The sequence below is a fragment of the Nuphar pumila genome, chromosome 11 (genome assembly GCF_984573655.1).
Source record: "Nuphar pumila chromosome 11, dmNupPumi1.hap1.1, whole genome shotgun sequence".
NCBI lineage: Eukaryota > Viridiplantae > Streptophyta > Magnoliopsida > Nymphaeales > Nymphaeaceae > Nuphar > Nuphar pumila.
Genome location: NC_143259.1, coordinates 801659 through 873747, shown reverse-complemented (window position 1 = coordinate 873747; position 72089 = coordinate 801659). Strand labels below are relative to the sequence as shown.

The 72089-nt window shown below is 39.1% G+C and overlaps 4 protein-coding genes across 5 annotated transcripts in view; all 4 read left to right on the top strand.

Annotated features, from left to right (window-relative positions):
* Positions 1-2104, top strand: part of LOC149821551 (protein CNGC15b-like) — a 13469-nt gene extending 11365 nt beyond the window's left edge. For both annotated transcript variants that reach the window (XM_089980750.1, XM_089980749.1), the window contains one exon: positions 1173-2104. In XM_089980750.1, the coding sequence (XP_089836876.1) occupies positions 1173-1877 (705 nt within the window). In that variant the 3' untranslated portion in view covers positions 1878-2104. The remainder of the gene's footprint in view (positions 1-1172) is intronic.
* A 19921-nt stretch (positions 2105-22025) lies between these two features.
* On the top strand, positions 22026-37740 carry LOC149821550 (mitochondrial import inner membrane translocase subunit PAM16 like 2-like). The gene is made up of 4 exons (XM_089981151.1): positions 22026-22157; positions 35777-35864; positions 36598-36731; positions 37471-37740. The coding sequence occupies exons 1-4, from the start codon at positions 22155-22157 to the stop codon at positions 37591-37593; spliced, it is 348 nt and encodes a 115-aa protein (XP_089837277.1). The 5' UTR covers positions 22026-22154; the 3' UTR covers positions 37594-37740.
* Positions 37741-52065: 14325 nt separating this feature from the next.
* Positions 52066-61258, top strand: LOC149821549 (clathrin interactor EPSIN 2-like). The gene is made up of 14 exons (XM_089981011.1): positions 52066-52450; positions 53600-53723; positions 53828-53879; positions 54106-54185; positions 54279-54357; positions 54453-54536; positions 54682-54827; positions 54932-55291; positions 55632-55673; positions 55797-55889; positions 56016-56167; positions 57719-57912; positions 58764-59547; positions 60469-61258. Exons 2-14 carry the CDS (start codon positions 53689-53691, stop codon positions 61011-61013), a joined length of 2646 nt encoding a protein of 881 aa, XP_089837137.1. The 5' UTR covers positions 52066-52450; positions 53600-53688; the 3' UTR covers positions 61014-61258.
* Positions 61259-68720: 7462 nt separating this feature from the next.
* LOC149821548 (uncharacterized) lies at positions 68721-69794 on the top strand. The gene has a single exon (XM_089980792.1). It carries the CDS (start codon positions 68776-68778, stop codon positions 69622-69624), a length of 849 nt encoding a protein of 282 aa, XP_089836918.1. The 5' UTR covers positions 68721-68775; the 3' UTR covers positions 69625-69794.
* Positions 69795-72089: the final 2295 nt, after the last annotated feature.

The window sequence follows — 72089 nt, the reverse complement described above, 5'->3', positions numbered from 1 at the left end:
AGAAAGATGCCAAACAATGAAACAAGAGGTACGTGGTTCGGCCAATTGGCCTATGTCCAGAGGGCAAAACAAAGGTCTTCTTTTTGTTATATCTTTTACAGAACCCATGTAACAAGTATAAATACTTGTGCTCAGGAAAAAACGGATGGAGAAGTGGAAACGATTCAACAAAAGGTAACTGCAGAAAGGGGATAATAAATAAAAGAAAAAAACGGTTCATGGATGAGGGAAACTGTGGATATGAAACGGTTGATGGATGAATACGTGCGGTTTTCTAATAAACCTCTCAACGAGGTTACGAAGATCAAACTACATTACAACTACTACTCGCATTCTACGCTACCATGAAAACTAAGGAAAATAAATTCAATTAAATCAAGAAAAATAATAATTCTTCATCAACCAACCCTACAAGATCCCTACAAAACGTATTTAAAGGAGAACACCAACAAACCCTTACCTAAGACGGATCATTCAAAGTTTAATAATAGTTCCAAACAACAAAAATAAATAAAACTAAAATCTAATAACTTGATAACTTGGATCTGAATGGATCCCGAATTCTTGCTACATAAAAGCTTCAGAAGTGAGAAACTCTGTGCTTCCTGAAAACGAGGGAAAGCTTTGGGAAAACCCACTTTGAAAAATACGACAAACTCCATTTCCACCTTCTCTTGGTTTCTGAAATCGATTTTCTTTTGTTTCTTTAGCCTCTCTTATTTCTTGTCACTTTCTACTTGTTTTTCCCTAATTTTTATGTTTTTCATATTAAAAATTTATAATTTTTTAATAACAAGTTTACATGCTGGTTTTATATGATTTTTATAATTGTGTTCATGTGCTTCCAATTACTTTCTCTGTGTTTTCTTTTCATTTTTCGTGTGTTTGAATAATAATACTACTTTTTTTTTAGCATTTGCTTTTACTTCACTCATCGCTTCTCGTATCTATTTAGTATTTTTGTAAATATACTCCTTACGGTCGCATTCATCACATTTGTGACTATGTGACAAAGATACACGTACGACTCAACAGGCGACCAGACATCGACATGTGCAGAGTTCGATTGTTTTTTAAAACTAAATGCGCAAAATTTTTTAGTTTTCTAACCAAGCAAGAAAAACATAAGAGATCTGATTCGGGTCCGGGGCAACCGGCGTTTGCAAGAACAGGTGCCTCTCTTCGACTCGATGGACGCCAGGATGCTGGACGCGATCTGCGAGCGGCTCAAGCCGGCGCTGTGCACCAGCAGGACCTGCCTGGTCCGGGAGGGTGACCCGGTGAACGAGATGCTGTTCGTGATCAGGGGCCACCTGGAGAGCTACACCACCAATGGGGGGCGGACCGGGTTCTTCAACTCGTGCAGGCTGGGGCCCGGCGACTTCTGTGGGGAGGAGCTGCTGACGTGGGCTATAGACCCGCGGCCCAGTGTCGTTATCCTGCCGTCGTCCACCCGTACCGTGCGGGCGCTGGACGAGGTGGAGGCCTTCGCCCTCCGGGCCGACGACCTCAAGTTCGTCGCCGCCCAGTTCCGGCGGCTCCACAGCAAGCAGCTGCAGCACAAGTTCCGCTTCTACTCCCACCAGTGGCGCACCTGGGCCGCTTGCTTCATCCAGGCCGCCTGGCGCCGCTTCAAGAAGCGCCGGGCCGTCGCCAAGCTCCGGTGGAGGGAGAGCTTCTCCGAGACCTCCGATGCACAGCCGGAGACGCCACCTGCCCTCGGCATGGCGGTCTTCGTTGCCACCCGGTTGGCAGCGAGTGCCAGGTGGAGCGCGGCGGCGTTCCGTGGCAGTGGGCCTGAGTCGCCTCCAGGCAGCATCGTTGCTGTGCAGAAGCCCAGGGATCCTGACTTCTCGGTTGAGGAAGAGGAAGACTGACACAAGGAATTGCTTTCATTCTTGGTGATACAGAGACACAGTGAAGGAGTTTGTGCAGTTCCAGTTACAAAGACTAAGTGGTTAGTGGGTGGGAGTGTAAAAAGAAGTTGGTTTCCTTTTTTTTTTTTGCGTTTCTTCTTTTCCTTCATGTTTAGGAGAGGGGAATGGTGGAAACCAGGGTGCATTTTACGTAGTTCCACATGTTAATGAATGGTGGGTTCTATAGCGTTTGCTTTGTTCCTGTACTCCTTGTGTCTTGTATGGCCACGAATACAGGAACCGATGGAAGCACCGAATGCGTATCAACACCATCGTCGTCATCAAGCCTTAATTATCCCAAGTACATGCTCGGCTCAAGCCAATCAACACCATTTAATGAAGGCGTAAAGAAAAAGAGAATAGCCGAAGCAAAGAATCTTATAAAATTGGATGAGAAACAATGGACACAATGAACGTATATATAATAAAAATAAATTACATGGTTTCTTCTAGAATACCAAAGCTACATTTGGTTAATCTGATAACCATGATAGAGTTTCGGTATATACAGAATACTACAGTATTCGGTATACTGTGATAACAAGGATACCGACTGTATTCGGTATACCGTGATAATAGGGATACCGAATACAGTGTTCTTTTACTTCCCCTCTAGTTAGAGCGGACTGATTGAGGATGCCCAACTTGGTCTTAAGAGGCATGAAGTGATCAGTGCCAAGGGCCTTGGTGAAGAGATCCGCATAATGTGAATGTGGAGGAACAAAACAGGTTTTAATCAGATCACTCTGAATTTTTCTCACAGAAGATGACAATCTTTTTTGACATGCTTAGTGCACTCATGATAGACTGGATTTGCGGCAATGTGAAGTGCTGCTTGGTTGTCGCAATACAATGTCATGGGTTGGGAGTGACTGATACCGAGATCCATCAACAAGTAATTGATTCATGTGAGTTTGCATCATGCTAAGGTCATAGACAGATACTCGGCTTCAGTCGAGGAGTGAGATACGATGGACTATTTTTTAGTCTTTCACAAAATGGGGATGGATTGTTTTTTAGTCTTTCACAAAATGGGGTTGTCTCTAATCATAATACAATAACCGGATGTGGACATGCGAGTGATCGGCCAGGAGGCCCAATCGAAATCGCAATAACCAATCACGTGAATGCTGCTTGCATAAGACATTAAAATCCTTTCCCCAAGGCAACTTTTGATATATCGAAGGACTCGAATAGCGGTGTCCATATGCGGTTGTTGCAGCCGACTGTTGAATTGGCTTAGAATATTTACCGCAAAGACTATATCTGGATGGGTTATGGTGAGATATAACAAGCGACCCACCAGACATTTGTACGATCCCGGGTTGTCCAATAAGGCGCCATCTTCATGATTAAGCTTGATATGGGATTCTATCGGTGATTTTCTTGGTTTTGCTCCAAAGAATCCCATGTCCTGAAGAATATCAAGAGTATACTTACGCTGAGATAAGAAGATGCCATTCTTGGATGTAGCAATTTCAATATCCAGAAAGTATTTTAAACGTCTGATGTCTTTCAGTCGAAATTGATGATTTATGTGTACTTTGAGTTTCTTGATGTAGGTGAGATCATCTCCTGCAATAATAATATCGTCCACATAAACCAGAACAAAGATGTGTGCTCCGTTAGTGGCCTTTGAAAAAAATAGTAATCAGCCTTAAACTGAGCAAAACCTTCTTAGAGCATATAATAAGAAAGTTTAGCAAACCAGTTTCGAGAAGATTGTTTAGGACAGTACAATGACTTATGCAACTTGCAAACGTTATGCTCCCCGTGAACCAAAAAACTTGGTGGAAAATTCATGTATACCTCTTCATTGAGATTCCCATGTAAAAAGGCGTTGTTAACGTCTATTTAATGTATATGCCAATGCCTTATTGCTAAAATAGCTATCAAGCATCAGATGGTGACCAGTTTGGCAACTGGAGCAAAAGTCTCATTATAATCTAATCCTTCAATCTGAGTGTAGCCTTTGGCCACGAGGCAGACTTTATGTCTTTTAATAGAGTCGTCAGAATGATATTTTATTTTGTACACCCATTTGCATCCAACAAGGTGTTTTCCAGTGGGTAAATCCATAATCGACCAGGTGTGGTTTTCTTTCAATGCCCTAATCTCTGCAGTCATGGCATCACGCCAATACTGGAACTTCATGGCTTGGGAGAAGGTTTTGGGTTCTTGACATTGAGAAATAGCACCTAAAAAGACACGGTGTCCCTGAGAGAAGCGATCATACCTTATGACTTTGGATAATTCATGATTTGTGTCATGGGCCTTTTCTCTCGCATCAGTTGATTGGAGTATGGGAGCAATGGTATACCAACTGTAGTCCTTGAGGTGAAGTAGCGGTTGTCAGTTTCTTTCAGATCTTCGGACTTGAATGGGCTCAACACTGTCAGGAATGGAATCGAAGTGAATGGATGCAGGTGTCTCATCGACAGGACTTTCATTGGATTCTTAAGTCTTGCAGGACTGAGTCTCAAAAAAAGAAGTGGGTAGGATACTCCCCTTTTCTTCATTTGGAGTTTTGTGATCTTGAAAAGGAAAAATGTTTTCATAAAACTTGACATCTCGACTGACAAAAATTTGTTGTGTTTCAAGATCATACACATGTTATCTCACTTGACCATATGGGTATCCTATAAACACTCCTTTGCAGGCGCATTTGTCAAATTTGTGAGAGTAATAGATATTATGATCATAGCATAGACATCCAAAAACTCGAAGATGTTCATAAGTCAGGTTTTTTTATGTAGTAACTCGCAAGGTGTTTTCCCAAATAATGGTTTTGAAGGAATGCGATTAATGATGTATGCAGTCGTTAAAACAAATTCTCCCCAAAACTTAATAGGTAGGAAAGCTTGAAACCGCAAGGCCCTAGCAACATTGAGCAAATTTTTGTGTTTGCATTCGACCACACCATTTTGTTGGGGGGTCGCAACACAACTATCTTAATGCTCAACACCCTTTTTTCTCAAAAAAAATTTTCATGTCGTTTGAAAAAAACTCAGTTCCATTGTCAGATCTAAGACTAAAAATTTTACTGTTGAATTGATTTTCAATAATAAAGAAAAAAATTGATCTGAACTATGGTTTCGGATTTATACTGCATAAGGTGAACCCATATGGTCTTGGAATAATCGTCAATAATGGTTAAAAAATACTATGCTCCGGATAATGAGGTGGTTTGGTATAGGGATGGAAATAGATTGGGGCGGGGGCGGGGGACAAGGTCTCCACCCCCGCCCCGTCTCAAGATTAGAACCTCCATCCTCACCTCCAACCCCGCACGAGGATGGATTTTAACCTCCACCCTTGCCTTCATCCTCATTTCATGTCCTCCATCCCCAGTTCAAACGGGGATGAGGCAGGGCGGGGCCCCATTTCCCCATAGTCTATTGCCATCCTTTAGAAGGACTGAAGATGGGGCAGAGCAGGGACGGAGCGGGGCAGAAAAAAGTGTAAGTTCATCCCCGCCTCCATCCCCGTTTCATACCCTTCATCCCTGGTCCAAATGGGGCGAGGCGGGCCCCCTCTTTCCCCCAGTCCACTGCCATCCCTAGTTTGGTATCCTCACCAAATGTCACAATGGATAAGTTGAAAAGGCTTTGATGAAGCAATGGATTCGCTAGAAAATGAAAGTCGGGTTTGTTTAGTTTTGTGGCACATGTCACAATGATCATGGAAAACATAACCATGCAGTCTTTGATTATTTATGAGAATTTGCAATCTAGCATTCGAAAGATGTCCAAGACATAAATGCCAAATATTAGAATCAAAAGAAGAAGTATTCAGAGAAAGGTTATCACTAGTCTCAAAAACGTAAAGACCATCATGTTGCTTACCCACTTCAATTTTCGTCTTTGAGAGATGGTCCTCAAAAAATACAATAATCATGACAAAAAACAATGTCACATTTGAGGTCTTGAATCAAGTTACTCACAGAGATAAGGTTAAACTTAAATTTTGGGACAAAAAGGACACTTGATAGGAAAAAAATTGGTGCCAACTGAACACTACCCATGTGAGTGGCATGTGTAAAGGAGTCGTTTGGCAATCCAATAGGAGAAAAAATGGTGGTCTTAGGGTACATTAAATTTGACAAAGAATTGGTAATGTGGTTTGTTGCACTCGTGTCTATGATCCAATATTCGAGCACTATGGAGCAGGCAAAAGAGACATCAAGATTATTTGTTAGGTTGACCATAGGTGCTGGTTTGAGATTACCTAGACTTATTGCAGCAAGTATTTCATCAAGTTAGTCTTTGGTGAATTGTCTGGGACTTTGGACAGACTTATTGCCTTCTGAATAGGGATGGCAGTGGACCGGGGTGGGTGGGTGGGTGGGGTGGGGGGGGACAAGGTCTCCACCCTGTCCTGTTTCAAAATCTGAACCTCCATCCCCGCACGGGGATAGATATTAACCTCCACCCTGCCTCCATCCCCATTTCATGTCCTCCATCCCCGGTTCAAACGAGGGCGAGGTGGGGCGGGGCCCGTTTCTCCTTAGTTTATAGTCATCCCTTAAAGGATTGGGGACGGGGCGGGGCGGGGCGGGGATTGGGACATGGACGAGACATGGTAGGGCGGGGAAAAGCGTAAGTCCATGCCCGCCTCCATCCCTGCACAGGGATAGATTTTAACCTTCATCCCCATTTCATGCCCTTCATCCCCGGTCCAAACGGGGCAAGGCAGGGCGGACCCTCGTTGTCCCCCGGTCCACTACCATCCCTACTTCTGAAGTTACAATACTTATGCTAGTCTGACTCCATTGACGAGCATTGGCGGGAGCATTGGATCGATTTGAAAAATCGTGAGATGAAAGCATTTAGCCTTAACAAGTATGATTCTTCCATAGTGATCACACTTTGGGCGGATACGATTCTGACGATTCTTGATGTGATCCGCATTGTTTTGAATATTAAAACCTTTTATAACTATCACTATGGGTTCTTGATTGGTCATGACTTTGAGGTCACGTTGTGTTTCTTCTTGCACGAGCAGTGCAAAGGCTTTAGATATACTTGGTAACGATGACATTAAGAGCATTTAGCTCCTTATGACACTGTAGCTCTCATTCAGAACCATTAAAAATTTCATGAGTCTTTCATGATCTTGCTACTCATGAATAGCTTTGGCCATTCCACAAGTACATGGTGAAATAGTCACATATGTAGACATCTCATCCCATACGCCTTTTATCTTGGTGTAGTAGGCTGCCATGGGGTTTTGCATTTGTCTCAGATTAATAATCTTTTGTTGGATCTAGTATATGCATGAAGCATTCGATTAGGAAAATCACTCATTGAGCTTTATCCGTACTTTGATTGCAGTTTCAGTATAAATAACACTTGAAGATAAATCCGGATGCAATGAGTTGAGCAACCATGATAGGACCATATTATTGCATCGTTCCCAGGCGGCAGTGGTCTTTGCAGAGAAACTCAATTTCTTAATAGACCCATCTACGAAACCAAACTTATTTTTCGCAGATAGTACCATGGTCATTGCGCGACACCATCTGGTGTAGTTATCGGTCAATGGCTGTGATACCAGCGTCATGCCGGAATTGTCTGAATGATGGACGAAAAAGGGGCTCTCTATCTCTTCAGAGTTTAGGCTTAACATACTTTCGACTCCACTATCCATCTATAGAGCGGATGCACAGATAAAAAAAGAAAAGCTGGACAGTGAACGAATATTGCAGCAATGGAGATGCTGCAAGTAAAAGTCGGAAAGAAAAAACCTGGGCAGTAGATGCACAGATGATAGAGGGCCGATCCGTTCTTGCAGCATGGGCTGGAGTTGATGCTCTGCTGAAAACAGGCCGCACTATGTCCTATGCTTTGATACCATAAAGAAAAAGAGAACAGCGGAAGCAAAGAATTCTGCTTATCTTATAAAATTGAATGAGAAACAAGGGATATAATGAACGAATATATATAGTAGAAGTACAGGGTTTCTTCTAGAATACCGACTCCTAAAAGAAAGCTACATTTGGTTAATCTGATAACCATGATGAGAGTTTCGGTATATACAGAATACCACAGTATTCAGTATACTGTGATAACAAGGATACCAACTGTATTCGGTATACTAGAAGAAACCGTGTACTTCTACTACTGCGTTAGATGATTTGGTTGAACATCTAAGGTGCAGGCCATAATAAGTTGAGTTTTTTTTTGCTAGGTCCTCTCCCAGGGTCTATGCTGGGCGTCTGCTTATGCAAGAAGGTGATGCCTAGAGGATTTGAACCTTGACGACCCGTCTGATAGCCAAGGCCCAAACCCCTTTGGGGCCTTAAGAATCTTTGGTTGAACTCCGCATTTATTTATATGCACTTCTTTATGACGCTTTAAACGGATCCAAAAGCTTCATGTAAAAATATCAAATTCGATTTGCATAATGTTCGATCCATCCAATCATATAATATGTTTTCTGAGTGCACCTGAATGTATTTATTGCTTCCCTTGACCCACGAATGACCAATATCCACATTGTGGAAAAATCTTTAGATCAGATGTGCTCGATAAGGATTATGGACCTTGTGACCAAGAAATAGTGCAGATTGCCGTGATGGCTTTCTCAGTCGGTACTGTAACAGGAGTGCTTGCTCTCTTAAGTCAAGTGATCGGTGAGGAACATATACAAATAAAAAACAAAATAAAAAAGAAAAGAGGAAAAGGGGTTAGGAAAGATTGTAAGGAAAGAATTGCATGTGGACAATTAGGCACCAGATAGCATGGCATACAAAATTACCGAGGTGTAACCTTCATGTTTAGAGTACTTCTATGTATACCAATCTAGAGAGTTGGCATAAAGGTACTCTGGTAATTGGAAGGATGAAAGTAGTGACTGTGTTAGAAGTTGGAACCACACAAATTAATAAGGCCATCCAACAGTTTGGCATACCAAGGACGCCAAACAGTTATCATAAATAAGTTCATATCCTTAGCACATGTATGGAACAGAGTAGATTGGATAATGTGGGCTTTTCAATTTTGGGGTCCTCGTGAAGTTGTCAGAATATTTGCCTAAACTTAGAAATTCAGCAGAAAATAACCGAGGGATGATCAGCCCATATTACTGCTTAGAATCAGACAATTCCTTCGGTCTTTGAGCCTGTCACGGGCTTATTTGAAAGCTTCGTGTGGCACCTGGTAGTTCCAACCAGGTCAGCCTTCCGAGTTGAGAAAGCAATACAAACACCTCACACAAGGGTGCACAATCGCAACAGAGTGCACACAAACTTAAAGAGAGCAACCGAGAGAGAAGCAATGAGAGATAGAGAGAAAGTAACTCATATTCATAAGTTGCAAGATTACAAAAAGAGAGTAAGAGGGGGGGGGGGGAGGAGGGACATGTAACAATGGAATTTCAAAGTACTATTGTCAATTTATGTTGTGTGAGCTCTGACTTCATGTTTTCTGTTATGCAAACCACAAAGTAAAATGAAGCAAACCAAAAGATAAGAGAAGAGAGAAAAGTGAGGAGGCAAGATTTATGTGGTTCGGCACTTAGACCTACTTCCACCAGCAAAGGAGCGAAAATTTCACCAGCAATATGTTATAAAATGGAATGACATGAATGTGGAAATGAGGAGTCTGAGTACCTTGCTGTAAAACCACCCGAAGAATTCATTGGGTGGGGAAGAAAAAAAAAGGGGCGGCGAAAGAGGAAGACGGTTCCCCAACCGTCTCTCTCAATCGCCGTGGAAGGGGGGGAGGATAAACCTCACCCCCCACAAACAACGTGCGGAGGGGGAGGGTTATCCTCACCCACCATGAGAGCTCTACAAACTCACCGTGCGCCCTCCTGTCCCCCCCCCCCTTTCGATATAGAGAGAGCGAGAGAGAGTCTGTAAAGAAAAAAAATGAGAGAGTTAGACTCTAAGAAAGAGAGAAAGAAAGTTGCAGAGGGAGTGGGAGAGGGTTACCAGAGCACGCCGTCGGTGACCACCGCAGGTACGCCTTTTTTCCTATTCATCCTTCCCTTTCTATTCGTTTAGAAGGCCGACAGCCATGGCTGCCGACTGGTCGGGAAGGAGTTGTGCCCCTTTCACCTTATACTCAACAGTCGAGCCCTGGTTCGGTCTGGGTGCCAGCCAGACTCAACCAAGTAAGAAAAAAAATTAGGTGGACCGAAGCGGTCTAACTCGGTTGTACCAAATCCGACTGATCTGGTCTGGGTGTGAACCTAGACCAGGTTGGGTCTGACCAAGACTGACTTGGTCTGGTTCAGTCTAGACTGAGTCGGGTTAATGGTTTTGAACTAGACTCGTTTGACCAAACCGGTTTTGAGCGAATCGAACTAAGTCGGGTCTGACAGGGTCTCACTTCCCTATTTGGATCTGGTTTGATCTGGATCAGATCGAATTTGAGTCCAATTTGATCCAGCCAATCTGAATCGCTCTAAGTTGAATCAAATCCAGACAAAAATTTGGGTCTGGATCTGGTATGGGATAGATAGATCAGTTCTAGATCCAGATCAAAAATTGATTCTAGATCATGTTTGACAAATCTACATCCAAATCAGAACTGGATTTGGATTCAGTTCAAAAAAATTTGGATCAATATTGGATCCAATAATTAGCTAGATTTGGATCCAACCCATAGCTGTTTGGATCAATTTTGGATCCAGATCAGAACTAGGTCTGAATTAATTTTGGATCTAGATAAAAACTGGGTCTGGATTTAGTCTGACAGTTCTAGATCCATATTAGAGCTGGATCTGGATCCAACTCATAGCTGTGTGAATCAGTTCTGGATCTAGATCAGAACTGGGTCTGGATCCTGTCTGGTAGTCCTGAATCTGGATCTAGTTTATGATTTATTATAAAATTTGATAATCCAATTGAGTTTTTAAACCAAACCCAGTTGGGTCGAAACTAGGTTCAGTAAACCTAGTACTCTTAACTCAAGTTGAACCTATTTTTGACTTAGGATGAGTCAGGTCTAATTTTAAGAGTTAAAATGATCAAATTACCCTTAAGTTTACCTAATATCTAATTAAGTAAAATGGATATAACTTTGCACTGCGAACTCAGAATTGAGTGGGGTTTGGTGTGTTGGACTCGTATTATAGAAAAAAATCTTCTTATCCTACGGTTCTGATCAAATTAGGGGCACAAAATTAGAGTCTGACGAGTCAACTCGAGAAGAGTATTTTAGTAATTTTATTAAAATATAAATAAGGTATATGTATTAATATGAACATGCTTGTGTGATAATCAGATTCTGCTGTTAGAGCCGCTTGAGACTCTATTGCGACCAGAGTACAACATTCGTATTCGAGGTAAGGGATATTATAAGTAATCTTAGTTGTGAACAAACTATATTGTGTTGCATGTTATTATTATTATTCTACATTAGCATATTTAAAAATATAGTTCTTGAATGCGAATATGATATGTATAGAATGACTATACATGAGTTTATTTCAATGAGAAGACTATATGCACATGTCAGTCGTGATATATCATGCATATTAGAAAAATATTATTTTATGATAACATATCTATGTTATAATATGCGAATAACATGCATTGCGATGAAATTATGATTAGCCTTGAGTTCCTTGAATATGGTAGTGTTATTTGAATTTTATATTGAGATTAACATGCTTAACCTCTTAAATTTCATAAGTGGCAACCTGTGGAAAGAGCTACCTGGTTCGTGGCAAGAATGCAACCACCATGGACAGTGGGTCGCCAGTAATTTTAATGATGTAATGACTCTACCTCATTGCATGCTTAATATAATACAAAGTGTGAACTCTAATGTCATTCTGAGATTGAGAATGAAATCCATCATGATTATTTCATGATAGCACTCGTAGGCGTAACGAGTGAAACATGAGCTTAAGAGTAAAGTTTACTTAAAATATGACTTAGGGTTATATTCACACAGTATCTGGGACTCTAGACAACCATGGATGGTTAAAAGTCATTATAGTTAGGATGTAGCATGAATCATGTCAAGTTTAAGCCTGACTTTCTAGCTAGTTATCAATGAGGTTCCTTTTGTTTCACTGCAGTGCTTGGTGATCCGAGCATCAATGAGAGTATATGGTTCATAGTCTTATTGATAAAACTTAGTGCACACAAATAAAGAACAAAGAGGATAATGAATTAATGTGGTTCAGCTTGAAGCCTATATCCACGTGAGAAAACAAACATTATTGTTTTCTTATTCATGCATCAATGAGGTGCGTGATACAGAATATATAGAGGCACATAGAGATGGAAACATGTTAAGGGAAGGTTATCCAACAAATGTGGTAACTTTCCATACAGGTAGCACGTGATCTGGTGGGAGAGGATTACTACCAAGATCCTGGGGGGAAACAATCATGACATGATCTTAGGATGACGATCATGTCTTGATCATTTTGGTAACTTCAACACTCCCCCTCAAGTTGGGCTTCGATGTTGACCAGTCCCAACTTGGTCGTAATATCTTGGATTTGTCATTCCTGACGACTTTGGTGAGGATGTTGGCCAGCTAGTCTTCGTGTATGACATGCAGAGCGGACATGATCCCTTCGTGAACCTTCTCTCTTACAAAATGGCAGTCGACTTCGATGTGTTTTATTCGTTCGTGAAAGACTGGGTTTGCCCTAATATGGATGGCAGCCTGATTGTCGCACCTTAGTTCCATAGGTTTTGCGCCAAAAAATCCCACATTACGTAGTAGGGCCTTGATCCATATAAGTTCACAAGAGGCTGCAACCATTGCTCGGTACTCAGCTTCTGCACTAAATCTGGCCACTACACTTTATTTTTTGCTTCTCCATTTTACCAAGTTTTCTCCCACAAATATGCAATATCCTAATGTAGACCTCTTGTTGTTTGAGTCTCTTGCCCAATCAGCATCAGAGTATCCTGCTACTTTGGTATGACCGTTTTTATGTATGAGGATTCTCTTGCCTGGCGATGACTTGATATATCTCAAAATCCTGTGGGTGATTCCCAGGTGAGGGATCATTGGATCATGCATGAATTGGCTGATGAGATTGACCACATATATAATGTCAGGCGTCATGATGGTAAGGTATATTAGGCCTCCCACAAGTCTTTGAAAACTGCCAGTGTCATGTATGGGCTCTCCCTCATTCTTTACGACCTTGTGATTTTGTTTGATGAGAGTATTGGTGGGCTTTGTTCCCAACATGCTGGCCTCTTTGAGTAAATTCATTGTGTACTTTCTTTGACATACAAATATTCTTTTATCTAACTGGGCAACTTCTATGTCAAGAAAATATCAGAGTTTTTTGAGGTCCTTAATCTCAAACCTTACCTGTGGTGCGCTTTTTACTGAACATGGAATACTCAGATGAGCTTCTTTGGAATCCAAACTGAGTGAGAGCATCGCTAGGTTTGGCAAACCATACTTGGGATGATTATTTGAGTTTGTACATAGCTTTCTTTAATCTGCACGCGAGGTTCTTGTCACCTATATTGGGGTGTGCTAGGGGTAGCTCTATGTATACCTCTTCTTTGAGGTCTTCATGAAGAAAAACATTCTTGACATCGAGTTGGTATGGAGGCCACCTTTGGTTGGCTGCAATAGACAAAAGAATTTTGATAGAATTCATTTTAGTGACAAGAGCGAACATCTCATGATAGTCGATCCCTTCCACCCGATTGTACCCCTTTGTGATGAGTCTCGCCTTGTACCTTTCAATCAATTCATTGTTGTGGTAGTTGATTTTGTATGTCCATCAGCATCCCATCGGTTTTTTACTTGGTGGTATGGAGATGACTTCCCATGTTCCATTCTTTTTTAAAGCAGTGAGCTCTTCGTCCATGGTTGATCTACATACATCTTGAGCATTGGCTTTGCGGAATGTGGATGGTTCTATGTTAGAGTATACGCTGAAGAGGTAGGCTTTGGAGAAACCATCAAATGACACATGCCTCTCGATCGGGTGATCAATTGACTTAGAGGCGAAGTAAGTGTAAAAGTCTCTTAACCTATTGAGAGGTATCATGGTTTTGCCAGATTTTTGCAGCATGACCACTTCTTTAACTGGAATCTCAGTTGAGGTCTGCACATCCTCATTTCTTGGAGGCTCGATGACATTATTGTTAGAGTGCACAGACAGGGCATTGTCGACGGTCTTGGTGAGTGACTCATCTCTGACATAGACTCCATGTAGGACGAGTGTTGCAATGTTCATTGGGCGCTCCTCTTGTCATTCATCATAAAAAAAGAGTGAGTCTTTTTTTTGTAGTATGGCTCTTCTTCAAAGAACTCAATATCAAGGGAGAAAAAAAGTTTCTTGTTTTGAGGACCATAGTACTTGTATCCCTTCTTTACGGAGGAGTATCTCAAGAATATGCATTTTGTCGCCCTGTTTTCAAGTTTGTCCCTATGTCATTCTTGCATGTGCCCGAAACATTTACACCCGTAATTGTGATAGAGATGGACATTTCCCCATCAACATTTCTATGGGAGTCATGTAATCAACAACTTGGTTGGGTGGATGGTTTGACACATAACAAGAGGTAGATATGACGTCTGCCCAGAAGCTCTTGCAAACATTCACGTGGAACATGAAGGCCCTGGCAATGTTTAAGAGGGTTTTATTCTTGCTCTTGGCTACTCCATTCTGTTGAGGTGTGCCGACACAAGTTGTTTGGTGGGTAATACCACAACTAGTGAGGTGTTTGGTAAAGTTGGTATTAATGTATTTTGTCTCATTGTCCAAGCAAAAAGTTTTGATTTTGGCATTGAATTGTGTTTCAACCATGTTCTTGAATTCCCTATAGGTTTTGAAGGCTTCGTCTTTGTGTTTAAGCAAATATATGTGCGTGAGTAATCATCAGTGAAGGTTATAAAGTATTTGAAGCCTAAATAAGATTCAATCAGGTCTGGCCCCATATATTAGAATGTATAAGGAACATTTTTTTATCACTTTTAGTTTCAGATAAAGAGAAGAGAATTCTGGTCTGTTTGGAATATTGACATGCATCACACAAATTTTAATGTAAAGAGATATTGAGAAATATCTTCTTCAAGGTGTGATGAGAAGGGTGCCCGAGTCTCAAGTACCATGTCCTATCCAAGTTGGTTGTCTTGCGAGCGAGGTGTGCCTGACTTTCCTCGTCTAATAGGTCGAGCATGTTTGCAGCGTACCCTCTACCAATCACCTTCCTCGTGTTGGGATTCTGAAAAATCATATGCTTAGAGGAAAATATCGCAACAGAGTTATGACTTTCTTCTAACATACATGAGGCTAGAAGGGAAAGTTGGAATGTAAAGTGCTTCTAAGAGTCCTGAGCTGTCGAGGAGGGAAACATCACCAATGTTCTGGACTGGGATCTGGGATCCGTTGGCCCTGCTAACGGGACCGTTGTTGGCCGATCAGTGGTTCATCAACAAGTCGGCCTTGCCCGTCATGTGGTTGGTGGCGCCAGTGTCGATGACCCCATCTAGAATTGATAAATTTGAAACTTAAGTCAGACATGTTACCTATAGCTTCCTTTTTATGATCTTCCAGTATTGCAGCCAAGTTTGACTTGTTGATATGCTGCAACAGTTGTGTAAGGTCGTCAATGGTTGTTCCTATTTTTAGACCCTTGTTGTTGTTATGCAGATTTTGTTGTTCGGGACGTCTGTGAAGTTTCCAGCACTTGTCCTTTACGTGATCAGATTTTCTGCAGTGGCTGCATCGAGGTCTCACTCGACCCCGTGAGTGCTCGATCTCTTTGGGCTCAGGTATTGGAGTGGCTGAATTGTCCCTGAAGTTGCTTGTAAAGGCTACCTTCTTGTGGGTTTCGACAAGGGATTTGAATTCTGATCTCATGACTTTCCTGCGCGTCTCCTCACGTTGGATGATCGAGCATACTTTATTAAAGCAGGGTAATTCTCTATACATGAGGATCTGACTCCTCATGCCGTCATAGTCTTGTCCGAAGCCAGTGAGGTGGTGTGAGTTTTATGAAATTGATTTTTAAAACAATATTTTTAATGAAAATCAAGTGAAAGCCAGACACAAAAAATATAAAAACCGGCTCGCACGAGTGGTGGAGTCTGGGTCGATCTCAGGGAACGGAAAAAACTTTGTATTCAAACATACAATCTAAACTCTACTTTATTGCCTTAAAGAATGAAAGATTAATTAACTAAAGAAACAAAAGAGTGTTGCCCCTATAGAGGGCTTAAACAAATAATTAAAGTGTCTTAATTATTGCAAACCTAAATGAATTAAAATAAAGGAATCCTAATCTAAAAAGAAAAGAAAAGCTCTTTTTGCTTTTCTTTATCATTCCCTCTATGTCTATGTGTAGGCCATATTTTTTTTGCTCGAGCCCGAAGAGAGGAGGCTCACCTCATGTACAATCGTTTCCTGCAAAAAGCAAAATCACAAACACAGCAGAACAACGAACAAAACTACACTAAATCTATAACTTAATGAACTAAAAATTCAGCAAAACGAAGATCTCAGCTAACTGAACAAGTAATAAACTCACTACCAGACCAAAGAGCATAACTAACTACTTATGAAACAAATCCAAGAACTAACTATGAACTAATGAATTTAACATAAACACGTGACATGAACTAAAACAAAAATGCGTCAGCAATTAACTAAACTAATTAGAACGAATTGCCTAAAAATGTGAATTTAAATGCAGAAAATTAACGTAATGAAACTTAGTGATCTAAATGAAATACACACTAATCTAACTAGACGATTATATAAATTAAAGTAACTCGGCAACTTAACTGCAAAAAACGAAACGTGAATCTAAACTTGAATTAATTCAAAAAGAAGAAGACTACCAAAACAAACCTTGTTGTAAAGAAACTAAAGAAAAGAAAAGAAACAAAGGACGTTGCTGTAAAGAAACTAAAAAAGAACTAAAAACTTTAATTGCAAACAACTAAAAAGGTTGCCTGACTAACCTATATTGACATTAATTGATCTAACCTATGCTATGTAAAAACATTAATCAACTAATACTATATAAAATCAATTAACTAACCTATGTAAAATATGTTGACTATACCTACGACTAAACTGAAGATAAAGTTTAACAAAAAATGGGCAATCTGAATAACCTAATAAGCTTAAACGAATAGGGCATCTAATTCCTTAATACTATACTACAATAGACTTGGAGAGATTTTTTTTTTTAAACTTTGTTAATGGAGTCAGTGTCATTCACGCCTAGTGCGTGTTTGACGCTGAGGGCCGTTTAACTTGACTTTTCATGCTGGTTCTGATTCTGATTAACGTCGATCACACCTGCAGCGTGGTCGACATTAACTCTGCAAAAAAAAAAAATTTATTTCTATTAACAGCGTGATGTGCTGTTCAGCTGCTAGATGTGCAAAGAATATGTGCAGATTGAACGATCTGCGTGCTTCTGAACTGCGGCCAACACTGGCACCACGATTTACGTGGTGCGTGAACTCCAAAAAAACAACAAAAATAAAAATTTTACAGCAACTGGACCGCACGAAGAACTATATACGAATCTACTACTGCTACTAAAAGATTAGGTTTTTAAGCTAGGAACTCAACCGAGAAAAATACCTAAAAAAAAACACAGCAACACAAATAATAAGATGCATATGAATTACTCTAAGACGTGAAAACATACTAGCAAAAAAAAAAATCAGATTATGTTTTTATGCAGTAGAGAAGCAAAAAATTAAATATGCATGCAATGATCCTAAAAGCTACATAGATGGGGGAGAAAGAAGCAAACCCGACCATCGGCTTCCGATGGATTGGATGAGAAGAGAAGATGGCTAATCCCAACTGCAAGAAAGTACCTCCCCGATGAAAAGACTGTATTGCCGACGACGAGAAGGGCTAGAAGCAAGAAAAATAAGAGAAGGAAGAAGAAGAAGACAAAGAGGCAGAGAAATCGGCAAGGAGAGAACAAAAGAGAGTAATAAGAAGAGAAGGGATATGTTTAAAATGGTGATGGTGTGAGCTCATCACACTGGTGGTGGGGTACCTGTGAGAGACGAAGGTAGCAGTGGAAATGACATCAATCATTATACAAACGACAAGCATGATGATGACACTTGACATCTGCGTCTCGAAGCGGGTGGGGAATGAGCTCGACGTCGGGCGACCATGCAGGGTGAGGGGGCAACGATGGTGGCTCTCAGGTGAGGGTCAACGGCGAAGAAGGGAGGTGAAGTGGCGGCGAAGAAAAAAGAAAGAAAAAAATCATAAAGGGGTTAGGGTTTGAGAAGGGTTAAGACACCCTTTTCTCCTTTTCTCCTTTTATATTTTTTAATAGTTATTTTATAAAAATATCGCTATCATTTTCTATTAATTCCTATTTGTATCCTTTTAAGAGGATTACTAGACCACCCCTGATTTTCTTTGATATTTCCTTCTATGCCCTTTTTTTTAAAAAAAATAGGGTGCTATCTTTAGGAAATTTCAGAAACAAGCTTGTTATCTGAAAAATAACTGAGACAGGGTTGCAAGATCTGTTTTTCCTAAATAGAGTTCTAGTTTATTGTTTTACTCAAAACCATTCTCTAACTTTTTTGAAATTGCTAAAAAAATACTGATATTTTATGTTGAACTCAACAATTCTTGAAACTAAAGGTTCAAGGTTCTGGTTTATTGTTTTTGCCCAAAACAATACTCTAGTTTTCTAATTTTGCATAAAAGCATCTATTGTTTGTTGAATAACTCACAAAGCTTTACTTTTTGGTAAATGATAAGTTTGGATTTGTTATTTGGATCATGAATCATTTCTTGAGTTCAATATTCGGTTAAGGTAATATGTATGAAATTTTGATATATTAAAATTTTTTATCCAAAAACTCATGGTTGGTTTGGTTTTCTTGGATTTAGTTATAATCTGCATTGGATCTCTACCCTGGTATTGGGGAGGTCAGATCTTTAGCATGCATCTATATTGGATCCTGAAATACTGTGTGTAATTGCATATTATTTTATATATATTTTATGAGTTATTCATGTTTTGGATGATATTAATATATGATCCGGTATGATTTGCTATTGATCCAATTTTTATGATGGATCAAGTTTAATAGGATTAGATGTTTGAATCAAGTGAGGTGTCATATACTTAGTTTGGTATGATAAAGCAATATTGGAGATGGTTAAACATGAATGAAACTAAATAGATTTAGTTGAATTAGTTTGGATCCAAGCAATGCTATTGGATTCAATGGAACTTATTGGACTTACTTGCATGATTATCATACTTGAATGGGTCATCTTATGAGTTTTAAAGTCATAACTCAATAAAGATCAGGTATGGGGTTCCGGTTTTAGAATTGTTTTTTATCGAAAAACTTACAGTTATAATTTGGATCTAGTTATCATCCAAATTAAGACTATACTTATGAAGGATGAGTTTACATCTATGTTGGCTTGATGAGATTCATAATAGTTTATACTGGCATAGTTGATTCATATATATTTAATGCATGTGTGCATTGTACGATTCTTCTTGTAGGTCCTCTGATGGAATGGATCCAAAGACGGATCTGAAAAATATATTGGTGGATATGTTGTATGGATCTAGATTTGATCTAGGTTTTATGGTGGATCTGGATAATATCAAGCTGGATATTTGAACTTAATAATATATTTTGCATGAGACCTAATTTGACCCGAATAGATCCAAATAAGTATAATACTGGATGTATAGTGTGTATCCACTTGAATTTAGAACATAAAGTTATGGATTTGGATAATGGTCAAATATCTTGTGATGCATGATTTTGCACAAGTTATTTAAGCTTGCATAGAGATCTATTTTTGCTATAGATCATGTTGGGCTTGGTGATAACATCTCAAGTCAAGTTTTGAATATAAACTCATATAAATCCAATAGATATGAGTGTAGTTTTTTGTTTGGATCCTCTAATGGATCTAAACTTATATATTAACATACTTGTGTTTTGATTGCTTATTTTCATATTCAATAAGATTAAAGTCTTGAAATGAGCTTATCATAATCGGCATATCCAAATGATAATGAGATGAAAAAGAATAACTCTCAGTGATTATGGATCTGGTGTATATCCAATTGAATCTAGATATGAAGACTTAAACTTTACTTCTAATACATATTGCTTCTAGTTTTGTGATGTCTTAATATGCACATATTGCTTAATTGTAATGTATTAGAAAAAATAAGAGTTGAATTGTTATTTACATATGCATGTAGATATTTATTTGCTTATGATGAAAAATAATCATCGTAAATCGTGTTACTTATAAGGTTGATTGTATAAATGCATGAAGAGATATTTTTATGGTTTAAAAGCTTTATATATGATATGCAACATGCTGACATTTGTAATTTTTAGTAATTATATTTATGACAATTTGAATATAAATATATTAATCTAAAATGATTAGGTAGTGATAAACCTGATGAGAGTTAAAGCATGTTGCATGTGATGGTGATGCACATGGATAGTGGGAGTATTGACTATGGTAAAATTTTGAAAAATGAGAGTATTTGCTATGTCTGACAAATCATGATTTATCATGGATACATGAATTGGTAAAAATTCATAGTTCTCCATTAGTATACATGAGGACATTATGCAAGGTTATTAACACATTATGATGTCTTATGGTATAATCATGGAAGAGTCATAAGAACCCCATAACTTACTAAGAAAGTGAGACCTACAATATGATGTATTTGTTTGAATATAATATTGCACATTAAGGGTTATCATTAAAATTATGTCATAAAAGAAACCCCATATGATTATGTGAAATGAGTGTATGAAAGGATGATGTCACGACTAAACTCATACCATATGTAGAAAAAATTATAGTTTATATAATGATGAAAAGACCACATGACTATGTAAGAAATAACTCATAGCATGTATAAAACATCATACTTAAAAATGAAGGAAAGTACACATAGTTATGTAAAAAATAACCTATAGCATGTGAAAAAACCTCATACTTGAATATAAATGATAGAAAAATCACATGACTATATGAAAAATAACCCATAGCATATGTGAAAACCTCATACTTGAAAATGAATGATGAAAAACTTACATGACTTTGTGGAAACCTTGCACTTGAAATTAAATGATGAAAAACTCAGATAACTATGTGAAAAAATAACCTATAACATATGAGAAAAGTATCATACTTAAATATTGATATAACTCAAGGAATTGTACATGATTATTTGGTACATGTTTTTGTCATAAAGTACTATATGTGATACATGATTCATCAATTATGATATAATATGCTTGTTCGCCCTATATGACCAAGTGAGAGATGTTACATCTGGGTATTTAGGTATTGAATCCAATATGACCATAAAGATTAAAATCTCCTTTCAAGGCTAAAATATGGCTACCCAAGGAAGGGCTACAAATACCCAACCTTTAAGCACGGCAAGATCATGACCAAGCAATAACCCCCTTGAAGAAGTCAGTTAACTAGAATTTCCTCCTCCCTCACTGCGCACACCCTGATCCTAAAACCCAATATATTTGACCCCAACTTTTTACTGTTTCAGTTGAAAAAGCAAATTATTTGTTCCACTTTCAGCAGATCGAGCTCCAGAGAGTCTTATATCATAACCAGATCTGGAACTAGAGCTCTGTATCTGATCCAAATAGATAACCAGACCCGTTTTTCTAAATCCAAGTCAATGTCAGCCGTAGTGCTGCAAAGGATCAGATAAATACAGGGTCATGCATTATCCAAATCCAGATCCAAGTCTGAATCTGAATAATTACTGATAACATGAGATTGAATCCCAATCTGAAACATATATGGTTATGCTGGATCCCGTAAAATAAGTCCGAAACCAATGTTTTTACATGTAAATTGTGTAAAACGGACTGAATTAGATACTAAACATCGGTTCGAATCTGAAAATGAATGTGAATGTGTAAATCCAAATCCAGTCCGAATGCTCTTTCGGATCTTACTTTAATGATCCGTATCCGGAAATAGTGTTGGATTTGGACCGTGTGTTCGATCAAACCCGATCCGTTTGCAAACGAAACATACGGCACGAACACGAACACGAACACGAACACGAACATTTTTCCGCCCTTCCCTCCTATAAAATGGGCCTCGTCTTATTGTCTCTTCGTTGTTTCTTGCTGCTCGCGAAACCCGAAAGCCCCAGTCTTATTTGGGAACCCTCCCTCAGAATCTCCACCACCGGTGGCCTCAGAGAAAGGCTTAGCAATCTGGTTGCCGGAAAATCCTCGTTCTTCCCGTACGATGGTAAGAAACGAAAAATTCGTTCCGTACTCCGTTTTCAAGGAAATTACGCCTCTATTTTGTTTTTCCTCGTTTCTTTTGCATCTCTGATCTCAACGAGTTGATGTAGGTTTCCTTTTACCATCAGAATCGTACTAATTCCTCTTCCGTTTTACATTATTCGTTTATTGATTAGCGTTGCTTGGATATTCCCTCGTGAACTTTAATTTTTTTTGTTTGTTATGTTTTAGATTCCATGCCCCCCAAGTCTCCCCCCTATAGGGTCGGGTGCTTTTCGCTTTGATTGTGTGTTTGGATGAGCCCGACTATCGAGGTTAATTGGATAAGTTGGGATGTCTCCTTGTGGAGCATAATGCAAGATCGCAACTTTTGGTAGTTTTATGGATCAATTGGACGCCAAACACTCCCTGAGAGTCCTTATGGACAGAAAAATGTTTTTTTTTTCAGTATTCTCGTGTTTTTAGCACGCTTGACCGTTTACCTCTTACGGTAGGCTTAGTATTTTCATTTATTTATGTTAAGCTCTGTTTGGAAGGGCGTACTTGGAAGGAATCAAGGTAAATGTGTTTCCTTTTTGTTGTGGGAGCACCTAGGAATTTATCCTAGAGGATCCCTGTGAGAGATTCTATCCGATTCTCTGTCTCGTTTTGGGGACAATTTTCTCATAGCATGGGAAATTGGAATGAGAAATATGTTTTTTCTTCACAAGACGGATGGACGAACTGCTTAATAACTGGTTACAATTGAATATCATGTATAGCTAAGGCGCTTAATTTCTTAGGACAAGAAGACTAATTGTTATGTGGTGCTATTAAAAGTGTGGATATGCGTAATGCCCTCATCCCAAAACTCAGACATAGTACTTCTAGAAACAGCCCTAGCACGTTCTCATTTCATATCGAACATCACCCTTCTGCAGGATTCCTTCACAGACAGCCAATCCATTAAATTCTTTAGTTGGAGGGAAGGAAAAAAGGCATATGTTCAGTTCACCACAGGAATTAGAAAAAACGTATAGCACAGGATGGGACAAAAGTTGTCTCAGCAAACTCTCAAGATCAGCATATGTACTTTAGGAAAAGAAATCCGGATGCTTGATAGTATCACTCTTATTCTTAACGTCAGCTCATATTCTTAAGAACAAGAAACAACAGCATATGGCCTGGTTCAGAGTCTTCAGACCCATATGTGATGTCACATCTAGTAAATGGAAACAGGTGGGGATTAGATCCGAATCTACTCCATATTTGCTATATTTGGACACACTAGAATCTGATCAATATGAAATTACAACAATATGTCTTGACCAGAGTTACCGGAAGCTTCTTAGGTAGGTGGGAAGCACACTTCCCGGAAACTCGCTTCGGAAGCGCGATACTCCTCGCTTCCGAAACTTCATGGGAATCTCGATTCCCCCACGCTTCTTCTATGCTTCCCACACGCATGGTCTATGCTTCCTATATGCTTTTCTCACATTTTTTTTTTCATGTTTTTCATGTATTTCCTCTCACTTCCCATGTACTTTCTCTAAATTGGTAACCTTCATTGTTAGATTTTAACAAAAATTTAACTCTTTTAGTGAAAAATCATGAAATATAAGAATGATCAATTTTATTTTAGTTTTTATTTGTTTCTTGTTCGATTCCTATTCAGTTACCATATTGCTTTATTTTTTATTCATATTTCTCTTTCAAATTGATACTTTGCTTCCCGCTTCCTATAAATTTTAAAATGCCTCGCTTCCCGTATCGTTTCCCGCTTCCACTTCCTAGTTTGGCAACCTTGGTCTTGACATTGGTGTGTCCTAATGAATCAAAAATTGGGAAAGAAATTGACAGAAATTTCAAACTTCCAAAGTAGTCCAAATCATAGGAATCGGTAATCTAGAGTGCATGGACTCTCTGTCAATTTTCTTGTTATGCTCATTGGATTCACATCCAAACTTCTTTCCACCTTTTCCACCCTTTTAGGCACTTATACAAACATACTCTGCAGATCTACAATTTCCTAATTACACTAAAAGTGCTAACACTAGCAAACAGTTTTAGAGCAACCCAAGCCCAAAATAGAGTTCCAAATCTATGGACAAATATCCAGTTAAAGAGAACTAAATGAAATGCTCCTAATTACTAATAAATGCAAAACATTGGGCTACAAGAAAACAACTGATCAATCAATGGCATGAACAAACTAGCATCTATGTCATAGGGATTCGTCTAACCAGGTGTGTGTGCGGGTGCAGCACTTGGTGCGGTCAACCCGACCCTAGGTGCGTAATTGCACCCAAGGTCATTTATGTAAAAAAGAAAAGAAAAACAAGTCGAGGGAGGCTCACCTGAAGAAGAAAAGAAGAAGAAAAAGAAAAAGACGAGGACAAAAAGAGGCGAGAGGGAGCTTACCTGAAAGGGGGCCGGAGGGCGCATCGCTGACACAGGAAGGACCGACGTCGGGTGGCTGGAAATCCAAGGCTCGCCGGACGTGGAGCTCGCTGGATGTGGGGCTTGCCCGCGTCAGGTGGCCGGAAAACGAACGGGAGAGAGGGAGCCTGCGGCGGGGGGAGAAGGCGAGTGAGGAGAGAGAGTGAGCAACATGGGGGAGGGTTTCTCGGATGAGAAACCCTACCCTGCGTCTATGTCACATGGGTGCGGGTGCGGGGATGCGGCACTTCCAAAAAACCCGAGTGCAGTATATATATATATATATATATATATATATATATATATATATATCATATTTTTTTTAGTGTTTCTTAGATTTCTGCATATCTTAATTTCAGATCAGTAGAAAGCATGTTAGTTCTTATTGAAATCTTTATTGTAAATTGTTGATTTTTTTATATGTGATACACGAATGTGTCAGTGAAATACTGTAAAAAAATCAGAAGTTTTGGGATTCGGGAACCCAAGTCAAATCGGGATTTCTATTGATTAAAATCGTTGTTTAATTTCAAGCATAACTTGCAGATGTGTTATTTATTTCATCCGATATCCGATTTGAGATTCGTAAAGTGCAGTAGATCGGAAAAATCATCTCCGATGAGGGAGATACCCTTTCGGCAATCTGGACTTAAATATAACGAATCTAAAATTGATTAAAACAGGTACTTCCGGTTGAAAATATAGAAACAAATAGCGGACTTCATAAAAAATCTTTGAAATTTCAGCAGTGAACAATATACAGAAAAATAAATAACTTCCTTTTTTACAGATTATGAATCGGATCCACGGTTTGAGATCTATGATCAGTACAAGTTGGATTAGAGTTTTAATAAATCATAACGAGTTTTAAAACATTGATCTGACTTTCTGACAGAGAAAAAATACCAAATAGAGGCAAAAAATTATGAAAGTTTTACATATATATATATATATATATAAAGTTCAAAAGTTAGACATAAATGACCCTGGGCGCGTTGACTGCACCTAGGGTCAGGTTGACCGCATCGGGTGCAACACCTAGTTGGAGAATCCCTGTGACATATATTAAAAAAAAAAATTCTTGGCAATTTTTTTTTAAGTCCAAAAAATTGGACCAAAATGACCCTGGGTGCGTTGACCACACCCGCACCCATACCCGCATCGCGTCGCGTCGACGTGGGTGCGGCACCCTGCTAGCCGAATCCCTATGACGTAGCCCTGTATGCTTTAAATAAGCACACATGGTATGTTTTAGCGGGTTTGAACCCGGATCTGATTTTTTCTTTTTTGCCGCACCCCCGCACCCATGTTTTTTTAAAGTGCCGCATCCCCACATCCGCACCCGCACTCGCACCCGCACTCGCACCCATGTGACATAGACTAGCATGAAAATGCAACAACATAAACAACAAACAATATACATTACGTGTGTGTTAGCTAAAACCACCCTCCTAAGGGCCGGTTTAAATCAAAGAATGAAGGTAATTACCTTTAAACCAAAAACATTACTATTTTGCTAGTTGTGCATTTAGTTAAGTCAGGCTATCAAAGTTGAAGAGCGAGAAGATTCACACTTTTTATTCCCCAAAATCAAGATAAGAAATAGATCATGTGTGTGATGTCCCTAAAAAGGAGGCAGCTACACCTAATTTAAAGAAAAAATGACATTGCAATCCAAAGGGTTTCTTTTTATGTTATTTTATAAAGCAAAAAAAAAATTACACCAAACTACCCCTACATCGACTTTGTTAAGGAAAAGTGAGAGTGTGCATGCAAAAATCAATAGGACATCACATTGTTAACTAAGCCCTTTTTTTCAGTGTTAAGGAAGAAACAAATCCTTTATAGATATATTAAAATAATTCAAGCTATGTGTATAATAGGGGAAGTTACGACTGTCAAAACTACATGTGGCGAGACAAGATTGTTTTCAATTGGGGGTTGGGTTACATCAAGGATTTGCTTTAAACCCATTAGGGGTACTGGGAAACAGGTTGTCCTGACTCGCTAATGGACTGGGCTAAAAGCCCGGTTCGGGCCGGCCTGTTGGGAAAACCCCGACCCATGTCCCGCCTGTTAGTCCCATGGGTTGAATTTGGGCCTAATTTATTGGCCCAAGCCCGGCCCATGATGGGCTAGCCCGTGGGCCCACCCCTAAGGCCCATACATTTTTGCTTTAGTTATGGATGAAATAACGGTATGCATTTAAATCAAAGTTCTGTGGTGTATGATCTTTGCAGATGATATAGTACTGGAGCCAGTCAAGATAGAGATAATATACAGAAGCAACTAGAACTTTGGAAGAGAATGTTGGAGAAAAATGGATTGCGAATTAGTAGAACAAAAACTGAATATATGGAGTGCAAGTTTAGTACAGAAGCTAGTTATAACAATGTTATTCAAATACAAAAGCTGTGTATTCAACAATGCCATACGTTTTGGTATTTAAGGTCTATATTACAACAAAATGGGGGATTTGAAGAAAATATCACCAATAGGATCAATGTCGGCAGGGTTAAGTGGAGACAGGCTAATGGTGTGCTATGTGATAAAAGAGTACCTCTACGATTGAAAGGATATTTCTATAAGACTGCTATAAGACCAACACTATTATATGGAGTTGGATGTTAGGTGACTAAAAAACGATAAGAAGACAGAGTGCATGTTGCAGAGATACATATGTTAAGATAGATGTCCAGGGTTACAAGAAAGGATTAAATTTGAAATGAATCTATTAGAATGTGCCTAAGAGTTTGATCAATAAAGGATAAAATAAGTGAATGTTGTTTAAGATGGTTTGGACATATTGCACGAAGACATCTCACGGTGCCTGTGAGAAATATTGATGTGGTACAAGTAGAAGGAATTAGGAAAAGAGGAAGACCAATGACGACTTGGAAGGAGGCAATTAGAGGTGACATAAAAGATTGTAAAGTGACTGCAGTTTTAGCTCTAGATAAACATGAATGGAGAAACAGGACTCGTAAAGCCAACCCCATGTAGTTGGGATAAGGCTTGATGATGATGATGATGACTGTTAACCAAACAATTGCCACACATATAGGCTTTGCTCATTAAGTTGTAATATATCCCAACATCAAAATAACATACAAACCTTTAGTGCTCTGCAAATTTAATGGTGTGTCTAAAGTCCCCACTTGTTCCATCTCTTTGGATAAGTGGGTGCATCCAAACACCCATTAGTAATGAGTCATAGGATGCAAACAATTGTTCAACCAAACATCCAACCTATAGACACCAAAGTCTATTTGGTCACAGTGCAGTTGTAATTCAATCACTAGTGAATTTCAACTTACAAGTTACAAACAATCAAGAACTCTCTTCTGTATCTAATTTGTAAAGACAATAATCTCAACAAACTCAAGAAATTAGACCTTTTCCTTAAGCAAGACATTGTATGTAAGAATCTACAGTGTTGTATACATAGATACTAGTATAGTAGGTGAATACAAGCTGCAATTTGCAAAGTAAAAGTGAAAAATGAGTTTTAAGTAAAAGCATGAATCGTGATGGAAGCATGTAGGAAATGACACAAGAAGCACACAATAAGTGACACAAAAGTGGAAGTGAATAGGAGGTGATAAGGAACCAAATATGAAACCCTGTTATGACTACACTGTTAAAATGTATCTCAAAAACATTATTGTAAGTATAAATATATATACTTATAAACATAGAGATACATATACATATGTTATATGTATACGTATCTCTATATATAAGTATATATATTTATACATTTTTTCCTTTTTTACCCGAAAAGGGTATTTTAGTCCTTTTACATTTTGCGCATATTCCATTTGGAATATGTTGTATATTTTCCTTTATTTTTTAATTTCTTTTAGTTTTTATTTTTCTCCTTTTTGTAATTTCAAAAAGGTACCTTGGGGGTCTCCCCAATGTAGTCGTTGGGGAGCCCCCAACGGTCACAATTGTGACCGTTGGGAGCTCCCCAACGACTCCTTTGGGGAGCCCCCTTGCACCTCTCATTTCTTGTATAAATAGGGGTGTTCCCCCTTGTAATTCCCTAAGCTTGAGAGTCTCAAGCATTTGCTTTTATATATTGAAATACATGCATTATTGCATGTTTATTATTTATACACTTTTTGTGTATTTTGTTCAAGTGTTGTGAGAGTGCTTTCGTGCACTTCTTTTATAAGGTTTTTATACTTGTTTATGTATTGTCTCTTCGTAGACAATTTCACATGGTATCAAAGCTCGGTTGGTGATTGGAGATCGTGAGATCCGCCTTTGTTCGAGTGCCTCGAAAACCGTGCTTTCGGATTTTTTGAGATTGAAGTGGTGGATCTTGCTTCTCAAATATTTTAGAAGGATCTTGTGCTAAGAAGAAGTTGAAACATCGTATTGGTACGTCTTTTTTCTTCTTCTCTCTACGTCTTAATGGGTGAGAAAGAGTCTCACTTTGCCCTTGGCTTCAAGTTGAATGGGTCCAACTATCATATTTGGGCCGGGAATATGGAGGCCCACATAAAAGGAAAAGGATTGTGGGGTTATGTGCAAGGAACAATTCCGGAACCGGAACCCAAGATAACCATAATGGACGGAAGTGAAATCAAGATTCTTGAGGGAGAGGAAAGGATCAAAGCTCTTGAAGAATACTCAAAGAAACACGACGAATGGGAAATGAAGAACTTCAAGATTCTTTCTTGGTTCTTCGCATCCGTCGAAACGAAGATTAATGCCAACATTATCAAATTCAAAAAGGCATCGGAAGCTTGGCATTATCTCGAGAAGATGTATACATCAAGAGACCTATCTCATAAGTATTACCTTCAAAAGAAGCCCCTCTCCCTTACTCAAGGTGAAATGTCTATTAGGGAATATTTTGCCGATCTTTCCTCTATTTGGGATGAGCTCTCTATGCTTGAACCAAAATGGAGTGGAGAGGCAATTGAACTCCGCCACAAGCAACTTGAAGATGATCGTTTCTTCAATTTTTTGAATGGGTTGAGACCGGAATTTGAGCAAATAAGGTCATCACTTCTATCCTCATTTACTCCTCCCTCTCTTGAAGATGTTCTCACCAAATTAAGTGGTGAGGAGACTCGTATGAATTTATGTAAACAAGGACCAAGTGTTCTTATGGTTCCTTGTAATTATGAAGAAAATAATGAGGTTAATGCCGTATCAAGACCCGGAAATAATGTAAAGACCTATCGTCCTCCTCACTTTAAATTCCAAAATCAAGGAGGAGATGGTGGACAAAGAGGGAAGCGGGACTATAGCAAGACTATATGTCACTTTTGTAAAGAACCGGGGCATATCAAGCCAGTATGTCCTAAATGGAAGAAGCTTCTTGCTATGGCCACCACCGGCGCACCACAAAAGGAAGAGGCATCATCAAGTGGGTCACTCTCGTTGAACCAAATAATGGAAGCCCTTCAACCTCTTCTCAAGGGAGCTACATCCGGTGCCGCCGTGTCTACTTCTTCCATTCCAGGTAAAGTCCCTTGGCTTTTGGACTCAGGTGCATCCTTTCATATGTCCCCAAACATGTTTTCACTTTCCGATTATTCAAAAAATGCTTCTCCATCCTTTGTTTCCACTGCGGATGGAACTTCTCTTGAAATTAAAGGAATAGGTAATTTTGAAACTCAAGATTTTTTTATTCCAAAAATTAGATTTATACCTAAACTTAATTTAAATCTTCTTTTTGTTTCTCAACTCTCGGATCATGGTTGTGATATTAAATTTTCATGTGATAAATGTTTAATACAGGATCGCCTGTCCGGGAAATTGATTGGGGAAGGCTTTAGAAAAGGCGATTTATACTACATGGAATCTCTTCGAGTTCCAAAATCTTTTTGTAATGTTGCCCGAAACAAAGATATAAACATGTGGCACAAAAGACTTGGTCATCCTAATATCACCAAGTTGTCTTACTTACATTTTGCAAAAGACCTATGTAAAAGTTCCTTTTCTTGTAATGACTGTATTCTCGGAAAAATGAAAAGTTTACCTTTTGAGCAAAGAACTATGTTCTCATCAAAACCCTTTGAAATTGTTCATTCCGATGTTTGGGGACCGGCACCTGTTGTCTCAAAAGGAGGTTTTTCTTATTATGTTATTTTTGTGGATGATTTCTCTAGATATTCATGGATCTTTTTTCTTAAATTCAAACATGAAGTCTTTTCATGCTTTAGAACTTTCCATTCGATGATCAAGAATCAATTTAATAGTAACATAAAGATTTTTAGAAGTGATTCTGGAGGAGAATATCTCTCCAACCAATTTAAAATATATCTTGAAGATCAAGGAATCATTCACCAAAGATCTTGTCCTAAAACCCCCCAACAGAATGGGTTGGTCGAAAGAAAACATAGACATATTATTGAGACTACTAGAACCCTTCTTATTTCCCAAAACATACCAAAATTTTTTTGGGCTGAAGCTGCTCTTGCTTCTGTTTATCTAATAAATCGTTTGCCTTCTAGAATATTAGGAAAAATATCCCCTTTTGAGATCTTGTATAAACTCGAACCAGATTATAATAGGTTACGAGTCTTCGGGTGTAAGTGTTTCATACTTACGGATAAGAATGACAAACTCTCTCCCAAGGCTATCCCCTGCGCTTTTCTTGGATATTCCGAAACTCAAAAGGGATTCCGATGCTATGATCTTCGAGAAGATAAATTATATGTTTCTAGAAATGTAACTTTTTTGGAAAATGAAAGTGGATTTGAAAAAAATGTTTCTCAACAAGAAAATTTTGACTATTCCTTCCTTTTTGACTTATTATCTAGTAATGATGATACATCCAGTGATGATGATATGTCATCAAACCATGATGAGAACATTGAAAGTAATATCGAAGAGCATAACCAACAAGAAGACAGGATTGCTAGTGATCCTATAACATACTCTCGTAGAAACCAAGACACCTTTAGAAGTGCTATTGACTAATATAGTGAACTCATTCCTGTTCTCGATCACCGAAGGTCTGAGAGGAATAGGAGACCTCCCACTCGTTTTGTCTCCTTTGATTCCTTTTCGCCCCGATATAGGGCTTGTCTTAGTGCCATTCATTCTTATTTTGAACCAAGAAACTTTGAAGAAGCAAAGAAATGTCTAGAATGGCAAGAAGCTATGCAAAATGAACTTAGTGCTCTTAAAAGGGCTGAAACGTGGGATTTTCAATCTCTACCTATAGGAAAGAAAACTATAGGTTGTCGATGGGTTTTTAAAGTTAAAACTAAGAGTGACGGATCCCTTGAAAGGTATAAGGCTCGCTTAGTTGCAAAAGGGTATGGGCAAGAGTATGGGATTGATTATGAAGAAACTTTTGCTCCTGTAGCCCGAATGGTTACAGTTAGGTGTCTTATCACTATTGCATCTATCAAAAATTGGAATATCTTTCAAATGGATGTGAAAAATGCTTTTTTAAATGGTGATCTTAATGAAGAAGTGTATATGGATGCTCCACCTGGCATGGAGATCCCTAAAGATAAAGTCCTTCGTCTTCGAAAGGCCCTTTATGGTTTGAAACAGGCCCCCAAAGCCTGGTATGACAGATTTACCAGTGTAATGCTGGAAAATGGCTTCTCCTCATGTTATACTGACACTGCTTTATTTACTAGAAAATCTAAGGCAGGGATTGTAATATTATTACTATATGTTGATGACATGTTAATTACAGGTAATGATGTTCAAGGAGTCAAGGGTATTAAGTCCGTCTTGACTTCAAAATTTGAGATGTCAGACTTGGGTTTTCTGACATATTTTCTTGGAATTGAGGTTGCTTATTCGCAACGTGGTTATTTTTTGTCTCAATCTAAACTTGCTTGTGAGATTATTGACAGATCAGGAATTTCTGATGACAAAGTATGCGAAACTCCTGAAGTTGTAGGAGAAAAAATGAAGATTGACGACGGGGTTCCTCTAATTGACCCTACTCCCTACAGGCAGTTGGTAGGATCTTTAATGTATCTCAGCATTACTCGACCCGATTTGTCACATGCCATTCACATCGCCAGCCAGTTTCAGCATGCCCCTACAACCGTTATATGAGCGCTGTGCTTCGCATCATCAGATATTTGAAGGGAACGGTAAATAAGGGAGTATTCCTATCCTCTTCTTCTGAATTAAAATTGCTTGCTTATACTGACTCAGATTGGGGAGGTGACCCTAGTAACCGTCACTCCACCACTGGTTTTTGTATTTTCTTAGGAGAATCTTTGATCTCATGGCGATGTAAAAAGCAACAGAAGGTCTCTCTATCATCCACTGAAGCCGAATATAGAGCCATGACATCTACCACCATGGAAATAGTATGGATTCGACGTCTTTTGGAAGATATGGGAGTAGTTGTCAAAGAACCAACAAAGCTTTGTTGTGACAATAAAAGTGCAATCTACATTGCCAAGAACCACACATTTCACGAGCGAACAAAGCATATAGAAATGGACTGCCATTATGTCAGGGAAGAATACTTGAAGAAGGTCATTGATCTACCATACGTGACGTCTGAGTATCAACTTGCGGACTTCTTCACAAAAGCTCTTTGTTCGCCTAGATTCCATTTCCTTCTTGACAAACTTGCGGTTATCACACCGTAAGTTTGAGGGGGGGTGTTAAAATGTATCTCAAAAACATTATTGTAAGTATAAATATATATACTTATAAACATAGAGATACGTATACATATGTTATATGTATACGTATCTCTATATATAAGTATATATATTTATACATTTTTTCTTTTTTTACCCAAAAAGGGTATTTTAGTCCTTTTACATTTTGCGCATATTCCATTTAGAATATGTTGTATATTTTCCTTTATTTTTTAATTTCTTTTAGTTTTTATTTTTCTCCTTTTTGTAATTTCAAAAAGGTACCTTGGGGGTCTCCCCAATGTAGTCGTTGGGGAGCCCCCAACGGTCACAATTGTGACCGTTGGGAGCTCCCCAACGACTCCTTTGGGGAGCCCCCTTGCACCTCTCATTTCTTGTATAAATAGGGGTGTTCCCCCTTGTAATTCCCTAAGCTTGAGAGTCTCAAGCATTTGCTTTTATATATTGAAATACATGCATTATTGCATGTTTATTATTTATACACTTTTTGTGTATTTTGTTCAAGTGTTGTGAGAGTGCTTTCGTGCACTTCTTTTATAAGGTTTTTATGCTTGTTTATGTATTGTCTCTTCGTAGACAATTTCACATACACAACCTATAACAACAAAAAGCAATGTGGAAGCAACATATAAGAGAAAAGAATGAGATGTGGGAATGAATAAGAAGCGATGTGGTAGATCATATGAAGCAATCTTTCCTATTATACAATACTTGTAGTTACGAGTATCGAGAAGCATGTTGACAAGCATGATTTTTGCAGTTTAGAACTGCACTTTTGAGCTCCTTAGGCACTTTCTGTTCTATGGCTATGTACAATTTTACGCCGGTCAAAGGTGTCCATCCTGTAAACGCAAATAGATTTTGAGAAAACCAATAGTCTCCCTTGCTCCCTCCCTCCGTGCACTTCCATTATGAACTCTCTCTTTTTTGGTGTTGCATTTCCATATTCTCTCTTCCGATCTTGCACCCGCATTTCAACTCTCGATCATTGCATAGTTGGAAGATGCTCTTGGATGGTAGTCAACAAGCACTGGGTGGTCCAAGTCCAAATCCAAATTATGGTTCTGTTATAATCTGGCTTGCGAACAAGAGCCCCTGTTCGGTTGTAGGGAGGGCGATGGAGCGATTCCGGCGTGCTCCCCCCCAGCAGCCAAGGTGTCTCGCTGTCCCTCGTCATTGGAATCATGGAACCACCCTCTAGTGGTTTTGCATCAATCAGGAAAAATAAATGATTTTACGTGATTTTTCCCGGGAGCTTCTTCTGGCGTTCTTCACTATCTCCGGCGAGCTTCAAATGGATGCTTTCACTTCTCCCTCCTCCCCCTCTTCCGTGCTCTTCTTCTTCATATAAGCAAGAGATGAGAAGAGGAACATTAGGGTTTCATCTCCCCAATGTTCAACTCTGACAGCTTTTTGGAAGAACCTATGAACCACGGGTGTGATTTCGAATCAATTGATTCGAAATCACAGCCCCACCCATGAGATTTGAAATCTCATGGGCTGAAGTGATTTCAAATCACATTTGATTTGAAATCACGAGCCCCAAATCTCATGTTTGGTTGGGCATGATATTTAGGGCCATATGAGAATCTCTTTCTCATTCAAATGAGAGTGATTCTCATGGGGCACAACCAAACATGCCCTAGATGTCTCAAATATCCAAGCCAAACACGTTTTTAGCTCTCCTATATTTGTTGCTCCCTTTACACTCTTATGCAGTTATACCCTACCATGGATTTAACCTAGTAGGAGGTACAGCTCATAGATTGTAGAAATTTCACTAACCAATCCCGGCCTTTGTTTGACTACTATTGATTGAGAGAAACATTATCGGGGCTGTAAACAAGTCATGCTGCTTGTAAACAGCTACAGCTTTGCTTATTTATCAGCCCATTCAAGCTCAGGAAATATGCTGGCTAACTAATCTCCAAGCCTAATTTGATCTTAGCTTGCTGCACAAAAAAAATGTTTTTTTTGGATATTGGAGTGCTGATTTATTGTGACGTGCCTAGACACCGTCCCTCACAATGTTGACCTGTATGATCTTTTTCACTTTTCCTGTAAGCTTGCAATACTGAATGTCCTTGTCAGCACATGTTTTCACCACCTGGAAGTTAGTAATTTTGCTGTTGAATCCAGGTGTAGGTACTGCTATTCTTCTGTTTTTTTCTCATCTCTCTGCATTTTGCCTTTTTATAGTCGTATTATCATTGCCTCACCTTCCCAGAATAAGACGAACTTTTCACAGGGATTAATGAATTGTGGTCAGGCATTCAAGGCTAAAGGTTGTGGGCAATCAAAAGAGAATTTAATTTAGCCAGCAATTGCTGAAGTAGTTTTCTTTGACTATCATGAATGCTTCTATCCTTTGAAGGCCTTCCACTGGAGTGTTGTGTTTCATTTTGAATTTTCAATTTTCAATTTAGTCAATTTTGTCTGTGGAATTAATATGAAATATTGTTGTAGTGGGTTTGCGTCTTTGTTTTTATCTTGATCCTACTTCAGTTACATTTACATTAGCTTATCTCCTCCTTAATGTTTCTTCTAGCTATACACATCACTAGATGCTTATTTTGATTACCTGCATGGGCAGGCTGCGAAGATTCTTGCAAACTTGATTGTGATGGGTTCTGGAATATTAGCCAGAGCAGTAGTCCAAGCTTACCGCCAAGCCCTTGCAAGTGAGTTTGGCTTGGAATCTTTATTTGCACTTAGTTCAACTTCGACTTTATGTTATGAAATTCTTTGTGAGGAATGCTCTTGATTATTTCCATTGTTATGTTTCATTAAGCGAACAACCCAATTTTTTTTCCATGAAGGGGGAAACCATCCTCAGGATCAGAGACCTAGTTGCGCTGGCTAAGCCTGCCCGTACTTATGGTCACTTACCCAGCAGTGTAAACCCGTGGTGCACCCCTTGGCCCCAAGGAGTCACCCGGCTTCAGCTTATCCCTTGACTTCTATCCGGGGAACCTCATTAAGGCAAGGGCTTTGACACATGGGAATGGGACCGTGACTACCTGTTTAGTGTCCAAGAGGAAGCAGATCAGGTCATGCTGAAAATGAGCGTTTTTGCTCATGCTGACATCGTGGCCATCCGATTTGCATTTTAAAAAGTTCAAAAGTCAACAAAACCACGTGGCATTCATCCAAAATGCAAACAGACGGCCATGATGTCCGCATGAACAAAAACACTCATTTTCAGCATGACCTGATCTGCTTCCTGTCCAAGACCCCTTCCACTGCACCAAACCCCTTGGGGCTAATTATTCCACTGCCCAATTATAGCCTTAATATAAGAAGGGCCCTTTGCAGCAAGTTCATATGGCAAATTTTCTGGTTTGCCACTGAATTTTGTTGAATCTAACCCCTCTCTCTCTATATCTCTCTCTCACAATTTGGATGAAATGGCAGATGCCTCTAAATCTGGTGTCGCCCAGGAATCTGTACAGAATACCATGCAGTGGGCAAGGAAAGCCATGGGAGAGCAAGAAGCACGTCAGATATTGGGTGTCACGGAGGAAACATCATGGGATGAAATTGCGAGGGTCAGTTTCATAAATAACTTGGAATCCACTTATTGTGATTTGGAGTCATAAATGCAACTTGGGTTGTCCTGAGATCCCAGGTGGCAATGATTCTGCTTGAGATGCATTGCATTCCCCTGCCTTGGGTGTTACCAGTCAGGTTGTGCATGGTCTTAGATCGGCACAACCCCAGTGAACTTTTGCTCCTCTTCATGCAATTGTTCTTATTGGGCCTCCCTGCTTGGTCATCAATCAAGTGATGCAAATATGTTAAATGAAACATGCTAAATGGGGTTTTCAGCTTTTCTCACGATTCTGATCTCATAAATGTATTTGTCATGGTCGATTTACTAGATTCAACACCCAGATCGTGTTTTCGATGAAAACAATATTTAGAGCCTCAAGAATTTACAAAGATTTTGGACTGTTAAGTTTTAAAACCTTATAAAGACCCACACGTGTCAAAATCAAACCATCCAAGAACTGATCCCTATAAGATCAAGTACGTAGATCACATTTGTACAGTCAGAATTTAAAAATAAAATGAAACGTTCAAAAAAAAGCTCTCAAACAAAGTTCAAAAAACTCATTTTTCATGTTTCATTTTGCATGTTTGCATAACTCCTTATCACCGTTCTTTTTGGGACCAACTTGTTTTGAGCTGTTTATTTGCATCTATACATCATCAGTTTTTGTGCATTAGTGTGCCATTTTTTATATCTATCTACAAAATTAAACTCGGTCTTCTGATTTCTTGCAGAAATATGAGGTTTTATTCGAAAAGAATGCTGCTAGTGGAAGTTTTTATCTCCAGTCCAAGGTTCACAGGGCTAAAGAGTGCTTAGAGGGACTACACCAAAAGAAAAGCCAGTCATCTGTTTGACTTCCCCCTCTCAATTTTTTTTAATACTTTCTATAACCTCATTGTATGATTACTTGGTGGAATACGTGCCTATTGCTTGTTCCTTTGTATATCAAAGAATGATATAGCTATCTCCCTAATTATTTCCACTTACTTTCCTAATGAAAATTTTGTTCTTCCCTGGGCCCTGTTTGGTTGTAAATCTAGCAATTTAGTTTTCTGGTCTTCTACTTTCCAAACTTTTAAAATTTCAAGTTTTCTAAATTCTGGATAATTGTGATGTTTGGATGTACTTAAAAATCTGGAAAACAAATCCAGAATTAAATTTTTCTTATGTTTGGATGGTTTATTTGAAATTTGAACCTCTCTCTCTCTCATGCTAGCACGTGCTCACACACACACACACACACACACTTTCACTGCACCTTGCCCCATAAGGTGAGAAACAATCGTGAGATTCCTTTTCTCATGGTTTTCCCGTACAAAAAAGAAGGCTAGTTAGAGGTAATGGAGTTCACAACAGCTCACATTCACGATATAAAATCCTTAGTCCATTAAGAACTAACTGGTGCCAAAGAATAATACAACATACACCAGCTGCGAAAATTAAAACAGCTCCTCACATGGCCAACTGGTTTAAGACATTGTACACAAGGTGCAAGCCGTCATAAATTTTCTGAATGCATGGTCGAGCGTATTCTTCAAAAGTGCTGATTTCCTCTATGAGGACCATCAAAATTTCAATCATTTGTTTCAGCCAATATTCAAGAAGATGCAAAACAAAGTGGTTGCCGAATATTCTAGAGCTGAATTTTCATGGTCAGACATACACGGTTCTATTTCTTTACCCAATACCATGTAGCAGACCTCCCTCAAATCAAAGTAAAAAACTAGCAACTGCATATCAATTCGATAAAATTGATAAACAGAGTTATCAGAAATGAAGACAATGCATGACAAGTCAGGTGCTAAAGCATACCCATTAACATGTTTAAGACAAACGATTAATCTTGAACATGTAATCCTGAACATCCACTGATCACATTCTACCAAAGATATCTCTAATCAACTATACTAAGTTGCTTGCACTAAAATGAAGGAATACAACTACTCTCTCTAACCACACGGAAACAACGCAAGCCAATCATCCACAGAATTATTAAAGTCCATGAAACTAGTGCCCTTGTTCTCATTCTATTGAAATCCTAACATGCTTTCTCCAGGTTTCCACATTCTGCATGCATATCAATTAAGTGCATTAGCCATGATGGTATTCTCCTCAAACCCTTTTGCCCTTACATGGCTATCAACCGATTCTGCTAGCAAGTACGTCAGATTTTGCACATGTAGAAAGAATACGCAGCATGACAACCTGACCAGGTTGTACATTTTTAAACTCCATTTCTCTAAAAAGGCATAGTGCTGAATCAGCAAAAATATTTTCCCCATCACCATTGATCAAGGCGGTCCATGGAACTACATTTCTTTGTGGCATTTGATAAAAAAGTTGGGGACACATAATTGGCCACAGTTGCAGTACATATCTATCAAACAATTACAGGCAAAAACATCCATATTAACAATACTTTTAATCACATACCATGTACCATCTTGCCTAATTTCAAAACCCCAAAACACTAACAAGCAGAAAGCATGCTAACAGTTGTAATGACGTCAACTCTAAAATTTTCATCATAACACTAGACAGCCAAAGTGCATCCAGAGGTTGGTGATGAGTTGTGGAGTCTGATTCAGAGTTTTTGCCATTGCAATAAGGGGGGTCCGGGGGCTCCCCCCTGGCTTTCTCTCTTGTATCTATCGAGAAAGAGCAATAAAATTTTTTTCCTTTGGGCGGCCATGGTTTTTTACTCTCTCTCGGATTTGAGGAGAGTTTTTTCCAAGTAAATTTGTGTGTTCTTGCTGTGTTTTGTTTCCTTCGGTTTAGCCACTGAGCTTCTTAGTTGCGGATATCTGTGTCTCCGACCCGAACTTAGCAGTGTTATATTCACTCTTGAGCTGTGAAGCTGTGTAAGCTGGATAAGGAAGGGAGCCAGCCTTACGGCTGGCCAGATAGATTTATAGTTTCGCTTATACCTTATAGCTTCACAGTGACAAGTCATTTTATCATTACTTTGGGTTCCTCATTTCCTCTTTTTATTGGCATTACTATAGTGGGATTTCAAAGAAATAAGCTTCATTTTTTAAGCTTCTCATTACCCGCAAGAGTCCCACTGCCCTTAGCACCTTTCTTAGTACCAGTTGTTTCTTTCTCGTGGTTTTTGTAACAACTGATATCAGAGCGAGGTTCAAATTTCTTTTCTTGTGAGAAACACTCTTTGATAGTAAAACATGAATTTTCATCGTGCTGTGGCTTTGAGTTGAAGTGGTATGTGAGTACGTGAATATCGACCGTACTGCAATCTCACAAAAACAGAGAAAAATTTGTTGAAGCAAGAATGAAAGAGGGAAACATAAAGATCAATTGGTTCGACGACAAGGATTTCGGTTTCTGAAAGATGCAGACTGTGGATCTACTATATCAGAAGAAACTGTATCAGCCCCTATCTGGAAAGAAACTAGTAACGATGAGGGAAGATGAATGAGAGTTGTTGGATCGGCAAACCCTAGGTGTGATTCACCTCACACTGTCTCACAATGTTGCGTTTAACATTGCGAATAAGCGAACGATGACGGGTTTGATGGCAGCCCTATCAAACATGTATGAGAAACCATCCGCCTCTAACAAAGTGTATCTGATGCGGCGGTTGTTCAATCTGAAGATGGTTGAGGGTGCTTCTGTGACCAATCATATCAATGAGCTCAACACCATCACGAGCCAGTTGAGTTCGATGAACATCGATTTTGATGATGAGGTAAAAGCCCTTATTTTACTCTCATCTTTACTCAAGAGTTGGGGTGCAACAGTAACTGCGGTGAGCAGTTCGTCTGACCAGAAGAAGTTAAAACTTTTAGAAATCCAAGATATGATTCTCAGTGAGGATATTCGAAGAAAGGAGTCAGAAGAATTCTCAGGCGATATTTTGAGTTTCGAAGGCAGAGGAAGAAACTTTCAACGGGGCCAGAGTTCAAACCGTGGCAAGTCAAGGTCGAAGGGAGGGAGTAAGTCAAGACCTCATGGTAACCTTGTGTGTTGAAACTGCGATAAGAAGGGTCATCTAAAGCGGGATTGCAAAGCCCCTAAGAAAAAGAGGAACCAGGACAACGATCAGTCCGTGAATGCGATGGTTGAAGAAACTACATGCTTTGAGGACGTTCTGATCTTGAGTGTGGACAGTTCGATTGAGTCTTGGATCCTAGACTCAGGCGCCTCTTTCCATTCCACTCCGTGCAAAGAGCTTATGCATAATTTTATGGTTGAAAAGCTCGGTAAGGTTTATCTAGCTGATGATGAGCAGTTAGATATTATAGGGAGAGGTGACGTGCATATTAGGACTGCTAGTGGGTCCAAATGGATGTTGCATAATGTTCGTTATATACCCTGCCTAAGGAGAAATCTGATTTCAATAGGTCAGTTAGATAATGTCGGGTATAAAACAATATTTAGACATGGTTTCTGGAAAATTATGAAAGAAATCTTGGTTGTTGCACAGAGAAGAAAATTGAGGACCCTGTACATGATTGATAACAACTGAAATATTGATACTTCAGTGAGATTGAAAGCATATGCTAAGTTATGGCATTGTAGACTCGGGCACATGAGCGAAAAAGGGATGAAGGTGTTAGAATCAAAGAGACTACTGCCATATTTGAAGTCAGTACATACTGGTTTCTATGAGGATTGCGTGTTAGGAAAACAGAAATGAGTCAGTTTCTCAAAGATCAGAAGAGAACCGAGGGCAGAGAAATTGGAGTTTGTGCACATTGATGTCTGGGGACCAACCCTTCTTTGTTCCCTTGGAGGCTCACAATACTATGTGACCTTCATTGATAATTCCACTAGAAAGGTATGAGTTTATTTTTTGAAGAATAAATCTGATGCTTTTGTCACTTTTAAGAAGTGAAAAATAGAGGTGAAAAATGAGACCAAGTTGAAAGTGAAGGACCTACGGTCCGACAATGGAGGAGAGTATGACAGTGCAGAGTTCAAAGCATTTTGTGCAGAGAACGAAATTATAATGAGTCAGACTGTTTCGAACCGACCACAACAAAATGAAGTTGCTGAGAGAATGAATAGAACTCTCAATAAGCGTGCGAGGAGAATGAGACTGCACGCAGGTTTGCCCAAGGCATTCTGGGTATATGCTATCAATACTATAACCTATCTGATCAACTAAGGTCCCTCAGTCCCGTTGGATCTGAAACTGCCAGAAGAAGAATGGCCGAGGAAGAAGGTAAATCTATCTCATTTAAGAAATTTTTGTTGCATTTCTTATGTATACATTGATTCTAAGAATAGGGATAAGCTAGATGCTAAGGCCCAAAAATGTTATTTCATTGGATATGGTTCTAATTACTTTGGTTATCATTTTTTAGATGAACAAAACCAAAAAGTAATAAGAAGTAATGATATAACGTTTAATGAGAATGCGTTTTACAAAGATAAGTCCAATGTAGAATAAGAGGGGACAGGAAAACAGGGAGATATGATGAGAGAGATTGACTTGGAGGAAATCTCAATAAATACTCCTGTTGAGAATTCTGAGACAGTCGAGGTAGAGTCTAACACAGAGCCAACCACTCCTGCACCTGAGTTGAGGAGGTCTGTTAGAGTACATAAACCTTTGATTCAATACTTCTTATCTTTACACTATTTACTGTTGACTGACTCTAGGGAGTCATAACAATTTTCTGAGGTAATACATGTGAAAGATTCAGTTAAGTGGGAGTTAGCAATGCAAGATGAAATCAAGTCTTTACAAAAGAATGAGACTTGAGTACTAACCAAATTACCGAAGAGGAAGACAACATTACTGAACAAATGGGTGTACAAAGTGAAAGATGAGCCTGACGGCAGCAAGAGGTACAAGAAAAGATTGGTAGTCAAGGGATTCTTGCAAAAGGAGAGGATTGACTACACTGAGATATTCTCTCCCATGGTGAAGTTGACTACCATCAGTACAATTTTTGGTATTGTGGCTGCAGAAAACATGTACCTAGAACAGTTGGATGTGAAAACTGTTTTTCTCCATAGGGACTTGGAGGAGAAAATCTATATGGTGCATCCGAAAGGGTTCAAGGCTCCGAAGAAAGAAGACTTGGTGTGAAAACTAAAGAAGAGTTTATATGGCCTAAAACAAGCCCCTAGGCAATGATATAAGAAGTTTGACACATTCATGTGTAACTGTAGATTCACCAGATCCGAGTTGGACCATTGTTGTTACTACAAGAACTTTGGTGAGTCTTATATTATTTTGCTTTTGTATGTGGATGACATGCTTGTTGCAGGTTCTAGCATGCAAGAAATAAACATACTTAAGTGACAATTATCAAAAGAGTTTGAGATGAAGGACTTGGCACAACAAACTAGATTCTTTGGATGCGGATCACTCGAGATAAAGAGAAAGGATCTCTAAACCTATCACAAGAAAAATATATTAAAAAGGTGTTGGAAAGGTTTAGAGTTCAAGATGCAAAGCCCCAAAGCACCCTACTGGGAAGTCACTTCAAACTCTCGAAGGAGCAGTCACCAAAGACAGACGATGAGCGAGAGAAAATGGCTACGGTCCCATATGCCTCAGTCGTTGGTAGTCTCGCGTATGCCATGGTGTGCACTAGACCAAACATTGCTCATGTAGTGGGAGTTATGAGCCGTTATATGGCGGATTCTGGACCAGAGCATTGGGAAGTTGTGAAGTGGCTATTGAGATATCTGAAGGGGACATCAGATATGACACTTTGTTTCAGTGGGAGAAGTGCAAACTTGCAATGTTTTGTAGATGCAGACCTTGGTGGAGACGTAGACGGATAGAAGAGCACTTCCGGATATGTGTTTACACTTGGTAACACCGTGATCAGCTGGATGTCAAGACTTTAGAAATGTGTTGCCCTCTCAACCACAAAAGCTGAATATATTGTTATTTTCGAGGCCAAAAAAGAGATGGTGTGGTTGAAGAATTTTCTAAAGGAGATTGACAAGGAACAAGATAGAAGTGTTCTCTTCAGTGACAGTCAGAGTGTTTTGTGCCTTGCAAAGAATCCAGTATTTCATTCAAGGATAAAGTACATTCAATTGAAGTATCATTATATTTGAGAGATGATAAATGATGGGACATTGTCATTAGAGAAGATTCTTGGTGCCAAGAATCCAACAGACATGTTGACAAAGGGTGTGACCACTGAGAAACTGAGGTTGTGCATTGCTTCAATTGGACTCCTTCGTTGAGCATGAGGGAGGGCTGCCGTTCTAGAGATGTAGAGAAGAGTTTGGGAAGACAAGATAGATGGATGAACTTTTTTTTATATCAGTCTCCAAGTGGGAGATTGATGAGTTGTGGAGCCTGATCCAGAGTTTTTGCCCTTGCAGTAAGGGGGGTCCGGGGTCTCCCCCCGACTTTCTCCCTTGTATCTGTCGAGAAAGAGCAATAAAATTTTTTCTCTAGGCGGACGTGGTTTTTTACTCCCTCTCGGATTCGAGGGAAGGTTTTTCCACGTAAATTTGTGTGTTCTTGCTGTGTTTTGTTTTCTTTCAGTTGTTTCTTGCTCGCGGTTTTCGTAACAGTTGCCCCTCTCTCGAAATCCACATCAATAACAATATTCCATGACACCAAACATTGCAAATCCCTGCGAGACATTTCATCAAACTCTCGGATTTCATGGTTGCCCCCTTGGCTACCTTCAACTATCGGTTCCCCATCAGAGACTTATTTACCTGCACTCATTCAATAACTTTACAAGAATTCAATAGGGATGTAAACAAGTCGGATCTAGGCAATACTAAGTCCTACCTAATCAGATTGGGCATAATCAAATTCAGATTTGGATTAAGAGTCAAATAACAATAGTTAAAAACAAAATCTGAATCCAACTAGCTTCAAAGCTGATATTTATATGTATTTGGCTATCCAGTGCAAAACTCAATACTCAATCCAGATCTGATTATTCATTGGATCCAAAATTTGACAACCAAATCCGACTAATCAAATTCAGATTCTTGTCAGATGTTGGATAGTATTTGACTTGTTGACATCCCAAGAATTCAGGCACCATTAAGGGCATGTTTGCTTGAATCTCATGTGACTTGAAATACATGTGATTACGAATTGCACGGTGACAATGAAATTATGAATCACATGAGAAACTAAGAAAGTGGTCCTTTAACGTAATTCTGAATTTTTTCATGATTGTGAGAAAACGATTGTTATCACGGCCAAAAAAACTGGCCTAAGTGAGCGAATGATGAATTCCTTCAAAAAGAATTTCACATATGCAGGGACTACTGTTGCCAAGCCAGGTCATGTTGGACATTCAATAAAAATCGCAATCCAAACCCGATTGGGGTTGGGTTGAGGTAACATTTCAATCCCATACCTGAGAATTTGGTTTTGGGTCAGGTCAGGTCAAGTCTCTAATACAAGCCCAAACCATTGATTGCCCAACCAGGATGAATATAGGCTTAGTCAGCCTTTAACCCAAAACTGCATTCATATTCTTGAAAACATGTCTAGATTTGTATCCAAATCTTACTCAAACATCACACAAAAGTCATGGATTTGTATAGAATCTAAACTTCAGTTGTTCAGAATCTACCAAAAATTGGTGAAACCTCTTCCTCTTCATTCCCAAATAATGTTTCCCGATCAAATAATATTGGTTACGTCTAGTTAGACATAAATAGATCTCCATCTTTACACATTCTTACTTTATATTACGATGGCATTATATGATTTACCTTATCTATTTCTTCAATTGATTATTTGTGGAAATTTTTAAATATATGTCAAACTTCAAATGTATATCAAACTTTTGAAGGTTTTCAATTCGAATTATTAGAAGGGCGTATAATGCCCGACAACATCCCGATTCAGGTGAGGAACATATTGTATAGATTCTACCGATTCTCTATCAAAAGAGCTTTTTATAATTGGGACTGCATAGTTAAATTCCTAGCTAAACTTGCAAAAGGGGTGTACACAAATCATGGAAAGACCACCCACGGCTCCATACAACAATTGTAACCGTTTATAATTCTTAAAAAAAATTTGGTCGTCCCAGGCCCATCTTTTGGAATAGAACATGTGCAGTGCAGAGCTCTACTGAGTGAAAAATGCATCAAATATAGGAACACGCGATATGTGTTCGCTTGATTGATGACGTGCGGTGGTAGCACGACATGCGATAGACATCAATATCATCGTTAGTGCATCGTCGTATGACGGCACAAACGTAGAGCGTTGGTTGGTTAAGCAGTGCGAGTAAACTAGAGGATGTTGCCTTTGGAGATTTGGTTAAGGATCTCTCGATTTGCAAGAATGGTCTCACACATAGCGATTGGACGCATAGGGGTGCGTGTGGGTTAGGATTAATTCTCTCAGGAATCACATTAAGTGATTCCAACCGAGTATGATGACTTGGGGCTAGGTGAGTGAATGCCTAAGCGCCGACGAATGAGTTTAGGTGGTGCTCTTTGCTATGATGTTCAATCATCAACAAGTCTTTAGACTGAAGGCCACAGAGTCTTGTTCTTTCAGTGGCGAGGTTTTGCTATATCATGTGCATGAAACTGTAATATTCTTCATGACACGCAAGGCTAAGACAAAGTTTGTGCCTCTTTAAGAAGTAATAGCTAGTACGGGATGACTATGCATTAAGCAACATAGACTACATGGAATACATATTTAAAAATACACTTGATCAGCTTTCGCTAGGCAACTGCGCACGGGGTGGTGCACAGGGCCAATGAAAATGATTCAGCACATGAAAATGTGTTGGTACACGGCTTTTAACCGTTAGGTGGGCTAGCTTGGCACGTCGCGGGTTTGCGAAGTATTCTATGCTTGTGACAGAGCGATAAAAAGGCTTGCGGTGATAAGGAAAGACCGTCACGCCACACATGCTTATTGAAAAAAGTTAGTTCGTGACAAATTGGCATCAGAGCAAAAAGATTCACAGAGACCTTGTTATTCATTGCATCCGACACTGAAGATGACAATGATGATTTATTTTGGTTACACAAATTTTTGCAATTGAAGTATGGTTGACCGAGCACAGAAGCAAGATATTGGCAGGATGGTATGAGACATCTTGTCGATGATAAGCAAAAGTGTAAGGTTGTTATTCAGTTGGTTAAGAGAATGTAGATAAGCAAAAGATTCATACAAGTTGTGCGTTAGGCTCACAGGTGAAGCATGACGTTTGCCTTGTGCATACAGAGAATGCACGTTGAATTCGGCTGGATGAATTTACACCTTTGAGTATGGCAGACTCAACTAAACTTCTAGATTCTCTTCCAAGATTGTGGATTAACGAAGTACCCACATTGAGCAAAATGCTTATTGGTTTGGTCCCTTGAGTTGGCAGATCCTCAATAGATTATGTGTACAGAAAAAGTTATTGTTCGTGGCTCGTTGGTTTCTAGAAGAACGTTTTGCTGACTATAAGAGAGAGTTACAACATATTGGCTTTGGGAGGGGAGTTCTAGTGTTGAGCCAAAGGTACCCATGTGAGGATGAGTGCCTAGAAAGACACTTTGAAGGACCACTTTGGGGTGATACGCAAGAAGGCGTCCCCTACTTGAGGAGTAGTTTGGACCATTGGAAAACTAAAAGTTGGTGTTTAAGGGAGTTGATATCTCTGCGGCACACATTGGTGGTCGCCTTTCTCTACGAGGACCATAAAGAGCTTGAAATTTTCCTTTCTGGGATTGGAAGGCATCCCAGCCATGAGCATAAAGATGACAAGTTTATCGTGCGAGTAATGATGACTCGTTTGTGTTTGAGACTGCACTAGGGTCTCACGACAAGAGAATGATCGATGTTGATAAAACAGAAGCCCATTGTCTAAGTGATAGAAGGCGCATTAAGGAATGAGACTTGATCTGCTAAAGGTTGCGGTGATGGTAGATGTAAACTAGAACAAGTTGAGTTGGCTGAAGAAAAGAGTAAACAAAAGATAAGTACAAAGAAAAATTGACATATCAGTGAAGACTGTGTTCTTACCTACACCAGTATTGTCGAGGAAAACAATGGTTTTGGGTGGGGGAGAATATCCTGGGCCGATCTTTCGAAATAGAACATGTGTAGTGCGGAGCTCTACTGAGTAAAAAATGCATCAAGTATAGTAACGTGCGATATGCATTCGCTTGATTGGTGACGTGCGGTGGTAGCGCGACATGCGATAGGCATCAGTATCATCTTTAGTGCATCATTGTGTGACGGCATAGACATGGAGCGTTTGTTTGTTAAGGAAGGACCGTCGTGCCGCACTGACTTGGAAAAAGTAAGCCCATGACAATGGTAGGGGTCTGCCTAACCCTAGCTTAACTTTCAAGAAAATAATCCATCTATCCATAAAACATTGGTGATAAACTTTTCATAAACATAAAAGCATTGATTATTAGGAAACGTACTCTCTCTCTCTCTTCCCTAATTTATTGGTATCTCTCTCTCTTACCACGAATGTGGGTATTTTTTTTTTTCGTTGCAATATGGCCACATATATTGCACCTCTATATCTTAATATTTGTCTGAGAGTGAAACTAACATATATAAAAAAAGAAAATAATTTTCTAATACACACCAAACCTTTGACTCTAATTCATACGTACAACAAACTTTTATAGTTATGCGCCAAAGGATTGTCACTTTTAATCAAATGTCCCATGTTAATTAGACATAAAAGTTTGGCATGTATTTAAAAAATTTTCAATTATATAATAATGACTTATTTTGTGGCCCACCCACCTTTATACTTCATTTGGAGACGATGGTACAATAAACCAAGAGCACCGTTGTCTCAACAGTTTATTATAAAGACGCCCTGGTATTTAATAGTCTAATAATAATCTAAAAAAGTCAACGTCCTTTTTTCTTTTTTTTCTTGTGTGCTTGTTATGACTTTGGTAGAGCCGGTCCGACCCCATTTCTTGGTTGAATGGTTAAACTGGTCTCTGCTGACCAAGTTATGAATTGATGGATCCAAATCCAAATTTATCTAACAATTCTAGGGCGGACGTAGACCTCAGTTACGTTATGTGTGAAATTTTGGAATGTTGGCTTCGAATCTCTTTTAATATGTATAAGCATGTCCATTTTATTGCGTAAGAGTTCCCGTTCAGTCACAAATATGGCCGTAGATATGCTTCTGGAAAAGCTTGTTATTTTCAAAATATCGCCTCTTTTGAAAATATCACTTTTTATTTGGATATTATCATGTTATTAACTTGATATCTATAGCTTTTATATTTTTGTATATATTAATCTGTTACTTATATGTTTTTAGAAATTAAATATACCAATATTTTTATGAGACTTTCCACTAAATAATATTTTAATTAATTTAGAGATTTTCCTATCCAGAGAAAATCACGATAACTAGATTTGTTATATGTTCCCATTTACATATAACAGCTATTTTGGCAGAATCCAATCTGTGGGTCTGTCAACCCGTCGGCTATGATAAATTCGAAACAGATATACACCTAACAAAGTTTCAATTAAGATCCGTTATTTTAATTGTAAGAAAAAAATGTTAAGGTTTGCCAGAGACTGGTTTATACTATCTGTATTAGGACACCAGTCCTGTTTTGTATAAGCCAGGTCGTGTCAGATCCAGACCTGGGTCTGAGCTCACCATGTTAGCTGAGAGGTCTCTGATTAGAATCCCTCGGCCAAAAGAAAAACTAGATGTGATCTTCCTTTGGAATATAATTTAAATTTTAACCCCAAACCAACTTTATTATTAGTTAGTTAACACAATACTAATAAAAAACAATGTAGGTACTCTCCCACATTTTGGCCGTCACAAGGAGTCAAAAGTGAAATGAGTTAATTTACTAATATCTCTAAGTATATAAATGCTAAAAAGCAAGCTCATGGAGTTTTACGCTACCAGGACAGTGACTGTAAATGTCAGAGTTATCAAAAGCTTCTTAGATAGGTGGGAAGCTTGTTTTTTGGAAACTCGCTTCGAAAGCACGATACTTGTCGCTTCTGAAACTTGATGAGTACCTCAATTTTCTCATGCTTCTCCTATACTTTTCAGACACTTCACTTATTCATCTTATATGTTCTCTTACTCAACTTTTCATGTTTTTTTATGTGTTTTCTCTCAATCTTCTCAGTCACTTACACGTGTTTTTTTCTAAAATTGGTATTCATTATTTTTAGATTTTGTTAAAAATTTAATTTTTATACTAAAAAATCATAAAATTTAATATTAATCATTTTTATTTGTATTTCATTATGATTCACGTTCAATTATTATATAGTTTTTTATTCCTGGCTTTCAGCTTCCTATACATTTTCAAATGCGCTTTCACTTCTGGTATCTTTTTTGGCTTCTGCTTTCTAATCTAGCAACCATGGTAAATACTGCAGACAGAACCAGTGTGACTCGGTCTCTGTTTCTTGGAGCAGTTTCTCTGTGTAAATATAAAAAAAATAAAAGGAAAATGACCCACCACCACCCACAACCGGCACCCCCATTCATCTCCTCAGTGCATTTGTATACTTGGTTGAATACAAATCAAATCTTGCCTGATCCACATTTGAATGGTAATTTCGTGGACTTGGAGTCTAAAGCTGAAAAAGATCCACCAATTTTAGATAAGGATGCGGATCTGATCTATATGTACTGGTAGTGGTAACAGTATATTCAAAACAGTCTCCTTGTAAAAATAATTTGTAATCTGATTGGGTATTGATCCCAATTTGAATTACAATTTACATCTGACATGGAATACTGATCTGATTAAGTGAATCCAAGCGTGATCAAAATGTACATTTGGATCTTACTTGAAAGATTTGAATATGGAAATAATATGCCAAATTCAGGTCGGACATCCAACCGCATCCCATCTTTTTGCACCTGATGACACAGTCCCTTCTGGATCCGGTGCGGGTCACTCACGAAGACTGTTGTGGTTGCTGACGTGTCGAACGGAGGGCGGCGTTGGTTGGACGACCTTTTCTTCGATGAGATCCCGCCGTCAAGTTTTACGACCAAGCCTTCCTCTCTAGAAGAGGAAAAAAAGATGTTTTACGACCAAGCTCCGTCAAACATGCCGCCTGTAAGTTTTTTAATCTCACCGCCATTTACTTTTAACTTCAGGGCATTTCTGTCTTTTAAAATTTAAAAAAAGGAAGAAAATGCACCACCCTCTAAAGTCTAACTAAACCAACAAAGAAAATTGCAGCCATTTTTTGTTTAAATTAACAATGTATTAATCAAGAAAAAAAAATGTGCTTTCCGTCGTAAGCACAAAAGAATCGATGCTGTCGGGGCGAATTTTGGTTCCCTTCAACAACAGATCCAACTTAAAATTCTGATCGGAATATGAAAAATAATCCAATTGAACAGATCTGAATCCGATCCGAATATATATTCGGATTTTACTTAACATGTTGGACTGGGATCCATTTGCAGCCTCACTAGTAAGCATCGCCGGTTTGGTCGAGCACCCTCTCTCTCTCTCTCCATTTTTTAAATGTTTGCATTTTATCTTTTTTGCATATAATTTTCTTGTTTGGTTTTTATCTAATTCTTATTTTCTATTTGTTTGTATTTTTTTTCTTTTTAATTTTGATATTCTATACTGTTTAGTAAAAATTCACTTTTCCATTTGATTTTTTTGTTTTTCTTTAAATATGGATTTACCTAATGAGTCGATTTTCACAACATTAGGTAAGAATAAACTCCACCCAATAACAGAATGAGTCACTAGAAAATAAAAACTACCATGTGAACTGAGCATTTCCAACAATTTTTTTTTTTTTTGACAAATCTAACTATGTAAATGTGTTTGGCATGGTGAACTTACCAGCAATCAACTGTTGGATTTGGTATTTTTGATAAAATAAATATAATTTTTGGATGCTTGAATATTTATAAAGATTTTGAGTCATTAAATTTAAAGTATTAAAAAATCTTATTTATGCATCATATTATGATGATTCAAGAGCTGGTCCTCAAGCATTGTAGTTCACATCCATATGATTATATTTAAGAGAAAATAACAAAAAATATATATGAAAATCACAGTCAGTTCTCACATTCATTCTCTAATGACTTGTTAGTATTACACAAAACAAATTATGAAAATGGCAGTTCATACTGGTGCACGGGTGTGTCCTTAGCTTTCATGGGTGGGCCATGCAGGGCAGGGTGGCATAAAAAAAAAAAAAATTGAAAAAGAAATGTACTGTTTTTGTTAATCACATGAAATTGAGGGTTATTTTTGACTTTCGTCTTTCGTTTGCTTAAAAAAAGCCCACGACAATCCTTTTATGCTAATTTTATTAAGGCCAGAAAAAAGCCTTTCACAATTATAGAAAATAATAGTAAATAAATAAATAGGATGGGCAGTACACGTTAAACGCAGGGGGAACAGCGGAAAGGCCTTAATAAACAGCCTGTCCAAACCGAATATTTTGTATACGCATTTTTTTTTCTTTTCTTTCCTTCAAATTGCAACAAAGAGGAATTGAATTCCCCAAATTGAGGTAGAGAGTAGGAACGATTCAGGTATATCATTTGGTGGGTTCTGGGAGTCTCTCGGGATCCACGGCCTCAAAGACCCTCAGGACACCACCGAAATTCGTCCCACAAGTTTAAAGGCAACGAAGGAGGAAAAAAATACAAAAGAAAAAAAAAATAGAAAGAAAGACCCAAAAAAGGGGAGAGAGAAGAAAAAAAAAAAAAGGAAGGGAATCCACAGATCTTCCTTCTTAGATCTCTCTCTTGGCTTTGTCTGTCCTTCCAGGTAAGGATTTTATTTCTTGATATCTTGATTTGCGTCGCGCTTAAGGATTCTGAATGTGGGTCTTGTTATGAGGAAATGTTTTTCTTGATCTCGGTTGTTGGATCTTATGGGGGTTTAATTCCTTATTTTGTTGATTTTCGATTGAGGTGAGGGTGTTTTTCTTTGTTCTTTTTTTTTTCTTACGTTTTATTTAACGTTGGGGAATGTCGGTGGCTGGTTTGCTTATCTTCAGCTGGTTTTCACATTGTTGGCGATCTTTTCCGTAGTCGGTGATTTCATATCATGTGAGAAAAAGGGGTTGTGGGGGCAAAAGTTCTCTGTTTAGCTTCGTGGAATGGTAATTGTAAGAGCATTTGCCAGAAGATGTACGCTGATTTTGGATGTTGGAATTGTTTGTGCATCTGCGCATCGAAAATCCTTGCTTCGGGGATCATATAATCCGATGGTGGTTGTTCGATCTGGAACTTTTGGATTCGTTTTGATGGTATTTATATCGATCAATCGATGTAGGAGAATCGCCATCTGAATTTGGTACGAAATGGTTCTCAATTGCCAAGTTCCAGATCCGCTGTTTACAGTTGAAGATGGGTTCTCATGCTTGAATTGGTGTTAATTTTCCTACATCTGTTTGACAATCTAAGTACTCTCCTGGAGTTTGTTGATATCATTTGGGTTCTTTGCTTATTTATTGTACATTTACGATGTTCTGCAAGGAATTCTGATTTTGGGCACATAGAATTGTTCACCAAAACCAACGATCTGGGTTGGTCAATGAACTGAACTGGAGCTGGTTATATGAACGACGATATTGTGATCTTGGGGTTGAATTATGTGGGAGAATCGGGTTTTGGCTCATTATTGTTAGGTTCCTGACGTTGAGATTGTGATATTGACTTTATTCAATGTGCAAAGTTGCGCGGTTATTCACTGTGTAGAGCTCCCTTTTGGCGTTTTCTTCTTTTTTTCTGGAAGGTTGCATAGGGTAGGTTTTATGTGTTTGTCCTTAAACTGTTTCTGAGAGGAACTCATGTTGGTAACCTTCTCCATCTGTTATTTACTCTAATGTGATTGCCTTTGTAAGATAGACTATAAAGTTTTCATCCAGAAATGCCGCCCATTTAACCATGATTTGTGTTTTTTCTGAAATAGGTATGTCCGCTTGAGGTTTTGTTGAGACATCAGTTGATTTTGAGGGGCTTGCGCTCGAAGAATACTATTGTAGTGAATCTTCAGGAAAAATGAAAAAAGCCTTTGATCAAACCGTCAGGGACCTGTAAGTGATTACTTTTTAATATGTTTTCTTTCTCTGCTACTGAAGAAATGAACTAATTAGGTGTCATGAATAAATAATTATTACCCTGTTTTTCTGTCTTGCAGTAAGAGAGAGGTTAACAAAAAGGTCTTGAAAGTCCCCGGAATTGAGCAGAAAGTGCGTAATTAATTTCGCTTGCCATCCAATTCACTGTTTGTGTGATTGTGTTTTTTTCCATTAATTTTATGTAGCATTTGTATTGTGCCTCCTGGATGACTGACACTGCATAAGTTTGTAATGGCTGGAGTTCTTGCATGTTGACCAGCACTTGATCTGCTTGCATTGTTGAACTTTGTGTTGTATGAAAGTGGAACGAGCCCTTTTAGCCTTTTTTTTATGACAGGTTCTTGATGCAACTAGCAATGAGCCTTGGGGTCCTCATGGATCACATTTGGCAGATATAGCACAGGCTACCAGGAACTTGTGAGTTTTTTTGCTGTTCATCTCGTGTCTGAGAACTTTCTTGGTCTTCCTTGGTTGTTAAATTTATTTTTTTTTGCATTTTGCACTTTACAGCCATGAGTATCAGATGATCATGTCTATTCTCTGGAAGAGAGTGAACGACACAGGGAAGAACTGGCGACATGTCTACAAGGTATGGTGTAATTGTTTGAAGTGGACCATATGATCAATCTGTGCTTTATTCTCTTGTCCATTCACTGAGTGGATATTATTTCTACTGAGTTGCAGGGATTGACTGTTCTTGAATATCTTGTGGCACATGGATCAGAACGAGTTATAGATGAGATCCGAGAACATGCCTACCAAATATCGGTATTTGTTTACTTATTGTTATTCAATAATAATTCCCAAATTTAGGTTTCTGCAAAGCATGGTTGTTATGAATGGAGCTCGAATGATGGTTTCTGTTAACATTTGTTATGGTTGATCTCAAATAGTCTTCTTTACCATGTTGCAGACTTTGTCCGATTTTCAGTATATTGATTCGAGTGGAAGAGACCAGGGAAGCAATGTCAGAAAGAAATCACAGAGTCTTGTTGCGCTTGTGAATGATAAGGAAAGGATACAAGAAGTTAGGCAGAAGGCTCATTCTAACCGGGATAAGTGAGTTTACACTAAGCAATAAGCGAAAATTTTCATGTGAACTAGTTCCTGTTAAAGGTGACAACCTTATAGGTTCTTTGGTAATTGCCATTGTCTTCCTGTAGGTTCCGTACAGGTGGTGGAATACACAGGGCCAGTTCTCATTCAAGTATTGGAGGGGGTTATGGTGACCGTTATGATGATGATAGATATGAAAGCCGCTATGGAAGCAGAGATGAAGACCGGAATGGTTATGGGAGGGACAGTTACACGGATGAAGACCGCTATGGAAGAGGTGGTGACTCTTATTCTCGGGATGGGGATCGTTATGGTCGAGACTCTGATGAACGCTACAACAGAGATGGCTACAGAGACGATGATTATAGACGCCGGAGCAATGATGATTATCAGTATGTATCAAGAAATAGAAGTGTCGATGGTGAAAAGAACCGTTCTTATGATGAGGATGACCGTTATTCTTCTAGGTATATGTCCTTTTGTCTTGGGTCAACTTCTGACATGCTTTGTTGAGAGGTCTGATCAGTATGTAATTTTAGGCTGTGTTCAGCTTCTGTCTGTCTGCAACTTCATTTTCTTTCTAATTCATGTTGCATCATTCTGTTTCATGATTGTGATTTTTATGTGCTGCTCTAACTCCTCATATATATATGCATTAGCTGTGTTTGGAGGCCTTTTAAGTCTTGATTTTTTTCCTCGTACATGTGCTTTAATGGTGGCCAGAAGGCTTTTTAGTCTTAATTCTTTTTTCTTCTTGAGCAATTTGATGTTTAAGGTGTTTCTCACGATACCTGGCATTTGGTGCAGAAGTGGAGGGGGACAGGGTGATGACTATTCTCAGGATGAAAGGTGGTTTAGGGGAAGAGCTGGAACCTGATTTCTTGCTTCTCTTCTCTTTCATCTGTTGATGAGCTTATATCCAAACTTATGTGACATTTTATATTTTTTTCCTTGTCTTTTTACTTTTATCAGGCGATTGGAGCGCAAGCTTTCTTCACAACATAGTGCACCTCCAACATATGAAGAAGCTGTTGCTGATGCTCAAGGCAGTACCCATGATGAAAGGTTTGTGTGGTTATTATATACGTCCTTTTTGAAACTATCTGGAATTTGTTTACATCTTTTTGAAGCACCCAATGCATATGAGATATTATTTAACAGTGTTCCATTTGTGTATTTATTTATCTAAAGGGATGAAGGAAGTGTAGGACGCTCTGTGCATAAAGCATCTCAGCTTGGAAATGCAGATCAAAATCAGAGCACTGCTGCTTCTGTAACTACTGCTCATGTGAACAAGGAAGTCGCTGAGTTTGATGAGTTTGATCCTCGCGGCTCTGTAGCAGGTCAGCAATTAAGTGTAGTTCTTTTATTTGGAGTTAATCGGGATTTCCTTATGTCATTATTTCAACTGCATCTCCATGTGGATTTGCATTGCACATGATGCTAATTTATTGCAGTTTTCTCTTTAATTTTAGTGATGTATCATGGTGAAGTTCAAATCAATGACTGCAAAGAAAGTTTACAGTAAATGTTTGTTAGACTAACAACTAAAGCTTTTATCAATTTAATTAATGAAGTGATTTTTGCCAAAGGTGACTGAATTTAGAGCAAGTGGAAAAGTAATTCAGTTTTGGTTTCTTTTGTGGGTTAGCTTGGGGCCACACATTTTCGCTAGCTCCAGTCACTTGTCTATGAGTTTACATGTAGGGTGTGTTTGTTTAGCCCCCCATGAGAATCATTCTCTCACACAAATGAGAGAATGTTCTCATATTGGCATGAGAGTCCATTCCTCCTTTCCTTTGTAATTTCTCATTTGCCATGAGAATCATTCTCTCATCTGCCCCATGTGATTCCAATTCATATGATTCCATTTCTTATTGAGAAATGGACTCTAAAGTGTAGGGCCAAGCTAATGTGCCCGTAACATCTTTTTTTTTTCTCCTGGTCTGTCGTTAATCTTTTGTTATTCTCCATCTTGTTTTTGCAATTTTCAGTTGACTTGCTTTGTGACTTCAAGTTCAGATTACTTCAATTTCAATTGTTAGATTCCTCATGATATTGTACATGATGAAGACTGTATAATTCTCAGAGGATGTGAACTGACTGAGTTTGGCTTGGATACCAGACTGACAGAGTGCTGTTTACCTGGATTCAATAAGCCCTTCTGGACTTATCTAACATGATTGCTTCAAAATGTCCTGTTTACCCGTATAGATGCTTGTACTTCTGAGTGCTGGTGCTGAATGCTTCTTTTTGTTGTGATGTATTATATTATATGTGCATTTGTATTTCTATGAATATCTTATACTTTCTACTTTTTATCTTTATATTTTGACCCAGTTCTCCAATTGGAGCACGTGTGTGTGCATCTGTGCAGTTTGCCTGCTCTTAGTGATTTCTAGTTTCTCATGAATGGTCCCTTCTGAGGTTCTCCTCATGGAACATTTCAAGTAATAAGACTGAGCTGACTATTATCAAAGCATTTTCTTGGAGGGCCTTTGGGTTGACACACAGGCCATGTGTAGTTAATCATCACATAATGACACCTAGGTACCCTGCTTGATTGGAAGTATTCCCATGGCAGCATAAGAAACCTTTGCATTACGTGGGCTTTGATGATGGGCTTATAATTATTGACTGGGTCGTTAGAACAGCAGCATCTCTCTCTTCAAAAGATTCAAAAATTACATGGATCATCAACTTGGAAGTAAAATAACATTCACTTAGAATCAGTGGAAATGAACCTTTTTCTTTAATGATGATATCATGTTATACTTGATTATGATCATCTGTCATCCAACATGCAGCTTTTCCTCTTAGTTTGATGCAAGCAGTGGTATTTGTTGACCAAAAGCTCCTGGGTTTGCAAACTCATTTATGCTTCATTTTTACAGCTGCTCCCACTTCTGCTGCAAGTGCAGAAATGGATCTTTTGGGTTCACTGATGGATCCATCTTCACCAAATGCATTGGCAATTACGCCAGTAGCTTCCTCTACTGCTGCAACTTCTGGTGCTGATGCATTTTCTGATCCTGGTTTTGGGACAAGTTTTGTGGCTCCGTCATCTGCACCCACTGCATTGAATCAGGTATGGTTGGTTGCTTATTCGTCTTTTTGACTAATTCTATTTACGTGATGGTAGGAAGCTTGAATTAAATTGTTCGAGACAGAGGAAGCTTGACTTAAATAATAATGACATCTGTTCTTCCAATGTGAAATATCTCAGAGTGCATGCATGGAGGTAGTGTTGTCGAATTCATTTCAAAGCTCATAGCTTATTAAAAAGGATCTATCACCACTTTTGGGTGATTGTGCTCTTTTGACAATTTGATCTTTCATTGCCAATCACATGGCATTGGTCAAGGCTTCCATTTGAGCCTGTAATGGGTTCGTTCCTAAGAAGGGCTGAGTACTGCCAAAGTCTTAGACTCAAAGCAGATAAAAAGTATTGGAGAAATGGGTTATGCATCTTTGCTTGAGTTAGGCTTGCTGCAACTTGTTAAGCCTTGTCAAATGTCTCAGTGAGACATTTTTCTTTTCTCTATCAAGGGGATATTGCGAAACCTTAATAAACAAAAGAGAAAACATGCAAAATGAGTTCCACTTGTTGAGGTGTCATGATCCCTACTCTGGTGCTGCAATTAGGTATTTATGACCTAATTTACTATAACGTGCTACTGCTTTCACTACAAGTTATGTGGCAATGCAATGACAGCCTATTTCTTCATGTTCAGCCCCAGTGTCAAATTTCATTGGAGGTCTGGAGTTTATTTATCAGAGACCATTAGGTCATGTTTATGTTAAAACCACCTGGGTTGGGTTGTTCTTTTCCTGATTTCGATTGTGCTATCTATATTTCACTTGTACGTGCAGTATTTTGTATTTAGACTTTGTACACCTTTATTTGACTGGTCATCCATTGCTGAATGCTCTAAACAGCCCAGCGAGGATCTATTTGGGGATTCTCCTTTCAAGGTTTTGTCTTCTCAAGAGACTGTCAGCTCTCAGACACAGAGTTCTGCACCTGCAGCTGCCTTTTCAGCTACCATTACAAGTGAAGGTGCAGAGTCTGTCCATCCTCCTGCAGCTATGGTGGAAAACATCTCTGATTTTGGTTTTGGAGATTCGTTTCATGCGCTTACTTACACTCCAAACACTGCTCAACCTCAACCAAACCCAGAATTCCCACCCACTGAACAGCCAACACAACCACCTCCACAGCAATATCTGCAATCACAATCGCAGCCACCGCAATATCTGCAATCACAATTGCTGCCACAGCAGCCACCACAACCATATCTACAGCCACTATCACTGATACAAGAACCACCACAGCTGTATCTGCAGCCACAGTCACAGCTGCAGCAACCACCACAACCATATTTGCAGATGCAGTCACAGTCACAGATACCATCACAGCCATCCTTGCAGCTACCACCACAGCAACAACTGCAGCAACCACAACCATATCTGCAGCCCCATCCCGAGACACAGGCACAGCCCCAACCCCAGCCGTATTTGCAGCCACAGCCACAGCAAAGTAGTGATGTCCTGGCAAATCTTCTTCCACAGTCAGCATCAAGGGTCACATCAACCTCACAAACAGCTGGTTCAACAGATATGACTTCTAAATCCCAGAGTCAGAAGGATAAGTTTGAACCCAAGTCAGCAGTTTGGGCAGATACACTCAGCCGTGGTCTAGTTAACCTTAATATATCTGGGTGTGAGTATATCTTTTTTTTCACTTTCATTTTTTTTAATACAACTCTGTGACCTCATACTTCAACAGTTACAGCAACACTGAACTTCTTAAAATGACTCAGTTAACCTTATGTCACCAAATCAATGAATCATCAAGAGAAAAAAACGTTGTTTTCTCTATACCAGTCCCACTTACTGCCCAATAGTTACAAATTTTCATGTATTGCATTAATTGAAACTGAACCATGGCGCATTTTGCCAATTTCAAATATGTTCCTATTTCAACATATATTATTGTCTAAATGCTCAACTTACCTATTGAACTGAATTTTTTTCTTGGTTGAGTATGATAATTGAAAGTTCTATACTCTTCACATAAGTTAAGCATTGATCTATATATATTCAGTTATTCACTCATGCCCCTAGTACTGTACTATCTAGAAAAAATCCATGGTCGTGACCTTTGTTTGATCTGACCCACAGATGCATTTGGCATATTTGTATAGCAGAAAATGCACGAGTTGTTTTTTTACATCACGATTTTTTTCAATCACAAAATTATGGTGCATTATGGACTGCCAATTTTTAAAGCTCTTGAAAACTTGTTTACACATTGCAATTGCGCAATCCAAAACATGTTTTCTAGTAAACATGCCATGTATATCATATCCATTTAGCATTTCTTATTGAAAAATAGTTTTTTGACCCAGGAAACATTAGGAAAATGTGGGAAAACTAATGGAGGCTATTGGATAATACAGCACTAACGTGTGTGTGTGGACTAGTAAATTTCAAAATATGGGGTTATGATCACATATTCTCCTAAAATCATAAGTGTAGCTCTGCAAATTGCAGATCCCTCTTTTCTTTTTCATCCCTGTTTTTGTCTTTTATGTTCAAATAATAAGCATGCACTTACACCTTATGCTTGGTGGCCTTTCAGCAAAAATCAATCCCTTGTCAGACATTGGTATCGACTTTGATTCCATTAATCGGATGGAGAAGAGAAAAGAGAAAGAGAAAAGCGCTGCTGCACCTTCCACTGTTGCTATGGGTAAGGCAATGGGAGCTGGATCAGGAATTGGTCGGGCTGGTGCAACAGGTTTGGCTCCTCCTCCAAACCCCATTATGGGTGCAAGCATGGGCATGGGCTCAGGAATGGGCATGGGCATGGGAATGGGTATGGGTGCAGGAATGGGAAGTGGTGTTGGCATGGGAATGGGTATGGGTGCAGGAATGGGAAGTGGTGTTGGCATGGGAATGGGTGCTTATGGTCCTGGCATGAATCAACCCATGGGCATGGGCATGGGCATGGGCATGGGCATGGCGCCGAGCATGGGTATGGCCCCAGGAATGGGCATGGGCCCAGGAGCACAAGTTCGACCTGGTGCCGGAATGCCACCCTCTGCTTCGGGCATGGCAGGTTACAATCCGATGATGGGGATGGGAGGTTATAACCCTCAGAATCCATATGGTGGCTATAGGTAAAGTTCTTTTATAATGAAAACAAGAGAGAGCAAGAAAAGAATGGAGGGAACGAGCTCGATGCAGATGTTAGTTTTGGCACATGGGACGTGATAAAATTGGTGGTCGCACACCTTTCTAGTCTGATTGCTGGTGGTATGTGTAATTTTTTAATACATTGCTGTTGGCCATATTTTTTGTTTCAATCAGCAGTTCTTGTCATTGAGTTTGGTATATGTTCAGCCTGAGACTGGGTCTCCTTCATCTTCCTTTTCTTTGTATTGTGGTGTCTTTTTTTTTTCTTGTTTATTTTCTTTTAGTTTATTCTCATTGTGTGGAAGGTGCTTTGAGATGCTAGGGAGTCATTGCTGAGTGTATTTACTTGAGATTTATCTTCTATGATATATAGGATTCCCGATAAAAGAAATAAGAAAATAAAAATTTGATTGGTTTATGCTTTGATAGTACAGAGAAAACGACCTTAGGTTCCTGTTTGTCTATTTGAAGTTTTTTTTTTTTTGGGGGGGGGGGGGGGATTACCGTTAGTATCATAATGAATTTTGAATTGGGAAAAAACATGGAAAAAGGGCCAAAAATCAGTCTTAGTTTGATTAACCTTTTGACTTGATTCAACTTGTGGCTCTTGTGGGAGTCTTTTTGTGCTCCAACGCACAGTTCGAAGGGGATAGTGGCTCTACGGAGCTCCACAGTTTCAGGAAATACAATTAACACATTTTTTTTCGATAAAGCAACTTACACATTTATAACACATTTTATCCGTGACTTCGAGAATTCTTGAGAAACAGCAGAAGTGGGATTCTTTGTGTGAACAAGTCTCCAAATAGAATTTGCTTTGCCAAATGAGAACTCATGTACAAAAACTTTTATCAGCTAGAAGTAACTTTGGTGCTTGAAACGTGACCAAATTCTCTTACATCCACTTAAAAATTATGAACTCTAATGTGGTGTAGTGGCCCTTGGTGAGTTAGTGACTCTTGCCCTTCAAATATCGATAGCAACAGGACCCCCCCTCTCTCTCTCCATATTTCAAAGATTTTACACACACACAAGCACACCCATGCGCATGCATTAGTGACATTTTTTTGTCATCAGTCGAGAGATGGGTGATGGTGGGTGGTATTTAGATGGATGGTGGTGGTGGTGGAAAATAATTGTAGTGGTGGAGGGGGGTGGAGCTTCTCCGGTACGGTTTTTTAGGAGGTGGGTGGTAGTGAGATGGATGGTAGAAAATCATTGTGGGGAGGATGATTTTTCTGGAGGTGGGTGGCGGTGGTGGTAGTGAGATGGACGGTGGGAAGGGTGGTGTTTTGGGAGGTGGGTGATGGTGTGTGGTGGTAGTGATAGTGAGATAGATGGTGGTGGTGAAAAATCATTGTGGGGGTGGTGGTGGAGCTTTTTTGGCATGGTTTTCAGGGAGGTGGGTGGTAGTGGTGGTGAAATGTGGTGAGAGGTGGTGGGGAGTGCACTATTTTCTCCTGATAGGAAGCCTTCTTTCATCTCTCTTCCTGAAGGAATGTTTCATGTAAAAAAGTGTACTTTTTAGAAAAACTCTTGTCGAGAAAAAGCCTCTCTACTTTGTAAGGGTTAGAAAAACCATTAGTTTTTCCCACCTTGTATCACTTTTCTTACATCTTTCACACTTTCAAAACGTGATCGAAAAATTCTCATGGGAGGAAAAAATATAGCCTATGAGAAGTTTTGATATGATACTTTTTCTAAAAATGAAAATTTTTCACTTGTTTGTGTGCATGAAGAGAATGAGGACAGAGGGGCGTGGCTGAGGAGAGAAGAAGAGGAGAGGGTGATGCGCCTTCTTCCCAATCGATCGAGTCATTGACACCGATCTCCCTCAAGGCGAGAACTTGCTGCACGGTGGCCTCCCAATTTTCGGTGGGAACGACCAGGGCTTTAGAGAGTTGGCAAAGGAAGCCTTGTTGAGTGAGGTTCTAGAAGATGGTGAAATAGGCATCGATCCTCCACCTCCACTCGTTGTTGGTCCAGAGCTTCTGGAGGGTTGGATCGACTGACAACAGATTTGTGATTGATGAGTGCAAGGGTCGGTCGCCGCCGATCCCTACGAGGTTGAGTGTACATGAGGCGGTGAAGAGGCAGAAGTCATCGGAGTCGCAGGAGAGGCGGACAACGTCATGGAAGGAGGCAGAGGTCCTCCTCTAAGAGGGTGTCCAAGGCCTGCTGCCTGACAGTGTATCCACAGCAACGCTGAGGTGGAATAGGGCTATGATGCTGCACATCCGGTCGAGGGCGGTGACCTTTAGGGATTTGCAGTGGTAGAGGAAGCGGTGGTGATGGTAGTGGTTGGGAGTGTGTGAAATGGGTAGTGGAGAGTGTAACTCACCATTCTTTTTCTTGGAGGAATGTTTCTTATCAAAAAGTGTATTTAAAAAAAAAAAACTCTTTTAGAGAGAATTTTTATATGGTTTAGAAAGGTTGGACAAACAGTACGGATTTTCTACTTTGTATCGCTTTACCTACATCTTTTTTATTTTCAAGCATGCCCTTAAAGAAAATTTCTATCTCGTTTGGAATAATCGAAAAATTGTACATATTTTTTTCCTACATCTTTCTCACTTTCAAAAGTGCCCTTAAGGAACAAAACAAGCACACATGTCTAGTTAGTCCAGTTGACTCCCTGGCAGTAGCTAGGCTGAGTGGTTGCCTGCCAAGCTCATGCACACTCTCATTGTCACACAATTCCAATATGCCCGAGTTGAGGTTCAAAACTGTACCCGAACTTCTTAACTCATTCTTAGAAGACTTGGCATAAAAAATTTTAATAGCAAAAGAAAACTAATCATGGGATTTTGATAAGATAGCTAGATGAATTAGAGTCACATAATCATAATAGAAGGATCTCAGTTCAAATTCCATTGGAAGAACCTATTGTGGGTGTCTTGAATTTTACACCCACTTGGAAAATATGGACTTGTTTGGTTTTGTAATTTTTGTTTTTGTATCTGCAAGAGTTTTGTGCCCTTCGTCATTTATATAGCCACCTCCTTTGTGAGTTGGGTATGAGAGTTTTAGAGTGTATTGGGGATTAAGGATTTGAGAGCTCTGTATCTTGTCATTGTATTCCCTCACATCTTGGTAGTGGATTTTTGTTCCTCTTTCCCCTGTGGACATAGGCCTAAGTATCGAAATACATAAATCTTGTGTCTTCTCTTCTCTTTATCTCATGGTTTGCTTCATTCTTATTATAGTTTTTCATAACATAACCTCTACCTTGACTTCCAAAAAAAAAACTTGAAAATAAGAAATTAAACAAAAACTACAGACTAAGTTAGGATTGTGCTAAAATTCTGATAAAATCATAATAGATTGAAAAATAGATGATACATTGACTTTATCATTATATTTCAAAATTCTCATTGTAAATAGCAACAAATTCTTTCTCTTCCGTCTAGTTTTGTTCTCCCCAGCTTTGGATTAGCAACAAGAGGTAAAGAAATGCCAAGTTTTTTCATGCATGGGAAAAAAAAATCTTTACTACTACGGCGGGTTCAAAACAAAGTCATCAGGGGTTACTAACCCCAAAGGGGTTAGCATAGTTGGAGCAGGCCTTGGCTGGCGGGGAACCAGTCTGAGTTCGATTCCTGCAGGCGCTGACCCCTTGCATAAACGGAAGCCCTGCATAGGCCCTGGGGTGAGGGTCCTAGCCCTGGCATTTGGTGACTATGTGTCTTTGCCCGGTGTGGTTCAAAACAAAGTCATCAGGGGTAAAAAATGTCTTCTGTTTTTTTTGTTAAGTTATATAGTGTTGCCCCATCATAGAAAAAGTGACCAATCTTTTGAGTTTCTCTGCACTGATTTCAGGTTCTATCCTGCCTTAATTGCACACTCACATTCCTCTAAAACATGTTATCAATTGCTCCATATTCATTTGTGTGTTCTCTTCTTATAGGTAAGGCTGGTAAACGAGCTGAATGATATTAGCTTGAAGTGTTCAAGCTTGGCTCATTCTTGTGGCTAGCAAAGCCGAATTTGAGCTGGCTTGTTTATAGAAAAAATGCATTATTTTAGAGCGGAAAGAAATAAGATTACAAAAAAATACATGTAGTATATATCTAAAATATATTTCTTACTAGCTAACGAGCTTATATGACTCCAGTGCCTACTGTTCATATTCAGCTTGCCGAGCCTATTTTATGAGTTTGAAAGAGCTGAAAATGAACCGAGCTACGAGCGGTTTGATCGGCTTGTTTGCCAGCCTTACTTATAGTTATAGGGATGTCAATGGATCAAATTTTATCTGATATCAGACCGAATCTATCAGATTCTGTTTAGTTGGATTAGTGAGCCAAAACCAAATCCGATTATATATAATTGGATGCAGATATGATTTTGATTTTTTGTTGCCGAATCCGACAAATATATATCTGGATTTGGTATGATCTTTTCACTGTCCGGATTCGAATTTGAATCTGAACCCAAACTCATTTAGCCAATATCCAATTAGTTGGATATTGGCAAAATTAATCTGAACTGTTTACATCCCTAGTTCTAGGGTTTACAACTGACTGGCTTGGTGTTATTGGATACAGGTGGGTATATGCATACCAATTAAACGATGGGCCGGGTTGCCTGGATCTGGACCAGATTCGATCGACACCCCAACAAGGGACTGAGCCAGGATTTTTCATGATTTTCATTGGTGTACATGAAACTTGGATCAGGTAGGGAAAAAATGTTTACTCACGTTGGCAGTAACTTATTCCAGCACTTGTTCACCGAGCTCAGAATCCTAATGAGTAAAGGAACATTAAGTTGGTAAGCTGGGAAATTGACTGTTCGTCTTGCACCATGGGCTTAACGAAATCTAGTATAGTGAAAACTAGGGTCTAGCTGTACACCTCGGGAGGTTTAAATATTACTTGGGAGGATAGATCAGGTCTCTCACCCATCAATCGGCTGTTTGGGCTCCACAGCTGACAGTCTGTATCCAAAAGATGGTGGGGGGAGAGGGGTGGAGTGCTGGTTGCAACTGGCAGGAAAAGGATAGGATGATCATTGAGGTTGGTAGGGACTGCCAAGATGCCACCACCAACTTTTCTCTTTACTTAAAAAATCGAATAACGTGATATATATTTTCTTTTTTATTCCAATTATTAACTCAAAACTTTGGAGTTATGTTCAAAAGGTATATTCCCACTTTTACCGGACCTAAGATCTCATCCCGCTGCAAAATTTATGGATCATCCTTGTTGCGGATTTTCAATATCATGCCAATTAAAGGAGTTGGTGGTTTTTGGCGCCTTTCAAGCTTTTGATTGAATCTTTTGAGCTTTCTCGACAGTTGGAAATTTAAAAGATACAAGGTTTTGATTTTTTGGTAGAACTCCTACACACCTTCTCTCTAATAGTGGACGAGAAAATAGTCCACTGTTATAGGATCATTTTTGCCACTTACTGCGTGGGTATCAACGGCCTAAGTTTTTAATTTCAAGTTAAAACAGGACAGTGCGCAACCGCCACTAATTCTCATTTTTTTCACCCATCATATTAGTGACAATCATCCACGGTCTCTCTATGTACATAAAAGAACTGTTCAACCCAACAAAAATCCAAAATATACAACCAATGACGGCTGCCCTTGTTCAATGCTTGAGCATCTCATCAATCGGTTCTCATATATTTGTTTTCTGTACTTTATTTAGTAAGAAATTAATATACTTGACATGAAAACTTTAGGACATATAAACTTCGAAACGTGAAAAATCAAAGGCTCACAATTCATTTAAAACTTTATGATACAAAGTATTGTGGGCCATTGATTTTTAATTAGCACTTACAAAAATGCATATAAATATAAAAAAACCATAATCCAAAACATGTCGCTCACTAAATGAATGATAAAAATCTAATATGTAAAGTCCGATCAATGAAAAACTCAATTGTTAGGGAAGGAACACTGCCAATTATTATCAGATGTAGATTTTGGACTTTACTTTGGTTGGACGGTCACCCCTTCCCTATATATATATATATATATTTTTCTAACCATTTTTTCTAGCTAAGCGCCACACTAACCGGACTTTCAAAGAGTTTTTCATATGACCGTACATATATGTTCAGCATCGTAGATTTACTAAGAAACGACACTTAGTTCATATTTTTTAAATGAAAAACAAGCTTTTTTAAGCCTTAAATATTAAGAAAATCTTAGACCACCAATTTTTTAAACTATTTTTCAGCATGTGTGTGCGCTGGTGTATGTGGTGCTTCTATGGTAGTACTCGATTTATAGGGATCTAAGCTCTAAATGTGAAATCTAACTTTTGGATCATGTTTAATGTTTAATGTTTAATGTTTATTGTTTAACATGTTCTATTTTACTATTTTCATGTGTTAAAGTTGACCAAAATATGATGTTTTATATGATTTCTGGACCACTATTATTTTGATGAATTGAGTCGTTCATTTTCACTGTCTAAAAAATAGGATCATATGATGCATCAGGCGTGATAAAATCTTTTAACATTATAAGCACATATGTATGGTTAAATATACCATTTGGTGGCTGGATCCATGCAGACAAGAGTATATACTGCCGTATGATATCATGATACAGAATATATAACACGCCATTTACAAACTTGAGTGGAGGAACTTAATTTGTTCATTATCATCAAGCCTTGACCCATATAAATCAAATACCTTACTAATGGTATTTCCTTAGCAAGGTAAAATATTAAATATTTTTTAAAATCTTACTAAAACACAATAGTACACAAAGTTTTTTTTTTCCATCAAGATGAAGGAACTGGCCTCCTCCCTGCAGCCCTCAGCAATTAATGTTGATTGCAATTATACAAAACCATTGTTGGCCCACCGGGTGACTGGCAAAAAACCGTTTAGGGTCTAACTCATGACTCGGTGTTTTTTTTTTTTAAAGTAAAATTTCTAAAACATATACAAATTGAAATATCTTAAAAAGAACATAAGAAAAATAAAAGAAAATATAATTAGCATGCTGAAATTTTCCAATTAGAAAGAAAATTAGACTTGGAGCTAAACTCTTATCTTCAACAATCTTTAAAAATATCAATCAAATTTTAAAAACAACAAATATTTTTTTAAAACTTCATAAATTAAATTTGTTCGAGTTTTATAGCAATCTATTTCATTTTGACCATTTTACATATTTAAAGTCCAAAATAGATATAATATAGGCACACTTGATAGTTAGTTGATATCATAGAGTATGAGAGATTTATTTTTAGAAGTGTTCAGGCTTCCTACATAATGGTTTAACATGAAGGAGCTCAACGCATGCCATTTTTCCACTTCCTTTTTTTCAAATCAAGCTTTATAGAATATTTACCCAAATGGGACGGTTCTTGATCAACTCAGAACTCGGCCGAGTTGAGCGGTTTAGAGCCGAGTTTTAGCAACCGCAACTCGTTCGGGTGCCAACTCGGACCGATTCACCGAGTCAGACGGTTTGACTGGGCGAGTTGGCTCACTTGGCTTTTGCGGTGTGAACAGTCACGCACGACCTTTCGTGGACGCTACATTGCCGTCCACGTCATCGACTGTGCGACAAGCGTGCAACGTCAGCAGTCCAAGGAGATGGAAAGAGAAAAACGAGGAAAATATGAGAATTTCCGGAGGTTAGCAACACTAGCGCCGTTACTTAACGGCGATTGTTTGGCCTATAAAAAGGGTGGACTTCACCCGATCACCGAGTCGAAGCCAAGCGAAAGGGAGAATTCCAAGCTCCGTTAGAGATCAGGATCTCGCCGCCATGTTCTCCGTCAAGATGGAGCCCGATATCGACGACCTACGGTGCCACCTTCTACAAGATTCCTACTACACCTCCTTCTTCCTGCCGAGCTCTCCGTCGGAGTCGTCTCTGACGGAGTGCAGCTCGCCGGAGGCCGTCCCCACAGGCGCAGCGGGAAAGCGGCGGAGGATCGACAATTCCGATTCCTGCTGCAGGATCGGGTTGGAGGGAGACGACGAGAGGGAGAGGTTCGTGCAGAGCGCACTGCGATTCGACTCGCCGGAGATCGATGACGATCGGGAGGAGGAGAAGAGAAAAAATATCCCTCCGGAGAGGTGCCGGAGGAACCCTCCGCCGGAGCCACTCTCAGCGGCCGCGCTACCGTTCCCCTCGGTTCCACCGAGCTTCTCCAGCGGGTTCACGGGGCCGATGTGCCTGAGCCCGTGCTTCTCCGGCGGGTGGGAAGAGCTCCCGCTTAACGAGAACGACTCGGACGAGATGGTTCTCTATAGCGTGCTGGAGGAGGCATGCCTGAAGGGGTGGTTCCCGGCTCGGTCGGCTCAGCCGGCTGGGAGTAAGGGAGAGACGAGGCCGGGAGTCTCGGTTGGGAATAAATGCGGGAAGAAAAGGTACAGGGGAGTGAGGGAGCGGCCGTGGGGGAAGTTCGCCTCGGAGATCAGGGATTCGGCGCGCCAGGGCGCGAGGGTGTGGCTCGGAACGTTTAACACGGCCGAGGAGGCGGCGCTGGCTTACGACCGAGCCGCCTACAGGATGAGGGGCCCGCGGGCGCTGCTCAACTTCGCACTCAGCGCGGTCGAGCCGCAGGTCGACGCCGCGCCAGAAGCCAAGGCTAATGGCTCGGCTAGCTAAGAGCGACTGGAGAGCTTGAAAAATACTCAAAACCGTGGTTAAACTTTCTTCACACAAGTTGAAAATTCTAGGTTGAAGCTCCCCCCACTAGAAAATATATTTTGTTAAATATTTTGTGTATGCCTAAACATGTAATTAATAACTCATTATAAACTATCTTAGGTATTAAAGTGATCTTATATGGTTGGGCCATATGACATCTCGTAGAGTATAATTATAATAATGTTTAGATACCTAATATGTGTTCATATGTCAATTTTTTATCTTATGATGAGTTGAATTGAAAAAAAGCTAATGTGACGGTTATAAATGAGTTATGATCCCCAAAATCATATATAGTGGTGGTTTCTTTTTTCTCCTCCATAAAAAAAAATAATTGTTCCTCTCTCATTTGAATTAGAGAAGAAAGAACAACAACTAATAAATGTTTTAAAAGATCAAAACTCTATCAAGATCTACTGACAAAATAATGAATTTGGTTACGCTTCTGCACTATACTTTATTTTAGTTTTTTTTTCAATGATTTAGTATGAACAAAATCATGCAACCTGTCGGACGTCATCTGGCTGTGCGCAAGCACCATCGGGTGCCTACACAGGAAAGAGAAGGAGAGGGAGGGTCAGACAACCCTCTCTGGTTACTCACCAGAGACAGAAGGGATCTGACAACCCCCCTCCTCTTTCCGATAGTGGGTAAGATCAACGAAAGGTGTCTGGCTAACCGCCAGACATCGTCCGGCGAAGAGCAGGCACCATTGGGCGCCTGCATAGTAAGGAGGTAGAGGAGGAGGGCCAAATGAACCTCCCCGGTGCATCCCCAACGACAAGGAGGGTTGGACGACCCTCGTCAGGTAGCCCTCATCAGACGTCATGCCAGCATCCTGCGATGGTTGGTTGGGGTCGACCGATCACCCCAGCCATCGTCAGGCAGTTAGGACCCGGTGGTGGGAGATCAGGTCTGGCCTCCGCCCGACCCTGATAATATCGACGTCATGCAGGACTGAGCCTGTAACAATCCCAACTCATATCCCTTGAAAATGCATAATTTTTTTTTTCAGTGCGAAAAACTTTCGAGAGACCCGAGTTCCTTACAATTTCAATTCCAACTGGATAGTCAAACATCACAAAGAGACTTACAATTATCATCCACAAGAACCAAAGCAAACCTCTTTATTTATGAATCAAAAATCAATTCTAGAGACAATATTCTACTCAACATAAATTAAAGTAGCAACTGACTGAAATAAAAGAACTGAAAAGAACAGTAGAACTAAAAGAAAAAATGAAAGAGCCACTCTATCTACTAGTGAAGCTGTCAATAACCAAGTGTAGCCCTCGTGCTCTCCCAGTAGCACTCGGCTGGCTACCAACCATCCAACCGCTGAACCCATGAAATTGAACATATATATATATTTTTTTAACAAAAACAATAAGAAAAAACATAAAAAATAGATGTATGAAATCGTAGGATCGTGGATCCACTCTTCTACCATGAATTTCCATCAAGAACAATGCACAGAATCCATATCCACCTGATTTCTCATTTGTTTCAAGAAAAAGTACCCGTACCTTTAAAGAAAAAATATGAAAAGGGGTTGTGGAAGGGAGCTTGGCTGGGCAACAATGGCCTCCAACCTCTTCTTCTTCCTCCTTCCTTCTCCTTCTCTCTCTCTCTCCCTTTCTTTTCACTCATTTCCTTCTTGTTTTTTTTTCTGTAAGTAATGGGTGGGAGAGGGGGTGACGTTCCCCCTTCTCCAACCCTCTCTCCTGAGAGAGAGTTTAAAAAAAAGTGGAAACTCTCCCTCTCTGTTAGTTTCCAAAAATTTTGGAATTCCTTAATTTGAACTCTCTTTTTTTTAACAATTCTAACTTTCCTAAATACTTTTAGGTAAGCATAGGGACTCTTTTGGAGAGTCCCACTCAGCCTAGAAATTAAATTTCGGAATTGATATTAATTAAATAATGATTTAGTTAATTTTTAATTAATAAAAATTATTTACAACTTTTCAAAAATAACCAAATTAACCTTAGAGGCTTTATAAACATAATTAACCCCAAAATAAAACTTTAAATTGAATTTAAAGCTAGTAAAGACATTGGACATGGATTTAGATTTGGATCCGGTTCCAATATCCAAACCCATACCCATAACGAAAATGGATCCAAATTTGGACCCAAACCAGATTTAAGTAGTACCCAAACAAGACCCCAAACCATAAAAATTTGGATCATAGGCCTTGGATCCAGTCTGATCCAATCCCGAATCTGTTTCGATAAACTGCTAAAATTTTAGAAAAACATGATTTTCGGGCCAACCAGAACTCGAATTTAGAAAAGTAAAATATCATCACGTTCAAAATTTTGAGACTCATCCAACGATATATTACACAAATACCAAATTTTGAATTTCGCCTAAAAATAACTAAAATTTTGCTTGAATTTAAAAATCAAAATTAAAACTCTTTA

Excerpts from the sequence above, each read along its gene's own strand:
- LOC149821550 (XM_089981151.1), top strand. Across the intron at positions 35,865-36,597 it reads TTACCGCCAAGCCCTTGCAA|ATGCCTCTAAATCTGGTGTC; the intron begins GTGAGTTTGGCT and ends ATGAAATGGCAG. Across the intron at positions 36,732-37,470 it reads CATGGGATGAAATTGCGAGG|AAATATGAGGTTTTATTCGA; the intron begins GTCAGTTTCATA and ends GATTTCTTGCAG.
- LOC149821549 (XM_089981011.1), top strand. The coding sequence starts at position 53,689 with ATGAAAAAAGCCTTTGATCAAACCGTCAGGGACCT. Across the intron at positions 53,880-54,105 it reads TCCCCGGAATTGAGCAGAAA|GTTCTTGATGCAACTAGCAA; the intron begins GTGCGTAATTAA and ends TTTTTATGACAG. Across the intron at positions 57,913-58,763 it reads CACCCACTGCATTGAATCAG|CCCAGCGAGGATCTATTTGG; the intron begins GTATGGTTGGTT and ends TGCTCTAAACAG.
- LOC149821548 (XM_089980792.1), top strand. The coding sequence starts at position 68,776 with ATGTTCTCCGTCAAGATGGAGCCCGATATCGACGACCTACGGTGCCAC.